The 72089-nt window shown below is 33.7% G+C and overlaps 6 protein-coding genes across 12 annotated transcripts; 3 read left to right on the forward strand and 3 right to left on the reverse strand.

The window, feature by feature from the left end:
- Positions 1-4955: 4955 nt before the first annotated feature.
- LOC130935037 (purine permease 21-like) lies at positions 4956-7201 on the forward strand. The gene is made up of 2 exons (XM_057864583.1): positions 4956-5027; positions 5930-7201. Exon 2 carries the CDS (start codon positions 5956-5958, stop codon positions 7063-7065), a length of 1110 nt encoding a protein of 369 aa, XP_057720566.1. The 5' UTR covers positions 4956-5027; positions 5930-5955; the 3' UTR covers positions 7066-7201.
- Positions 7202-9150: 1949 nt separating this feature from the next.
- On the reverse strand, positions 9151-12124 carry LOC130935038 (serine/arginine-rich splicing factor RSZ22-like). 2 transcript variants are annotated; one of them, XM_057864584.1, is made up of 6 exons: positions 12036-12124; positions 11585-11695; positions 11258-11346; positions 10113-10329; positions 9664-9777; positions 9151-9384 (listed from the first exon to the last, which is right to left on the reverse strand). In XM_057864584.1, exons 2-6 carry the CDS (start codon positions 11671-11673, stop codon positions 9348-9350), a joined length of 546 nt encoding a protein of 181 aa, XP_057720567.1. In that variant the 5' UTR covers positions 11674-11695; positions 12036-12124; the 3' UTR covers positions 9151-9347. The 2 variants fall into 2 exon arrangements, with proteins under 2 accessions (XP_057720567.1, XP_057720568.1); XM_057864585.1 differs by having other exon boundaries at positions 11890-12042.
- A 1763-nt stretch (positions 12125-13887) lies between these two features.
- Positions 13888-30136, reverse strand: LOC130935227 (protein WHAT'S THIS FACTOR 1, chloroplastic-like). 5 transcript variants are annotated; one of them, XM_057864853.1, is made up of 4 exons: positions 29773-30134; positions 28896-28960; positions 17737-17846; positions 13888-15614 (listed from the first exon to the last, which is right to left on the reverse strand). In XM_057864853.1, exon 4 carries the CDS (start codon positions 15583-15585, stop codon positions 14101-14103), a length of 1485 nt encoding a protein of 494 aa, XP_057720836.1. In that variant the 5' UTR covers positions 15586-15614; positions 17737-17846; positions 28896-28960; positions 29773-30134; the 3' UTR covers positions 13888-14100. The 5 variants fall into 5 exon arrangements, with proteins under 5 accessions (XP_057720836.1, XP_057720834.1, XP_057720837.1 ...); XM_057864851.1 differs by lacking the exon at positions 28896-28960; XM_057864854.1 differs by lacking the exon at positions 29773-30134 and having other exon boundaries at positions 28896-29529.
- A 1161-nt stretch (positions 30137-31297) lies between these two features.
- On the forward strand, positions 31298-34488 carry LOC130934761 (trifunctional UDP-glucose 4,6-dehydratase/UDP-4-keto-6-deoxy-D-glucose 3,5-epimerase/UDP-4-keto-L-rhamnose-reductase RHM1-like). The gene is made up of 2 exons (XM_057864298.1): positions 31298-32839; positions 34045-34488. The coding sequence occupies exons 1-2, from the start codon at positions 31298-31300 to the stop codon at positions 34486-34488; spliced, it is 1986 nt and encodes a 661-aa protein (XP_057720281.1).
- A 3330-nt stretch (positions 34489-37818) lies between these two features.
- On the reverse strand, positions 37819-48750 carry LOC130936532 (fatty acyl-CoA reductase 3-like). 2 transcript variants are annotated; one of them, XM_057866618.1, is made up of 10 exons: positions 48454-48750; positions 48253-48356; positions 47277-47482; positions 46987-47087; positions 46418-46598; positions 38971-39132; positions 38816-38885; positions 38474-38743; positions 38271-38398; positions 37819-38167 (listed from the first exon to the last, which is right to left on the reverse strand). In XM_057866618.1, the coding sequence occupies exons 1-10, from the start codon at positions 48530-48532 to the stop codon at positions 38014-38016; spliced, it is 1455 nt and encodes a 484-aa protein (XP_057722601.1). In that variant the 5' UTR covers positions 48533-48750; the 3' UTR covers positions 37819-38013. The 2 variants fall into 2 exon arrangements, with proteins under 2 accessions (XP_057722601.1, XP_057722600.1); XM_057866617.1 differs by having other exon boundaries at positions 38816-38897.
- A 14936-nt stretch (positions 48751-63686) lies between these two features.
- On the forward strand, positions 63687-65692 carry LOC130934762 (uncharacterized). Its single transcript, XM_057864299.1, has 3 exons — positions 63687-64194; positions 64415-64521; positions 65132-65692. Exons 1-3 carry the CDS (start codon positions 63687-63689, stop codon positions 65690-65692), a joined length of 1176 nt encoding a protein of 391 aa, XP_057720282.1.
- The last annotated feature ends 6397 nt before the right edge of the window (positions 65693-72089 follow it).

The following is a 72089-nucleotide window of genomic DNA, read 5'->3' on the forward strand; positions in this document are numbered from 1 at the left end:
GGGTTGAGAGATTCTCAATCCGCAGGTAGGGTAAGGTAGAGTTTTAATGAAATTTTCAACCCGCGGGTAGGGTTAGGGTAGGGTCCAAACCCTACCCTACCCTACCCATTGCCAGCCCTAGTGATCGAGTTATACATCCACATCACAATAAATTGTAATGTGAACTTGTTAAGGCGTTAATTTGCACTTAGCATTGGATACACTCTTTAGGTGAAAAGTACTAATAGCTCAAATTTTATTTGGTATTAAAGTTTAATTTCATGTTAAATTTAACTTTTGTGAATTGTTGATTGATATAATATAGCTAAATCAGAGTCGAAAATTTCAATTTCTTGGGACTATGAAATGGATACAGAGGATTTAGAAGTTTAGGTAATTATTTTTTTATTATGTCAAATTTTTATTTAACATATGGTATTCTTATTAATGATGTATGTTAACATATTCATGTTTGTGTTGTATTTTAACTGAGAACATAGAGTTCTTTTGTTGAAAGTTATATTCTGACAATGAAAAAATATATATTTGATGTTGAAGACTTTACTTTATGACTTTTTTCTAGAATAAAAGTTGTATTTTTAATGTTTTATTTTATGAACTATGATTTGTTATTTTGTATTTTGGAGTTGTAAGTTGTAATTTTAAATAAGATATATTTCTGTGTTGTTATAATATTTTGTGATTTTTTTTAAATTTTTTACTATAATTTTCATATAAATGTTCAATACAAGGAGATGGAGAATGAGATCCCGTAAAAAATATGGAAAACAGAGATGAGAACATGGAGGGATTAGGATAAGGATGAGAACAAAATTTGAGGGTAAGAACGGAGAGCAGGAAGGCACCTCCCGTCCTGTTCCATTCCGTCCCATTGACATGCCTATTAAGGTTCAAGTTTAAAAAAATATATTAAAAATAGTATTTTTTTTTCATTAAAATATTTTTAGATTAGAGAAAAATTCAGATTTACTTTATATGGAAAAAATAATATCTCATAATGTTGCAGCATTATAGGTATAATTTCAGAAATAAAAGTGATTAAAATTTATTTATATTTTTACATATTAAAATTCTATAAAATCAAATATTTCGATATACTAAAATATTTAATTTCATTCATTGTACTTGGATTTTATATTTTTTTTGTTATATCTAAAAGTGCCATATAATTTTTTTTTATTAAAAGTACCACATAACTATTTATTTGTTTTTATATATAAAAAATAGAATAATATTTCAGACAAATTTCTAAGAATTTAACTATTTAATTTATAAATTTGTCCTCCAAAAAAATTAACTAGATTTTTAGTCTCTAAAATTCTTAAATATATACCATATACGTTTTTACCCTAAATTTAGCAAGTTCACAAAATATTCGCTCTCTTACGTGAAAGTTGTAGATATGACATGTCAAGTAAAGTGACACGCGTTGCTCTCAAAATACATTAGTCTCATCATTTTATGATAACTCCAAACGATGTCATTTTGAATTTAAAAGACATATTAGTTCCCAACTTTTTCCCTTGGACCTTCTATTAAATTAGAGTTTGTTTTTTAACCCTCTTCTAACGTAAATCATAACTGATCTTTCTCCTATGTTTTTTATCGAGATCAACGTAGACCGAGAAAAGTTAATTGATAATGGCGAGTGGAGATAGCACATCAACAACAATATGGTCATTTACAATAAAATTAAAAAAAATTATTTAAGATAAAATTATAAAATTTAAGGACGAAGAATTTTTATTTTTCTAATAATACTTGCAAAATCTTGTATCAAAATATGATATCCAAGGGCAGATCTATTATCATTGTTGTGGGAGCAAGCGTTTTCGCTACAATTTAAATTTTTTTTGCGTAATACATAATAATAATATTTATTTGTTCCTATTAAATTATTGAATTTGACTCCACAATAATTTTTTACTCAATTTTTGGTACTTAATAGTCAATTTAAGAATTTATATTAGATGTTTATTAGAATGATCAATCTTAATTTAAATAAAATTGATATTTTTTTTCTTAGAAATTGATTTGAAATAGTATTATTTATCTTCTTTTGAAATTAGCTTTAGTTTTTTCTGCAGCAACTGCATTAATTATTGAAAAAACTTTTTCAACTTTGAATATCAATAAAAGTTTTCTTTTAATTGTATAAGAAGTAAATTTTTAAATAATTGTTACTGACATATATAGAAGAGAAATATTTTGATTGTATTGTTAAGAAAAAGATTATTTAATATTTTTTTAAGGGCAATTTACGTAAATAAATAAAGTGTGAGAGTTATTTACGTAAATGTGCAAATCTGTATGTTGTTACGATTTTGTGCAAAATGGATTTATAGGTAAACCGTGGCAACCCACCACGGTTTCTAAACATGCATAAACCGTGGGAGGTCACCACGGATTAGGAGCAAATTTTTGTAGGAGGAAACCGTGGTAGGTCACCACGGTTTATGAAGGAAATTTGGCAAGCATAAACCGTGGGGAGTCACCACGGTTTATGAAGAAACTTGTTTGCACATAAAACCTTGTGGGTCACCACGGTTTATGTGTGGTAAATAATGGCCAGAAAACCTTGTTAATTTTATGTCCAAGAGACACAACTTATTTTTTATTTTTTTATTATTCTTGTTAAATTTTTTATAATTATATTTTTTATTATTATATTTTTCATCTCAAATTTTTTTAATGAAAAAAATAAGAATAAATTAAATTTTCATAATTTGTTCTAGTTTATCACCAAGCAGAATTACAAGAACACAAAATTTTGTGTCTCTATCCATCAGTGTCTTGTCCTGTCCTATTTTCAGTGTCTTATCCTATTTTGTTGTTGAAAACAAAGGCAGCATAATAAATACACACTATATAGTACATTTTATAAAGAAAAAAAATCATCTATTTCTATTGAATATTTATAATAAAATTTTTTCGTTCTCTTTATGTATTATTGACTAATATATACTATAAAATGTTTACATGTATTATCAATTAGTTTTTCATTATGTTTATCCCTATTTTTCATTTTACACTATATTTAAATATTTATTATACTATAAAAAATATTAATGAACATAATAAAATAATTACTTATTAATATTTTTTAGAGTACTCATTAATATTCTTAAAATATAATAATATTTTTTATTTTAAATTTAACAAATACTAATGTATCAATATACACTTATATGTGAATTTATTAAATCTATATAAAAGATTTAATCAATAAGCATGTTAATGAATATTAATATACCAATATTAACAAGTAATTATTTTATTGTACTCATTAATATGTTATAGTGTAATAAATCTTTATTTTATAAATAAAAAATAAAGATGTATATAATGAGAGAGGTCACCTTAAGCTTAAACGAACTTTTGAGTAGTTTTTATAAGTTCGCCTAAGATTTTGAAAACTTCATAAAAACTCAAAATAAAAATAAAAACACAGATTCCAAACATTAATGTTAGTGTAATTTATTTTTAAAAATATTTTTTTATTTTATAATAGAAAAAAATCCAAAAATTTCATGGTGTTTATTATTAGAGTCTAATTTTTTTCTAATTTATTTTACATCACAAATTTTAAATATTTTAAATTTATTAAATTTCATCATCTTAAATTAAATATTAATTTTTTATTTTTTAGTAAATAGACATCAATTTTTTAAGCACTATAAAATTATTTTCTTAGTATTATCTGATTTTTTTTTATTGTACTCTTTCTATTATAAAAATAATGATTTTTATAATAAACAGCTTTGTGTCTCTTGGACATAAAATTAACAAGATTTTCTGGCCATTATTTACCACATATAAACCGTGGTGACCCACAAGGTTTTATGTGCAAACAAGTTTCTTCATAAACCGTGGTGACTCCCCACGGTTTATGCTTGCCAAATTTCCTTCATAAACCGTGGTGACCTACCACGGTTTTCTCCTACAAAAATTTGCTCCTAATCCGTGGTGACCTCCCACGGTTTATGCATGTTTAGAAACCGTGGTGAGTTGCCACGGTTTACATATAAATCCATTTTGCACAAAATCGTAACAACAAACAGATTTGCACATTTACGTAAATAACTCTCCCACTTTATTTATTTACGTAAATTGCCCTTTTTTTAAATATAAAACCTAAAAAAATAGACTTCTATATCATATGTTATTATTTAAATTACTGTTTTAGTATTTTAATTTGTAAATTAGATATTTTGAAGACTAATCATATTTTATAATAACAAAATATAATTATAACAATAATCATGCTATATATACATAAAAAATAACCATCCGTATAGAATATATATTATATATTTTTTTTATACTATTAAAATTTTTTGGATCTTCACTGATGATATCTAAAGTTTTTTTAAATATATATTTTATATTTAGTTTTTTTATCACATTTTTTAATTTTTCGCAAGTTTATTTGTCGTTAGCATTTTTTAGAGTTATTTTTGTCAATGACGTAAATTTTTGGATACTATTTTAATAATTTATTCTAAAATATAAATATATTATAAATTAGTTAAATAACACTTATATTAATATATAAATACGTAATAATTAAGTCAACGACTCATTTTTTAATAATATTTTTGAATAAGTTACTAAGACAATGGCTCTAGTTAAGAGTTGAAAGGTCATAAATAAAAAGAACAAAAGAAAAACCCTTAAATAATGAATGAATCTTACACACACAAAAGATATAGCGTGGAGATTCATGGAGATGGATAGTATTCCACTTTTAGAAGCTAGCTCTATTGTAATCCATAATTGAACTTTGTTTTTTAAAGGAAACGAAGCGCCAATAATTCGTGTGAACAAAATAAGAAAATTAATATACTTATCAATCAAGATAAATTTTCTTTGAAGAAATAATAGAATATGTAGTAGATGGATTGAGTATTAGAGTTCCTTAATTACTTATTTTCTCTTTCTCTTTCTCTCTCTCTCTCTTCAAACTTGTTTAGTTTTGACATGAGATCAGATAACCAAAACTCCAAAATTGCAACTTTGTATAACTGGTACGTATTAGATTCATCTTCAATAATAAGAAGATAAACCAATAACTTATGCTATGAAATTAGAAATTGGTAGCACTTACAAAAATTTAATAATTATGTATGTTATACGGTCATCTAATCAAATCTATGTGATTAGATCATTTTTAAAATAATAAATTTAAAAATTAGTTATTTTTACTGATACGATAAAATACGATTGATTGTGATTATAAGATATATGCATGAAACATGTAAATCAAAATTCAATTTGATGATTACCAAAATTTCAGAAAGTACTTAAATTAGATATTCTCTTAAACTAAGTCTCATCTTTCACCAATATAGTGTTTGAAAATATATGGTTGAACTGAGGTGCTCTAGAATCTAGATTATTATTTTCCAATCGATAAAGGAAGAAAATATTGAAAAATGAAAACCAACCTTTAATGTAGTATAATACTATATGGGTCTGTATTAAATATGCATTTTTTCTTAATGTAGTTTATATATATATATATATATATATATATATATATATATAAGACTAAATTAACCTATTTATGTTTGAGTCTCCTTAGGTGATCAACAGTTTTTTTTCTTAACCAACACATAAAATAGATGCAAAATATAATAACTCGTGTGCATTCTCTCTGTTAATATGTGTGTGCAGATTCTGTATGTATAATGTGAATACAAATTATAAAAAAATTGGTGTGTAGGCCAAAGTTATTGGCCCTTTAAAATCTTTTTTATTTTTACTTATCTATTTTTTTTGTTTGAAAAAATATAGATAAACAACTTATAACCAGCCAACTTTAAACAACTGTAATTAATATTTATTAATTATATATTTTTTAAAAATAAAATTTAAATAATTACTAATTAATGACAATTTATAGCTTGACATGTATGCTTGTTTGTAGATAAAGTTTCCAAAGAAACAAAACCAATGGAGGATAGCAGTTTTGCACAAACAACAAACAAGAGCCAAAGAAGAAACTACCGTTGGTTGCTATTGTTCTTATATGCCATGCTAGTGATATCATGCCAAACAATTGCAACAATCTTAGGAAGGTTGTACTATGAGAAACATGGAAAAAGCAAATGGATTGGAACACTTGTACAAGTTGGGGGTTTCCCTATTCTACTACCTTATTATTGCATCTCATCATCAACACCAAAAGACAATCACAATATCAATGTTCTTCATTCAGAGCCATCTACACTAATGCTAGCAATTATCTATGTCACACTTGGTATAGTTGAGTCATTAGCTTGTTATCTTGATTCAATGGGGTTAGCTTATCTTCCTCTCTCTACTTTTGCACTAGTTACCTCATCTAGGTTAGTTTTCAATGCTTTCTTCTCCTTCTTCCTTAATTCAATGAAATTCACTCCCTACATACTAAACTCTCTAGTCCTTCTAACTATCTCTACAACCCTCACCGCCTTTCAACCCGAAAGCGCACCTTTTTCTGCCGGAAACCCTAGGAGACATTATGTGGTGGGAGTAATAGCGACGATAGCAGGGTCCGTGGCGTATGGATTCTACCTTTCCCTTATACAACTTGCTTTTGTGAAGGTTTTGAAAAGGAACACTATGAGAGTGCTTATAGATGTGACAATTTATGGATCCTTCATATCTACTTGTATTACTCTAGTGGGACTATTTGGGAGTGGAGAATGGACTAAGTTGCATGAAGATATGGAGGGGTATGAAATGGGGAAGGCATCCTATTTGCTAACATTGGCATTCACAGCAATAAGTTGGCAACTCTTTCATGTTGGTTGTTTAGGGTTGATTTTTGAGGTGTCTTCACTTTTTTCCAATGCCATATCCGTTTTGAATGTGCCTTTGGTTCCAATTTTGGCAGTGCTCATTTTTCATGACAAAATGCATGGGATAAAGGCTGTCAGTTTGGCTCTAGCTATATGGGGAATTATATCATACTTTTACCATACCTTTGTAGATCATCATGATAGGAACTCCAATACTATCAGCAGAAATAGTGCTGATCACCTTCTCAAATCTTCACCATTACAAGAAAATAATGCTTAAATTGGGATATGAGAACCTTGTTTCAGTGGGAAGCTGTGTTATCATATATGTAAAAATAATTATACCAACAATCGATTTAGTCCTTTAATTTCTTTATTTCCCTTCTCATTCATAGGTCAATACTTTGTATGTTAACAAAACCACATGTTTTTAATTATAAACTGGTGTTACATCTTCTAGAACTAAAGGTAACTCGTTGATGCACAAAACACACTACTATGTGCGTACATGCCAACCTTGTCCATGAAACACCTTGTCTAGAAATACATGTCCATACCACTTAACTCTATTCATTAAACATTCTTGAAAGTTGAAACACTAAAACATGAACACCTCTCAAAAGCTAAAAATCACTTCTATTTATAGGAAGAACGTACAAAAATACGCATAAAACATATACAGATACACTTTCAAAATTTAATATTCCGTTTAATCAAATTTATTTATTTGTCAAGTGATGCCTTTTACCGTACACGTCATTTTAACCCATTAGCGCACACCATCCAACGGGGTGCAAATTTTAGTGTGCCGTGAATAAGAATTCAATTGACTTTATTAAAACATACCGAAATTAAATTAAAATAAAATGGAAAAACAAATTGAAAATTTGACATACTTCACTATTAAACGATTATCAATAGATTTTTCATTCATAAAATAATAAACTATTTTTACCTATAAAAGTAAAAAACATTGACAAATATATCTATATATAAACAAAACTAACTTTATAGTAACACAATGAATAAATTATCAAATCTTCCAATAAACAAAATAACATCCAAAAATTTTTATCGGACAGAAACCCTAAACCATGAATCTTTTGTAAATATAAAACAACAAATGATAGTTTACTCTTCGTAAAACAATGCCTTCGTGCAAGGATCAGTTTTATTACAACCTTTTTAAGGTGTTATAATTCTGTCGACGGAGTGAAATTAATAGAGATGCGCTTTTCCAGACGTTTCATCAAACTACAAATATTACTGCCGAAATTTCTCTCTCAAAAACAATACATTAGTATACCTAATTTAACATTATGTAACATTAGGTATACTAACTTATGGACGGTTAAAAAATACACAGCAATATGAAGTTCATCAGCCACAACACAATCCAACAAACAGCAGAGAAGATGACAAACAAAGCTGAATATCAAACTTTTGTATCCTGATTCCTTAATAACCAAAGGGACAGTGGCACTACACCAGTACCTCGGTGATTTAGCAGGATAGACAAATTAACATAATCAAGAGTCAACTAATAAGACCCATGAAACCAGGGGATGAATGATAAAATTCAATACATTTGAAATAAGCAACACCAGCAATTTTAAGCATGCAACATGCTTTGCAGAAAGGAAAATAACTTAGCCCCCCTCCTTTTTCTCACTTCCCCAGTTGTTCTGTCAATAAAATACCCACAATTCAACCAATTAAGAAGTGCAGTTATTTACTTATCTTCCTTCAATAGCAACACCAGTATTGTATTCAAGCAAACAGGAAAGGGAGAACAAGGATTTGAATCCAACTGAAAGTTAAGTTCTTTTTTGTTGTTTTGTTGTATCACATGTAAAGGGCATAGAATGAGGGTCATGATCTCTAAACAGCATAGTTATGATTTTGGTCACAATAATTTGAGATTTATCTATTGAAATTCCCTTCCACACTCACTGATACCTAGGTTTAACATGTCAAAAAAAAAAAAAACCCACCGGCCCAACAGAGGAGTACCTGCCAGAAGTGTTTGATGCAGGCCGACTAACCCTTATATTCGATGCAGGGCAAAAACTCTCATGTTAACAAAAACAAATGCCATTAGAATTTTGGCGCGTGCTCATTGCAAGTGGCGAGTCAATGAAACAAGCATGCAGCGTATGTAGCCAGCTATGACCCACAACCATTCAAAAATCGAAAATTGCAGAGAAGGGCAGCCAGAGACTACAATCCACTGAACGAAGAAGCAGAAAAGCAATGAAGCAGAGTACCAGTAGAAACCTCAACACAGAAGAAAAGCATATATTTAGAAAGATCTGGAACTCTCTTCAACAGATTAGTATCAACCAACCTTAAAAGAACTATTACCTGCAATGGAACTAAAAATTTTCTTCATAGATAAAAGCAACACAAGCCGAGAATTCAAGTAACTAATCCAATCCAAGAGTAGAACTGTGGAGTCTCAGGGCATTGCCCAACAAAACATACTTATGGTGCAGTCCAAGCACCATTGATTAACATAATTTCATTATCCTCTTAATAACTGCAGCTACCAACATTTAAATTTCAACTTCTGCTTCGGCGACGTTCCCTAATGCCATTTCTGCATGCCATTAAGAAGAATCTTAAGTCATCTTTGCAAGTCAGGCACAGAGCAAAAACTTGAATACAGATTCTATCTTTAATTAAAGCATAGTTCAGGTCCTAAATATTCCACTCAATATATTAATTTGTCATTCCTCTTTAAAAACAGAATCTTATAGAAAGCACTACAAAGTAAAAACTACAACCTCAAAACAGAATCAGAGAGAAAGCAACATTGGTTAACAATACACAGGAAGGAAAGGGATACGAAATATTTAAAGACAGGAAGAAACCTAACCCATTGGCATAAGGTAACTCCTCACGTCCACGGTAAGGAGGTGACCTGCTGTAGCTCCGTCCACGAGGTGACAAACTGCGGCGCCTAGGGGACCGTCCACGGGGACTGTAACTTCTGATTCATGCCAATAAAAAGGGTGGGGCGAAAAGCAATAATCAGGATATTATCAAAACATACAATTTTCAATTTCAAATGCAAAATATAAACAACATTATGACCTGTACTTTCATCTTTCACTACTTACAGTAATAATGAAAAACTAATTTTATACAAAAACATCATTCATATACATCCATATATTTTACAATTGCACAAAGAATTATCAAACAATTTCAGGGAACAATCATTAGTTATAAAAAACACAATATAATGTTATCATAAGGATAAATTAACCAATGCTATCAGAACTGCACACTAGGTTAAGTTAGAATATAGGTTAGCAAACTCACCTCCGACCATAACTTGGGCTCCTACGAAATCGAGGTGGGCTGCGGCTACGACGTCTTCCTGAACCACCACGCAAGCGACACTCACGAGCAAAATGACCAGGTTCACCACACTCATAGCATTTCAAATCAGAACCACCAGAGCGACCACGGCCACCTCCACGGCCACCACCTCCACCTCTTGAGTTGTGAGAAAGCTCTACCCTCCAACCATTCTTGCCTGCTCCACAGAATGAAAATGAAAATATCAAGAAAATATGAAGTAGGCTAAAAATCATAATAGAAACATTAAAAAAGAGAAAACTTCCAGCAAAACAGATGGAGTTTTTTTATGGTTTCCTCACACAATACTTAAAAAGGAAAAATCTTGGTTAATCAAACCATAACCCTGCAAGAACATTATCAAAGGCTGACAGTCTCAGTTATGATAAATCTTGTAATTAGACATGAACACTGCTTATTACAATACAAAAAAACAACATAATAAGATAACATAACATGCACACAAACTTGGGGATAATTAAACCATCATACAATCTGTGAAAACACAGTAGTATCATATTTTGCAAAAGTGGGAACAAAGTTCTTCATTCTGAGTAAAGACAATTGTGTTACCATAATGTTTTCAGAAGTTCATTTGACCACTGGTCGATAACGACTTATTGGAGCACATATAGCTCTTAGGGGGACATACAGAACACAGGCAGCACTCACGTGGCCCATGGGTTAATTGTAGTAGCACACATCTCATAAAACAAACCCATTATGCAACAGATGTGTAGCTTGCCATAACACTCCAAAGCAGTGCATATCCTCTGTTCATACTCTTAATTCTCTTTACATGTAGTCAAAGTGTCAAACTCTACAAATCAGCAGACTTTGATGAAGACTAACGAAAAAACCATTACTGCAGGCCTGCTTGCATAAGACATTTGCAAGCCAGAAGTAGAAGTAGAAGAAAGAGAGCTCCCTCAAACGAGAAAGTAGAGTTAAATACGAAGTTGAGGAAAACCCTTCAACATATCAAACCGGAAAAGGGGTAAAAACAAATAATACATTAGCAGATAAGTAAGATCAAATTGCTTTGCAAATTTGGTAAATGAATGTTCATCATTTTAATGCATTTCAACAATTCTTCAAAAACATACCATCCAATTCACGAATAGCATCACGCGCATCTCTACTGTCATCAAAGTCAATAAAAGCATAACCAGGCGGCCTCCTTGCAACCCAAACACTGCACACACATGAACCACAAAACTTATAATGAAAGGAGAAAAATAAAATAAAAAAACTGAAAATTTGTAATGCCTTAGAATTTTAACCGGTAAATTAACCAACATAATTGAGTGATTTCAATTCATTGCCTAAAAATATAATATCATCAAGAAGAAATCCAACTAACCAAGCATGAATTTCAAGAAAAACCCCAAATTTAAACATTATCATTTATCAACCAAAGTTCCTTCGTTTACCTCCGAATAACTCCGAAAACACGGAATTCATCTTCAAGGTCCCTCTCTGTGACCCTTGAATCCAGATTACCAACATACACACGGGACATCGTTTCAGTCTTTAACAAGTGCCTGCATATTCACACATCAAAGTCACAAATTAAACCAAAATTCTATTCGAATCCGTACAAACGTCCATAAAGTCAAGAAAAATGAACCTTTTCTAAAAATAATCCACAAAAAAGAAGAAATAAACGCAAATTGATTAAAAATACAGTAAAATATTTGAATAATAAAGAAGATTTTCAAGAAAACTAAACCCAAACCTGTGAGTTCTAGGAAAATTGGGGTAAAATATAAAGGGAGCTTTTAGGTTTTGTAAAGAAGAGAAAAAAAATCAAACAGAGCGAATTTGAAAGGTGAAAAGGATAATGGAAGATTATATATTCGTAGTTAGAAAAGAAATCTGAACCTGAAGCGATGCGGGGAAGAAGAAGCGAAAAACCCTAGCAGCCTCCTGCGCTTAAAGTTGAGAGCTTTGAGTACGAAACAAACGTACAAAGCACGCCGCGTGAGTGTGAGAGCGTAGAATTTTCAAATTTATAACGCCCTTTTCTCACCACGTCATTTTCTCGGTCATATTTTGGACATCATTGATTTAGGGAATTTTTATCTTTTATTATTATATTAATAAAACAAAATATAAATTACATATGATCTAAAAATAAAATTATTAATTTTTTTATTTTTTAATTATTAAAATTTTAAATTTTAAATATATAAAATACTCAATTATTATAAAAAATTATATAAAAGTCTTAATTAATTAAATTTATTTTTTAATTAAATTTAATTTTTTTAATAAAATATTTTTTAAAAATAAAATTAATTTTTATGCTAACAACCTTGTTAAAATTGTGGATAGATTGTTACTATCTTTATATAAAGAATATTAAATTGTTAATAATTGATGAGATAAAAAATTATTTATACATTTTATAGTTTATAATTTCAATTATAAATAATAATATTAATTAAGAAATACTTGTTATTTAATTTAAAATTTTATTTTAATAAGATCATGTAAAAGATATAGTACTTTAAATAATAATAATATCAATTAAGAAATACTTGTTATTTAATTTAAATTTTTATTTTAATAAGATCATGTAAAAGATATAGTACTTTAAATTTAAATGATATTTTAATATTTATATTAGTTTATAATTATATTTTAGTATGTTTATTTATATTTTATTTATTATTTAATTATAAAAAATTATTTAAAGTGATAAAAAAATTAAAATATGATTTAATTGAATATGATCTAATTTAAAATTAATTATAAAATATATCAAAGTTAAGAATAATTTGTATTGGATTTAAATTAAATTTTAAGTTTAACTTTCAAAATTTATCTAATTTCATTCAAATAAATTATCTTTTTATTTTTATAATTAAATTTATATTTCACTTATAATATATTCTTATTTTATAAAGTGATCCTATTAAATTTTAAAAAATTAAGGAAAATAGAATAAAAGATAGAAAAATATTATTTGAAAGAAAAATATTTTTTGGGGCAAATTACTTAAATAAATTGTTTGAAAAATAAATTTACTAGATTACAACTTTTTAATACATCAAAAGAAATTTCAACTTTTTGGTATTTATAAAAATGTAGGGGTTTCCAATTGAACGTAATCCATTACAAGGTGTAGCGAGTTTACCTGATATTTCGTATTGGACAGCTACAGGTTGTAGCGCAGCGGTTTCTGACAAAATTTTACTAACCAGAAATCTCGAGTGGGTTACAAGAGAATTGTCTACATAAATCGTGGCACACAGCAGCGGTTTATGTATTGTGGATTGTCTGCATAGAATACAATTTTTTTTACACAAGAAGATGAATATTTAAATAATGATGATAACAAAAATCTTCTAATAAAAATCTAATTTACCATAATCTTGATGGCAATGCTAAAAAATTATTATATAGTTAATATTTGGTGTTTTATTATGTATGATATAGTAGATGAAAATAAAAAATAAATATAAAATGTGTGAAATGTATGTTTTGTAACTGCTTTTATTTTTGTTACTCCTACTAAAACTCCCTCCTCTTTTATTAGGGTCTAATTCGAGAATATATTACCATTTCTATTTATGAAATGCTGACAAATTTATTCATGAAAAAAAAAATTAAAATTGTACCCATAAAAAATAATTCCGTATGATAAAATTAACCAAACACTAAAAATTTAATTAAAAATCCCAAATTACCCTTCTAAAACCCAATACTTATAAAAGCCATTCTATTAACTACTTTTGGCAGTAGAAACAAAGCCATGTATAAAAGCTTGGAACCAATATTTGATTTGCTTTGATTTGATTTGTATTATATCAATAATTTTACAGTGAATGATACTGTACAAAACTAAAGCGAAAAGTTAAAGTACAAAGCAGGTACTTCCAATCGTAACATGGTACATGAAAGATAGAACCATGGATCATAGCCTTTTATGACTTAAATATTCCTACCAAGGCTGCACTTGTTCTTCATCCACCCTAGTTTGAATAGGAAAATGTCCTGCAGTCCAAAATTCACCATTCATATTTTGGGCAAGCAAACCACTATGGTCATCATGCTTAGCCTCAAAATCCAAGTCTTCAAATATTTCCTCAAAACCATCATCATAACCATCTTCAAAATTATCAATATCAAAATTGTCATCATATTCAACATCACTGTCATCCTCATTATTTTCATCAGCATCACTGAAACCACCAAAAAACTTGTCAATCCTGCCCCTTCTTCCCTCTCGTCTCATTCTCTTCGATTCCCTAACCAAGTCCCTCCATTTATTGCGTAAGAACAATATCTCATCCTTCTCCAATAACTCACCTTTCTCACCAAACCCCTCTACTAAGAAAACAGAGTGCCTCTGCCCTTTCAAACTCACATAAAACAATTCCGGATGTCTTATAATCATTGCTCTCAACTTGTTTGGGAGACCAAATTCCTTTCTGAAATGGGTCAAGTGGTCTATTAAAGTACTCTTTTCAATCATCATCCCAAGAACCTCTCTTACTACAGAGCAAGATCTCTTTTCTGCTTCCAATGATACCTTGGCTAAAGAATCAACAGGGTTCCTATAAGGGCACAATTCCGGAATTTCTTCAAATTTTAGCAGGAAACTCTGGTGACGTCTCTTTATGTTAAGCCCTTTTCTAAGTCTTAGTTGTTTGAACTTTAAAGGCCGATCAACTATTAAATCAGGAGAACGAAATGCAGGAGGCAGTAATGGCTTTGCCAAGCTTGAGTCCCAAGATACAAGCTCAAGTGCACGGCCATAGGAAGTTTCAACAGTCTTGAATTTATCTGGAAAATCATTGCACAAACGGGATCTAAAATTAGGAGGAAGACCAAGATCTGGAGCAAGGTGAACCAACTTTGATAGGAGTAACCGGTGGTGAGATGATAACATAAGAAGCTTCTGGAGTTTGATTGCCAAAGTGGTGGAAATGGAGGATTGAAGAGTGAGTTCCTCAGCAGCAAGGGCAGCAGCAGCTGGAGTTAGACGAACACATAGTTGAGGATATAACTTTGTTGCATTGAGTGGCTTAGGTGGCCATGGTATAGTGAAGAGTTCAAAAATAGAAGGGTACCGATGGATCATAGTAAGTATGGAATGAGGTGTAGAAAGAGTAAGATAAGACCGGCATTTAGAGAGAATGTGAAGAGGAAGATAATGTTTTGGTTTAGAAAGAAGTAAGGTTTTCAGCTTTTGAACAAACCGAGTTTTATTCTTCAAAACAACACGCCTATCAAGACCAGTGTCACGTACATGTTTGACTGAGGAACAACAAATTGAAATCGAGATGTCGCTGAGATAATTATTATGTTCCTTTTGTTTTCTGAAGGTGGAACAGGACAAAGAAGATGTCCCCGGAAGAAAGCTTGAACCTAAGTCACAGACTAGTTTGTTATTACTGAATTGACAAGGAAGGCACAATGCCATTTTTATAGTTTCAACCACTCACACTTAACCTGAAAATGAGAGAAAAAAATCAAATAAGAACCAAGAAGAAAAAACTTCCTGAGATAAACTACCAAGGTCCAAGTGTTTGACCGAACTAAGTTACACAAAACAACCCTTGGTTTCCTAAAACCTTGAACTTCTTAGAGGCTTCTTGACAATTTGGCATAGAATACTTAATTAGAATAAAATGTATTTCTACTTAACAAAGATTTGACAACAGAAATTAGAAATGCATAAAGTAAGGACTTCACTCCTTAAATTCAGGGTTACCGTAACATGAAGGATCATAACATTGGCAAATCTTTGGTGAATAATCAATCAATCATATCCTAAAAGCATAATCTGTCAATTCTGCAGATTAAGAATAAAGTTTTTCATTTCAGGGCTATTCTAAATAGAAATCCTTATTAACATAGAGACTAGTTTCTTTCCAATGATATTATGTTTTTGCATAACTCAAGAAACTTGCTATTAGAAATTCAATTTGACATTTGAAGTGGAAATCTTATGCAATAATCCTACGGCCATTCAACTTTTCTGGGAATCTTATAATTACCAAGAAGATAAAAATCAATATATGTAATATACTAGTCATGAATGCATCAGATAGAGAAAGACTCACATAAAACCAAGAATTCATCAATCCAAGCCAGCAAAAAGTACTGTGACAAGACAGTGAAGAACAGGATAGCTACTATACCAAAAAGAAAAGATAAAATGCAAATAACTTTACATCAAACACACAAGAATGACCGAACTCAAAATCAAGGTTCTGAAAATTGAACCGGTCATCGAACCGCTCTAGTTACTGATTCACAGATTTACTGGTCCAACTGGTTCAATCGAAAAAACCGTTTTATAATAAATAATAAATAAATTATAAATAAACAGCCTAAACCATAATTATAGACCGTCACAATCTAAGCACAACTAAGTCACAAAACACAAAATACCAGCATATCACTCTCCAGTAGCACATAACTATATATAAAAGTCACAAAACACAAAACACCAGCACAACAGAGCAGCCATAGCTAATCAATAATCAATTAATCATTCAATTTAAGCACAATTAAGTCATCAAGACACAATCTGAGCACAATTGGGTCAAAAAACACAAAACAGCAGCACATCACAATATATAAAAATCATAAAACACAACAGCAGCCCAATTTTGATAAAGACTAACAAGATTAACCAGAGAACAAAATTAACTAATCATTCAATTATTCAATCTAAAAAAAAAGAGTACAAATGTACAATACAGCACAAGGGCAGAACTAATCATTCAATGATTCACATTTCAATCTGAGTAGAGCTAGCAGAATCCCAAACAAAAATCAATGTTAAATACTTGACAAAAAAGTGCTGCGCAATAAATATCAGTTACCAAATCAGTTGTTATATATTTGTGTATGAATACATGTATTTTTTAACTCATTTTTTATGTGTATTTTGTATTTCATGTATTTTCCACGGCTGGCTTATTTTTAGTATGAACTTAGCATACTTGAATACTCAAGACTTAGGGTTTCAAATTACGGAGCTTCAATGTGTCGTAGCACTATCTTCTTAAACGGTCTGAAACAGCATCAGAAAGCAGCTGCCGCATGAATGGAAATCACAAGAATGGAACAGCAAAAGATTCTTTCGAATTAATATTTGAAGAGTGTAATAGAACAAAATATGAAAAGTGTTTAGGAAAAAGAGAATCAAAGAGAACAGCAATATATATATATATATATATATATATATATATATATATATATATATATTTTTTTTTTTTCCCACATGATTTGGGTGCTGTAAGAGGATCCCCAATGTCCCAGTCAATGCAAAACTAGGAAAGGAGTGATGCAAATTATAGTCGAAAATGATTCTCAGAGTGGCCTAATTTATAGTTTGGAATAAATTCTTTAACAAATGAACTATAGGAATGAATTCAAAGCAATCAAATTCATAATTGAGGAGCCATCGACAAACAAGAGTGGATAATCACGAGCTACTTCATAACTATATGGTGGCTATTATGGAGAATTAGAAACAGACAAGTTAATGGCAAAGACAAAGACTTCAGAAGACCAAAGCATCATATACAAAAGATAATAATGGAAGTGAACAAGAAAGAACCTTGCAAAGCGCCTTTGGGTATCACCACCGCAACATATTCTTTCTCATCTCCGAGCCATGCTTGTCTTCCTTCCTTCCTTCGTGTGTTCCTTTTTGTCCGAGACTAATGACTATCTCCGAGTAAAACCAAATAAAATTAAAATTAAGTTGGCTAAAGCTTAAGGATAATATTAGTTAAGACTCTTAATTTCTAAAAATAACTAATTTGAGACTCGTTTTTTACTTTTTTTTTAACTTCTCATAAAAGATAAAACTAGAACTTTCAAAAGCATATTATCATAAGTCCTTCATGCCAAGGTTGTGAGAACCGAACCGGTCATTGAATCGGTCGAGTGATTGGTTCAATAGTTCAATGGTCCAACAGGGGTGAAATTATAGTTGAACCAGTTTAATTAAATATACAATAAAATTATTAAAAATTCAATGTTTAATTTTAGATATTCAAACTTAATAATTTCTAAACTAGCTTCAAAGTTTCACAACATCCATAATTTATTATTAAAAATTTACAAAATAATAAATTTTCAAGTTCAAAAATGCTATTCGTACACCAAAATCAACCACTAAAATCAGCCACCAATGTATTTGTGTATAAATACATGTGTAATTTAATTTATTTTCAATGTGTATTTGTATTTCAACATGTATTTTATACTGGTGGCTGATTTTAGTGTACACGTAGCATAGTCCATCAAATAATTAGCAATAATACTTGTTCATACCCTGGCCCAATGTTAAGGGCCCAGGTCCAATCGAAAAGCCTGATCCAATAGATTAAGCTTAGCAAAGCACCCACCTCCATTCAAGAGGTCGGTGTCAACCCCGACTTAGTACAAAGAAGTCGGTTGTGAGATTAGCTGGCAGATAAATACTCATTCAAATGAGTAACCGCCCCTAAAATCTCTCTAACCACTTCCTAAAGCCATATCTTAACCTCCCTAAGATAGTGGGACGGTTATTATCCTAAAGATACGGCACTACTCCAACGGTGGTTATTGGCTCACCACTATAAGTACACTGACACACCTCAGGTATTCCTAAGTCCAATACTCTCTAAGACCTGCTTACACCCTTGCTAACTTAGGCATCGGAGTGTCCTTGCAGGTACCACCCCCCATTCACACGCGAGCACAAGTCGGACGGAGCCTCTCGAGCTGCGGACATACCCGGAGTTCTCCTCCACCATACACTTGGGCCGCCAAATGCCATCCATTGGACTAATCTCCGGTTACCCACCGTAACATTGGCGCCGTTGCCGGGGACCCGAGAGATCACTCAATGATGGCGGATAGATCCCACGAAGAAGGCCATGTGGAAACAGATTCTGAACAAGAGAGTCTAGACGTAGGCCATGGCGACGAAGACAATGATCAACACCGAGAGGGTACCTCCGGAGTAAAGAATCCGAAGGTAAATTCCTCATATGGACGTGAATCAGAAAAAGGCGGACCGTCTCATGTAACCGAACTAATGAGTTTGGTTCATAGTCGCCTGGAACAATTGGAGCAAGAGCGGGAGAGACAAAAGGAAACCGAAAGGTACCTTAAAGAGGAGATGGAACGACGAAAAGAGTTAGAAAGAAAACTCTTACAGCTAGAATCCTCCCTCAAGAACTACTGCGATGAAGGAGAAGATCGACTCCCGGGAGGAGAAGATCCCTTCAGCGAGGACATAATGAGGGCGAAAGTTCCAGGGAACTTTAAAAGCCCTGATATGGACCTCTATGATGGAACTACGGATCCAAAGCATCATCTTAGCAACTTCAAAAGTCGGATGTATCTGGCTGATGCCTCCGACGCTACGAGATGCAAGGCCTTCCCGACCACTTTATCGAAAGCAGCGATGAAGTGGTTCGATAGCCTCCCCCCGAGATCCATTACTAGTTTTGAAGACCTCTCAAGGAAATTCTTGATGAGGTTCTCAATTCAGAAGGATAAAGTAAAACATGCACCGAGCCTCCTGGGAGTAAAACAGGAGGTCGGAGAGTCTTTACGAGCCTATATGGAAAGGTTTAATAAGGCATGTTTAGAAATCCAAGACCTGCCCACGGAGGCAGTAATAATGGGGTTAGTCAACGGACTTAGAGAAGGCCCCTTCTCACAGTCCATATCCAAAAGACACCCCGTTTCTCTGAGTGATGTACAAGAAAGGGCTGAAAAGTACATCAACATGGAAGAGAATGCAAAGTTAAGAGACCCGAGTTCACGACCTGGACCTGCTTCCTCCTCTAGAGAGAGGGAAAGGGAAGTCAGGAAGAAGGAAGAACCCGGTCTCGAAAGGCCCAGAAAGTATCACTCTTATACTCCTCTAAAGACTTCTATAGTGGATGTATACAGAGAGATCTGCAACACTGAAAGGCTGCCACCCCCAAGACCTATTAAAAATAAAAAAGGGGGAAGCCGCAGCGAATATTGCGAATACCATAAGATATATGGTCACTCCACCAACGACTGTTACGACCTCAAAAATGTGATAGAAAAGCTGGCTAGAGAAGGTCGGCTTGATAGATATCTCATGGAGAGGTCGGACACCCATGGAAAGAGAAAGCGAGACGACATGGACAGGAGAGATCCTCCACCACAGACCCCTGAGAGACACATCCACATGATCTCAGGAGGATTTGCGGGAGGTGGAGTCACCAAATCTTCTCGCAAAAGACATCTGAAGAGAGTCTATCAGGTCGGGGATGAGACACCCGACCTCCCCACTATCTCATTTACAAAAGAAGATGGGCAAGGGATAGTACCCGGGCATGATGATCCCGTGGTAATAACTATGATCCTAGCTAATGCCCATCTCCACAGAACCCTAGTAGATCAAGGAAGCTCGGCGGACATCCTATTCAAGCCCGCCTTCGACAAACTAGGGTTAGACGAGAAAGAGCTGAGAGCCTACCCCGACACCCTATATGGGTTAGGGGATACGCCAATAAAGCCGCTAGGTTTTTTACCCCTTCACACAACTTTCGGAAAAGGGGAAAAATCGAGAACTCTAAGCATAGACTTCATAGTCATCGATGAAGGGTCAGCCTACAATGCCCTAATTGGCAGGACTACCCTTAATCGTCTTGGAGCAGTGGTATCAACTCCTCACCTCTGCATGAAATTCCCAACTCCAGGAGGAATAGCCACGGTGAGGGGAGATCAAAAATTGGCAAGGAAGTGCTATAACGAAAGCCTAAATCTGAGAGGAAAGGGCAAAGAAGTCCACACCATAGAGTTAGGTGGGACAAGAACCAGAGAAGAGCTACGACCTCAGCCGGGAGGAAAAACCGAGGAGATACAAGTCGGTGAGGAGGAAGGAAAGAATACCTACATAGGAGCCAACCTAGGGGAAACCCTGAAACAAAGGTTGGGTGAACTCCTAAGAGCTAATTCCGACCTCTTCGCCTGGAAAGCCTCCGACATGCCTGGGATTGATCCCGAGCTCATGTCCCATAGGCTCTCGGTTTACCCAGGGTCCCGACCTGTACAGCAAAGAAGACGCAAACTCGGCCCAGAGAGGGCCTCCATAGTAGAAGAACAAGTACAGGCGCTCCTGGAAGCCGGCTTTATCAGAGAGGTCAAATACCCAACATGGCTAGCAAATGTGGTGCTAGTCAAAAAGCAAAATGGTAAGTGAAGAATGTGCATCGACTACACCGACTTGAATAAGGCCTGTCCTAAGGACCCTTATCCTCTACCGAGTATTGACACCCTAGTAGACTCCAGCTCAGGGTACCAATACTTATCATTCATGGACGCCTACTCGGGATATAACCAAATCCCGATGCATGAACCCGACCAAGAGAAAACATCGTTCATCACACCAAAAGCCAACTATTGTTACGTGGTCATGCCATTCGGACTAAAGAATGCAGGAGCCACGTACCAAAGGCTGATGAACAAAGTGTTTTCCCCCCATCTAGGGAGCTTAATGGAGGTGTACGTCGACGACATGTTAGTAAAAACCAAGCAAGAAGTCGACCTCTTAACCGACCTCTCACAAGTCTTCGATACTATAAGGTTGCATGGGATGAGACTAAATCCCGCAAAATGCGCCTTCGCAGTAGAAGCAGGAAAATTTCTAGGGTTCATGCTAACACAAAGAGGGATCGAGGCCAATCCCGACAAGTGCAGAGCCATCCTAGAAATGAAAAGTCCGACTTGTTTGAGAGAGGTTCAACAGCTCAACGGCCAACTTGCAGCCCTCTCCAGGTTTTTGGCAGGATCAGCACTAAAATCCCTTCCATTATTCTCCCTATTAAGGAAGGGATGCCAGTTTGAATGGACTCCGGAATGTGAGGAGGCGTTCCAAGAGTTCAAAAAATTCTTGAGCCAACCTCCCATATTAACCCGACCAGCACCGGGAAAAGACCTCGCCCTATACTTATCCGTCGCAAACAGGGCTGTCTCATCAGCCCTGATCAGAGAAGACGAGGTCAGGCAACACCCGGTCTATTTTACCAGCAAGGTTCTACAAGGTCCTGAACTAAGGTACCACAAACTAGAGAAGTTTGCTTACTCCTTAGTAATAGCCTCAAGAAGGCTAAGACCTTATTTCCAGGCTCACACAATAAGAGTCCGTACGAACCAGCCCATGAAGCAAATCCTTCAAAAGACGGATGTCGCAGGGAGAATGGTTCAATGGGCGATAGAGCTCTCCGAGTTCGATTTGAGATACGAAACTCGGACTGCAATTAAAGCCCAGTGCCTCGCCGACTTCATTGCAGAATACGCAGGTGAACAAGAGGAAAAAACCAACTACATGGAATCCGGGTCCTCCAGGGGAGCTAATATTGGTAGATGGAAAAGGAACCCAGTTAGAGGTCAATCAGGCAGAATATGAAGCCTTGATTGCAGGATTAAAGCTAGCAGAAGAAGTTGGCGCCACAAAGGTGACAATCTATAGCGACTCACAAGTGGTGACTTCCCAAATAAGTGGGGAATATCAGGCAAAGGACCCCAATATGAAGAAATACTTGGAAAAAACCTTGGAACACCTTGGGCACTTTACGGAAACTGAGATCAAGCACATAACTCGGGATCTAAATAGCAGAGCTGACGCCCTGTCCAAGTTAGCAAGTACCAAACCCGGAGGGAACAACAGAAGCCTGATTCAAGAGACCCTACAAGAGCCCTCGGTATCAAAAGCAGAAGATGAACGAGAGGTTCTTGAGGTACTCGGCCTAAACCTCGGATGGATGAATCCCTTAGTCGAATACCTAAAATTCGACATCCTCCCCAAAGAGGAGAAAGAGGCTAAAAAGATCCGAAGGGAAGCACAACATTATACTTTGGTGAGAAATGTCCTTTACAGAAGAGGAATATCAACACCATTGTTGAAGTGCGTACCGACCTCAAGAACCACCGAGGTGTTGGAAGAAGTACACAATGGGATTTGCGGAAATCATCTCGGAGCAAGGTCGCTAGCCAGAAAAGTAATCCGAGCAGGATTCTATTGGCCGACCTTGCAGAAAGATGCTACCGACTTTGTGAAAAAATGCCAACCATGCCAGATGCATGCAAATTTCCACGTAGCCCCACCAGAAGAGCTCATTAGTATAACTTCCCCCTGGCCCTTTGCAAAATGGGGGATGGATCTGTTAGGTCCTTTTCCCCAAGCACCAGGGCAAGTTAAATACTTAATCGTGGGAATAGATTACTTCACAAAGTGGATAGAAGCAGAACCATTAGCCACTATCACTGCTCAAAGAAGTCGCAGGTTCCTCTACAAAAACATCATCACAAGGTATGGGATACCTTATTCCATCACCACAGATAATGGAACCCAATTCACCGACGCCACCTTCAGAAACCTGGTAGCCAGCATGAAAATCAAGCATCAATTCACCTCGGTAGAACACCCACAAGCCAATGGGCAAGCCGAGGCAGCTAACAAGGTCATACTGGCAGGTTTGAAGAAAAGATTACAGGAAGCAAAGGGAGCTTGGGCCGAAGAGCTCCCTCAAGTACTGTGGGCTTATAGGACAACTCCCCAATCCGCCACAGGAGAAACACCTTTTCGACTAGTGTACGGCGTAGAAGCCATGATTCCTATAGAAATCAGTGAGCAAAGCCCAAGGGTAATTCTCCATGATGAGGTCGGAAATGTACAGGGGCACAAAGAGGAGCTCGACTTGCTCCCCGAAGTCCGAGAGAACGCCCAGATAAGAGAAGCAGCATTAAAGCAAAGAATGGCTACCAGATACAACAAAAAAGTCATTCGAAGAACATTTGCTGTAGACGACTTGGTCCTAATCAGAAACGACATTGGAGTCAACAAGTCGGGGGAAGGAAAGCTCGCCGCCAATTGGAAAGGGCCATACAAAATCAAAGAAGTGTTAGGGAAAGGTTATTATAAAATAACCGACCTGGATGGCACTGAGTTACCAAGGTCGTGGCATGCTTGTAATATGAAAAGGTACTACAGCTAGAAGCGAACTCTACTCCCTGATGTACTCTTTTCCCAGCTTTATGATTTTTTTCCAAAAAAGGGTTTTTTCTGGAGAGGGGTTTTTAATGAGGCATCATAGTAGAGGCTAAGGGAAATATACTGTCAAGACCCTTAGTAGCAAAAAGGTACCTTCCCGATTAATAAAGATCTTTTTCATTAATATATTTCTCTTAAATATCATTCTCTATTTTTATATAAGTCTTTCTACGAAACGCGCCGACTTAAGCTCGACAAAGCGTGAAAATCCCATGAACCGACCTAACATGGTCGTCAGGATGAAACGACGAGGTACAAGTCGGTGTAAAGAGGTTATACGAGTTGATCGCATTAAACTCGGGAATTGTCCGACTCTTAAGTCGAAAGAAACCCCGAGTAACGCAAACTCGACAGAACTCCGAGTAAAAGAAAACCGAGTTCCGAGTAGATAAAGCGCATCGCAAAAATAACCTAAGTCATAAAAACTCACTAAAGCAAAAGCTGAGTAAAAAGGATAACAAAAGAGATATGAGAGCCTGAGAAAGTTTAAAGTTTGCACACGGGCCTTCGCACGAAGAAGGCTCAAGAAAACAATGCAAGCAAACAAAAGGCTTTCCGAAAAGATCAAACAGATCAAAATAAAAAAGCATGCATACGCGCAAAGTAACTTAAAACCCCTATCCAAAAAGGGGCACCCACTTTGACTAGAAAACCCTTATCCAAAAAAGGGAATTTATTTTGACTAGAAAACCCTTATCCAAAAAAGGGAATTTATTTTGTTTAAACCCTTATCCAAAAAAGGGCAACAAACAGAATATTTTGTTTACGGCCTTAAAAGGCCAAAAGCAAATCGTTCAACACCACCAACAAATAAATATAAGTTCAAAAAAAAGGGGGGACCCACAGGCCGGGCCCCCATATAGCCACAAAATAAAAAGAAGTCATTTCTTGGAAGCTGCAGAGGAATCACCACCACCAGGAGGAACGTCACCAGGACCGGGAGGAGGAGCCAAAGAGGAAGTCGGAGCAGGAGTGGAAGGACTCGGATCATCCTTGGAAGGAGGAGGAGACTCTATAATCCTCTGCCCCCGAGTCTTTAGGTCTGACTCTGAAAGGACCTCGGGAACAGGAGGATCAACAATGGCGCCATCAATCACCACTTTGTCAGGATGTAATGGAGAAAGATCCAAGTCGGGGGCTATAACCCTGACCTGTTCTAGGAAAATTCTCCAAGACTCCTCGGCGCCATCGGCGATAGAGTCCTCCAAGTCAGCATAAGCAGTCCGAGAGTTCAGCAAATCCTTCTTCACCTCCACCATATCTTTAAATAGGCTTTGGTAACTCTCCTGGGCCGCCTTCCTCAAATTTACCTCCATAGTACATTGGGCTCGCAGCTCGCTCTCCTTCTTCCGGAGGTCGTCTCTCTCCTTCCTCAACTTATCCCTCTCCTCCTTTAACTCCTTCTGATGTTTTTCAAACATAAGAAGCCTCTCCTCCAGCTCCTCGACCTTTGGGGAAGTCCCCAGAGAGCTAAGAGGAGTCTTCTCAAACATGTCCAAAAGTTTGCCACAAACTCCCGCCGCCCTAAAACTTTCTTCGGCCAGAGTGGCAAGGTGTTTCCGAACAGAAACATCATCCATATTGATAAGTGGATAGATGTTCTTTCGGACAAAGGCAAGAGCCTCCGCCCTAACACCACCTTCCCAAGAAGGGCCAGACTCTGAAGTCTTGCGCTTCTTACTCTCTGGCTCGGAGAACGGTTGGGCAGAAGGGAGTGGTCGAGCCAAATTTGAGGAGGAGGAAATAACAATAGGTTGAGACGGAGTACCCACATTCCTAGGAGGAGGAGGAAGAGGAGGAGGAGAGACGACCGCCTTACCCCCAGACCTAGCCCGGGACTTCGCCTTGGCTTCCTGCACCCGCTGGTAGGACTCTTGAGCATTTTTCTTTGCCATATCTACAAAAGGAACAACCAAGTTACAAGTCGGTAAAATACAAGTCGGCAAAATGCAACTCGGAAACAAGAAATGCATGCACTACCTATGCAAGATTGAACAAAGACCGACGTCCCCTGAAGGATTTTTCTCGTGTCCAAGTATGGGGCCCTCCCCCATGCTTCTCGGAAAAACCCAACAATGGCCGCCTCCACTTCATCTAGGTCATCTAGACCTATCTTTTCACAAGGGGTGGCCGGCAGCCAATAAAGGGGAAAGCGAGGGGAGGAATGCTCGTCCAGAAAAAAGGGGTGGTGACCCTCTACGGCTTGAACCTTGAAGAATAAATTTTTGAAGTCGTGGAAAGATTCGTCGAAAAGGGTGAAAATCCTCCGACCTTGAATGGCTCGGAAGGATACCCATTGTTGCTTATTATTTAGCCCACTAAAGGGCTTAGTCATATGGAAAAGATAAAAGAAGATTCTCAAGGAAGTTGGAAAGTCCAGAGCGTGGCTTATAAACTGGTAGATCTTCAAGAAACCCCAGGAATTGGGATGGAGTTGAGTAGGGGCAACCTTACAGTGGTGCAGAACGGATATCTCAAAATCCGAGAAAGGAAGAAAAACACCCAAACGGGTGATCATGCATTCATATATAAAGAAAAAATGAGGGGCTGCCTCATCAACTCTCCCAAAACAGACCCGGTCTTCGGGACCCGGGATTATCAGCTCATATTTGGGCTCGTCCTCATCCGAAGTACAGAGCCTGTGATGAGTACGGAGGTGGGTGATGAACTCAGCGTCAACCAACGGTTCCTCCCCAAGGACCGTATCGTCAACCCACTGAGAAAGAATGTCTACAGAAGCCATTTTTTTTATATAAAAGAGAAAGTGGCAGAAAACCTACAAAAAGGAAAAGGAAAAAGAAAATCAAAAAACAAGGCCGCTAAAGAAGAAAGATTCGAAACTAGAATCTACGGGTCAACCTATCTACTCGCCAAACAAAACATGCAAACAAAAATGACACGGGAAAAGCAAAACTAACCTTTATCCGAAAGTGAAGGTTGGAGAGAGCTGAAGCCTTCAAACACAAGAATGCAACACGAACAGGATAAGGAGAAGTTTGAAAGATTGCAGAAACGGAAAATGGAAAGAGAGGGAAAGTATTTATAAATGGGCTAAGGGGCATAATGGTAAAAACGAGGCAGCCATTAATGCGACTGCACCGTTACCAAAGCCCTCAATCCCTAAATAATCCCTCAACGGACACGACGCTTGGATTGACGTAACTGTCAGAAACCAAAAGTCGCGAAAATCACGTCGGTTTCCGAGATCCGTGTTCTTTCAAACAAGTCGACTACGAACCCGAGCTAAATACTTGAACCCAAACTTTAAAAGATTTGGGTTCAAGTAGGGGCACTGTTCATACCCTGGCCCAATGTTAAGGGCCCAGGTCCAATCGAAAGGCCTGATCCAATAGATTAAGCCTAGCAAAGCACCCACCTCCATTCAAGAGGTCGGTGTCAACCCCGACTTAGTACAAAGAAGTCGGTTGTGAGATTAGCTGGCAGATAAATACTCATTCAAATGAGTAACCGCCCCTAAAATCTCTCTAACCACTTCCTAAAGCCATATCTTAACCTCCCTAAGATAGTGGGACGGTTATTATCCTAAAGATACGGTACTACTCCAACGGTGGTTATTGGCTCACCACTATAAGTACACTGACACACCTCAGGTATTCCTAAGTCCAATACTCTCTAAGACCTGCTTACACCCTTGCTAACTTAGGCATCGGAGTGTCCTTGCAGGTACCACCCCCCATTCACACGCGAGCACAAGTCGGACGGAGCCTCTCGAGCTGCGGACATACCCGGAGTTCTCCTCCACCATACACTTGGGCCGCCAAACGCCATCCATTGGACTAATCTCCGGTTACCCACCGTAACAATACTAATGTGTCATCACATCAACAACAAAAAATCAGAATAAAAAATATTCAACAATAACTTCTAACCTAATAATCAAATAATAAAAAATAAGAATACTTTCATCTCACGTAAACTGAATAGTAGAGATCCTCAAACCAAGAATTATATAATCCTAACACAAAACAAAGTTCAATTCAATTACGAATTTTTAAACATGTTGAATATAAGAGAGCCAAAACATAAAATTATATTTAGTTTGAATTCTAATCCATTAATCAGCAACTGATTCTAACTTCTGAATCCAAACTAAACTAAAAACACAGCAGCATCTATAACATTCCCCCTCAAGTAAGAGCCTCTCTTTTGGCTGATACCATGTCATGAAATCACTCATCCCAAAAACTTAAGCTGATAGGAGAAGGTAACACTAATGGTTATATCTCTAACAAGGGTAAGTGGTAGCTGTTGGTGGGGGCTGCTCTTGTCGGAGTTGTCTCTGATAGGGTTTAGGTTTTGTGAATTGTGAGAGTGAAGGGAGAGGGAGTCTTTTGTGTCTGCCCGTCTGGTTTTCTTTTTTTTTTTTCTTTTTTTCTGAGCAGTGAACCGAGCATTCAAAAAACCGGACCAATTCATTGGATTCACATATTAACTACCAGTTCAGCCGTTTTTTATTGATTTTTTTAAGACAGTTTTAGAGATCAACTGAATCAGTCAAAAGATCCGTTTTTTGATTAATCCGATCAAACCGATCAATTCGATCTGATTTTCATAACCTTGCTTCATACAGAGAGTATGAACTAATTTCGCCAAACTATTATTTGTCAAAGTCATGTGGTGCAGATAAAAGGGATAGAAAAAAGCAATAGAGTTTCAAAAGTTTGAACCTTTAAGCTTTAATTCGACAAAAAGCTTAGAATTTGAGAAGTGCCAAATACTCCAGTTTAAATCTCTGCAAATAAAACTAAGCCATCACAGATTATGCAATAGAATAAACATGAAGAACAATATAAATTCACAAAACATATTCACTACTAGGAATGGTAATATTACCCGAATTTGTGGGCACCCACTCCGTCCCTATCCACTTGGGACGGGTAATTATCGCCCCCGCACCAGGACGGACGGGACGGATTCTTGAGCAGGGTGGGGTCGGGTTTAGGTTAAACCCGTCCCTATCTGCCTCGGTATATATATATATATATATAAATATTTAAATTTTTATTTTAATTTATGTTATGTATGTAATGATGGTTATTTAAATTTTTATTTTAATTTAGGTTAAACCCGTTTAACTTTTTACTACTCGCAGACAGAAGCGGGACAAGTTCGATGTGGGTTATTGTCGGGCGGGAGAGGACCGGGTAGAACAAAAACCTGTCCCGTACCTGCCCCATTGCCATCCCTATCCACTACAACTCAATTTATAAAACCTATCCACTATCCAACAATATAAATTCACACAATAATATAAAAAAACAGCACCAACAATATAAAAACCGCAGCTCAATTCACCATTTTGATATTAAAACAACCACAAATCAACACTAAATACCAATAATCAGAAAGAAAAAAAATATCAATCATCCACTAAACCTACATATATTACATTGAAACAACAAAATTTGAATAATTTGCCAAGAATCAACAAATTATAATCAATAACAATCAAGAATCAACTCAATCAGTTAATCAATTAATCAGTTAAACAGATTATAATTCAGTAATTTAACTGAATAACTTTTAAAAAATACAAAAAATGACCTGATGATGTGAAGACAGAATATGGGCAGAGAAGAGGGAGACGAAGCAACGGGAAACAGAGAGTGGCGACGCCAGATGAGGAGGCGGCGACGAGCACGAGAGACGCAGTTAAGGCACAGGAGCTGGTCTGGTGGTAGACGCAGTGAAGGCGGGCGCAAATGGAGGCGATAGACACGGACAGAGGTACAGACGATGCGACATCAGTGAAGGCGTAGGAGCTGATAGACGCAGAGTGTCGGCGACAGCAACTTTGTGAGAGTGAGAAGATTGAGGTGCTGTGTCCAGCTCCTATGCTTTTTGGCTACTTTCATATCTATTTAGAATGAGAGAGTGAGATTATGGGTTGGAGTGAGAATTCGGGTTCTTTTTTCCCTGTCCATTTACTGGTTTTCATTTAAAATTGGCTGCTTCAAATCGGTTTTCACCGTTTCTTTTTCTTATCCGGTCCTATATTCTATCTGGACCGGTTCTATGGCCGGTCACTAATGATCAAATTGAATCTTTATTCTATTTTATTGTTTATTTGACTAGTAGTTGTATGATCTTTTCGTTCTTTGTAAAAATAAGTTAATAACATCTAACATTCAATGTTCATATAAAAATTCATTTAAAAATTATAGTTATTGATGTTATGTTATTTTGGATGATTTAAAGACTTTGGTATACAACTATGTTTACTCTTATATTTACATATATAGAGATAGAATATGCGTTTCTTATGGTATTTCAAAAATCTATCTTGGTACTAAAATTAGTTATATATATTTGTATATGTTACTTTATAATTTTTTTTTTCTTGATAAGATAATTGGTTATCGAAGTAATAAGATGTTTCACACATAGTAGAATAATCAAAAACCAAATATGTATTCCTATATCCTATATAATCAAACATCTCTCTTGGTACTAATAGACTTTAATTATATCTTTACATATTTTTGGTAACCACATACATCAACGAATGGATGAGGTTGAAGTCTATTAGCGTTTTTATAAGAGTAGTTCCAAGAGAAGCATTTCTTTTAATTTCAAGTCAGTTGGGATAATCGTCCTAGTAAAATCCTACAATTAAGGTTATGGAGGTCAAATCAAGTGAGAGATTATGACATTAAATACCAAATTAAGCATTTAAAACAATTCTCGGATCAAAGTCCACGTTTGTAAGTTATAGCCCCTAAGTAGAACACCACATTCCAAGTAAATCTCCAACATACATTACTCACTTCTTTCTATAGCTATCATTATCACAAAGTAATCATTGATGCCATTTCTCTGAACAATCTCATGACTAAATCACAGCGTTCCCTGTAAGTAAAATGCCTTTCAATTTGTGTTTCTTCCTCAATCCATCAAAATTCATGAATAACAATATTTTTCTTATTGTTCTTATTATCAAATTTGATTTACTTGATTTGTTATGATAGACATTAGTATTTTACCTTGTGAGATTCATTATTTTCTGTTTTATATTTTGTTAGTTAGAAAACGGTGCATGCATAAGAAATTGTACTAAAGAAGATTAAAGATGTCAAAGCAAGCAAGTTCATACGTACCAAAGAACATCCTCATAACTGGTGCAGCTGGTTTCATAGCCTCTCATGTCACCACTAGGCTAATCAACAAGTACCCTAGCTACAAGATTGTAGCACTTGATAAGCTAGATTATTGTTCTAACATCAAGAATCTACAATGTTGTACTTCATCACCTAACTTCAAGTTCATCAAGGGTGACATAGCTAGCTCAGACATGGTCAATCATCTCTTGATAGAAGAGGAAATAGACACAATCATGCACTTTGCAGCACAAACCCATGTGGACAATTCATTTGGAAACTCCATGGAATTCACCTATAACAATATCTATGGCACCCATGTTCTTCTAGAAGCATGTAGAGTAACAAATTGCATTAAAAGGTTCATCCACGTAAGCACGGACGAAGTTTACGGCGAGACGGATTCCGAGACTGACATCGGAAACCATGAAGCCTCCCAACTTCTTCCAACCAATCCTTATTCCGCCACGAAAGCAGGCGCCGAGATGTTGGTAATGGCTTATCATAGATCTTACAATCTTTCTACAATAACTACTAGAGGAAACAATGTGTACGGTCCAAACCAATATCCTGAGAAGCTTGTCCCTAAATTCGTCCTTAGGGCGATGAAGGGACAAAAGCTTCCCATCCACGGCGACGGATCCAATGTTAGGAGCTACCTTTATTGCGGCGATGTAGCCGAAGCGTTCGATGTTATTCTCCACAAAGGAATGATTGGCCAAGTCTATAACATTGGGACCAAGAAAGAGAGAAGTGTGTTAGATGTGGCAGAGCATATTTGCAAGCTTTTCAACATAAATTCAAAGGATGTTATTGAGTTTGTTCAAGATAGGCCATTTAATGATAAGAGATATTTCCTAGATGATCAAAAGCTCAAGAATCTAGGTTGGGAGGAAAGAACTCCTTGGGAAGAAGGACTAAAGTTGACAATTGATTGGTACAAAAAGAATCCAGATTGGTGGGGAGACGTGTCGAATGCCCTGAATCCGCATCCGCGCTTCTCAGCCACCAATCTGGCTGACGAAGCGCAATGGTCGTTTCAATGTGGATACTCAAGGCTAGGAAGGTCATTTACTGAAGTAGGACGAAATAAAACATTTGTGAAATTTTTGATATATGGGAAGACAGGTTGGATTGGAGGGTTGCTAGGGAAGCTTTGTGATGAAGAAAGAATCCAATGGGAGTATGGAAAGGGAAGATTAGAAGATAAAAAGTCATTAATGGAGGATATAAGTAGGGTAAAGCCAACACATGTGTTAAATGCAGCTGGAGTAACTGGAAGGCCAAATGTTGATTGGTGTGAATCACATAAAGTTGAGACAATAAGGACTAATGTTGTTGGGACATTAAATTTGGCTGATGTTTGTAATGAAAAAGGATTGTATATGATGAATTTTGCAACTGGTTGTATATTTGAGTATGACAAAGATCATCCTCTTGGTTCAGGCATTGGCTTCAAGGAGGAGGACAAGCCAAATTTCATTGGTTCCTTCTATTCCAAGACTAAGGCCATGGTAATGTCTCTAAACTTTTCATTTCAGTTTATCCATCAATCATTTTTGCTCAAAGTGTGTATGTCCCTAACTTCTGAGTGGAGTCCAAATATGTTCTTCATGTTTTAATTATTCTAATTTATCTTTAATATTTAAAATTGTTTCAATTTACCCAAGTAGTTAACAATGGAGGAATTTAAGGTTTGTATTGTGTCACATGACTCACATTCCAATTTTGTCTCAAATATTTAGATGTAATTTCAATGGACAAAAATATTATAAAAAAAAATGAAGCATTTATCATATTCCAATCACATCTAAATGTTTGAGATAAAATAATCAGAACATCTTCTAAAATCCTTTTAAAATGAATAAATAAAAAAAATATTTTTTTGGTAACAACTCATATGTAATTAATTATTTTATGTGAAGTTTATAATGGATGATTATTAGATAATAATTTAATTAAATATATTAAATGATCAAATAAATTTTAATTCTTAATCAAATTCACATAAAAATAATTGCACCTGAATTTCATCGTTCTTTAAACTAAATAAGTCCTAATTTTCTCTGGGGCTAGCTATTTGGTCTTTTTGTTACTGTGTAATACAAAATGAAATAATTTTAAAATGTTAAAAATAAAATGAAAACAATTAAAATGTTAGGATAGAACTAAAATATACCTCAAATGTGAAAGAATATAATAAAGTGAACATTGAATATTCACCATCAACATTCTTAAAGAAAAATGCTAAGTGGACAACACTTTTTTCTTATTCTTGCCTTGTATCTGAATCAAGAAAAGTAAACTTTCTATTTTTTATCACTAAACTAGTGTTTGGTGGAGAGACATGAACAAAAAAACTGAAACTGAGAGACAGAGACTAATATTTTATACCTAAAATTATAATTGATGATTATTAAATAATAATTTAGTCAAATATATTAAATTAGGGATCAAATTATAAAATGTTATTAAAGTTTCAGTCTTTATCTCTAAAAATTTTAGTCTCTTGTGTCCTTACTTTTTTAAAGTACTGAAATACTAAAATTTTGGAGATAGAACAAAAATTTTAGTATCAGTCTTTGAACCAACAAACATAATAAACTTATCAGTTTCTATCTCAATACCTCAAAACAAACGCTATCTACCCCAAAATCATTTTCCTTCTTTTAATATGCTGATTATGACATTTAATAATATGAAAAATATATATTTATAGGTGGAGGATCTGTTGAAAAATTACGAGAACGTTTGCACATTGAGAGTTAGAATGCCAATATCATCAGATCTTAGCAATCCTAGAAATTTCATTACCAAGATTTCTCGTTACAACAAGGTGGTAGATATACCTAACAGCATGACCGTGCTAGATGAGTTGTTACCTATATCCATTGAGATGGCCAAGAGGAACTTAAAAGGGATTTGGAACTTCACCAATCCTGGGGTCATAAGCCACAATCAAATATTAGAATTGTACAGGGACTATATTGATCCAAAATTCAAGTGGCAAAATTTTAATTTGGAAGAACAAGCAAAGGTAATTGTTGCTCCCAGGAGTAACAATGAAATGGATGCCTCCAAGCTCAAGAAAGAGTTCCCAGACATGCTCAACATCAGAGATTCCATTATCAAGTATGTCTTTGAGCCCAACAAGAAAACTTAATTAATTCAGGGCCTTATTATTAGATGGTGGAAATTCAGGTGCAGTTGACTTCATGTGAAGTTGATATCTGAGAATCGTTAGATAATTTGACTGATTTGACTAAATTTTCATCTAACGACTATCAGTTATCAACTTTACGTAAAATCAACTGTATCTGAGTTTTTACCTTATTAGACACAAATTTTGTACTCTTTATATATATGATACATGATGAGCTTGTAAGTTGTAACTTTTTTTTTCCCATTTTTTTTAATTTGGAGATTTGGACATGGCAATTCAAACATTTAATCACATTCATTTGTAATTTATAGTGTCGTTGTTTTTATATTTGATGGATTTACAAATGTTTAGTGGTTAAATATGGTTTGTCTAGCTTTTAACGCTAAGAAAATTATTAATTACTTAACTTTATTTATTATGTTAGATATGTAAGTTTGAGATATAACGAAGATAAAGAAAGAGTTTGGTGTGTAATTCTTTTAAATAAATCAGCCTTCATCATATATATTCATAAAATAACTCTTGCTAAATAAGACTTTTTAATTAGACATATCATCTTTACTAATTTTATATTTAGTATTTAAGAAAAGATTGAAAATTGTTCCCGGCATGACTTACGAGTTTAGCCAAAAAGATAAGGCAACAACTCTATAAAAAGAGAGATTCGCACATTTTCGAATATGATTATTTTTTACCCAAAAATCTCAATTTTCTATCTCAATTACTTTTTGATTTAGATATAGATATCACCTCCACGCCATTTTAGAACTTGCCGGCCATATATATCTGTTGTAGCAGAGGTTCTCTCGGATTATCAATAAATTGTGTTGAATTTGGAAAACTTAAATTATTGTAATGATGAAACATTATTAATATATTAATTAAAAAATTAAAAAATTATTATTTGTTTTAAATTGTTGGGCTGATGAATTTTATTTTGTGTACAGAAAATTAAAACAAGCTTTTAATTTAGGCTAAAAAGCAATATAAATCCAATATGATGTAAATGTAATCAGCCCATGTGCAACATTATTCCATACAATATGGTTGAATTATTTAAGTGGATAGCAAAAGATAATTAGGCCAAGATATTTGTGAATAAGACCAAAACAATTTTTTTCCTAAACCAACAAGCATTTGGTCCACAATTGAAAAAAGAAAGAATGGAAAGAGAAGTGGTTCCGTTACTCACTCTCTTTTCATGGTGGAATTCAAATTTTTATTAAATTGAATGAATGCATTGGTTACTGAAACACAAAATTTAATTTGATTAAATGCTCATATAGATAACCGAAGTCTACAATTCAATATCATTTAATTTTACAATTGAATGCTTTGTTTTTTCTCTTTGTTGTTTCGATCATTTCATTGTCAGAGAAGAAGATAGTAGCAAGAGCAAGTTATCAGAGAAATAACAGTGAAACTATGAAGAAGAAAAATGCTAGGTTGATAATGGCCTTTGCAAAAGGAAAATCCAAAGCATGGTGTGGCTAGATCTTTGCCATGGAAGGCAAGATTTCAAGAAGAAACTTTAAGATCTTCATGCCAAAAGTAGAAAAGATCGATCTTGGTCAGAAAAGAAGATCTCTGTGGCTAAAGCTCGTTTCTATTTTTGTTCATGTAAGAGAGAAGGTAACTACTGGAGCTACGAAGAGGAAGAAACAAATATGGAAAATAAGGAGCTGTCAAGGATCAGAGGTTCATCAAGGGTCAAAACTCTTTCTTGGAGCCAAATTCAAAATCAAGGGCTCAAAATGAAGTAGCTTGATGAGAAGGAATGAGAGAGGTACATGCATGTTGGTTCTGTTTCGGTTTTTTCTCTCTCTTCTCTCTGTCCAAACTGGCTGTTTGTTGGAGAAGATGTTGGTGGCTTGGTTGAACCGGTTTTAACCTTTGAAGCTTTCCCTTCTATAATAAGGGTGAACGGCCAAGAGTTAAGATAAGGAGAGAAAGCATAAGCTAACAGAGTTCTTCTCCTTCAATGGGTTTCATTTTATTTTATTTTCTTTAGTTTTGTCTGTCTGAGTCTCATGGTAAAAGGCAAATAGAGTGAGGTTTGTAAGAAAAAGCCAGTGAGAAGAAAAAGGTAGAGAGAGCAAAACTAAAAAAAAAGTCATAGATGTCTAAAAGTTTCTTTGTACATCTATATGTTGTGTTTTATGATCTTGTGGAAATTCCCTTACAAGTTGGGTTAGCACTTTGCGGTTGAAAGCTTAGTAGGCGTCCAAGTCAAGTTCAGATTTGGGGATAGAATCTGGATTTGTCCCATATAGGAATTGGTAGTTCCTAGGAAAGAATTGGTGTATGTAATCTGATGATTATAGTGAAATTTCGTCACAGTTGTGATGGAGACTGGATGTAGGCTACATTGCATTTAGTAGCTGAATCGGGATATTTCTGGGTGTGATCTCTCTTTCGCTTCTACTCCTATTCTGTTTCTGTTACGAAGAAGACAAAAATGAAAAATATCTTCTAATCAGTTACGAGATAAAAAGAAAATGTCTATTGACTTGTTATGAGACAAAAGCAAAAATATCTCCTAAAGTTTCTTAAAAAAAAAAATAACAATTAATACTCAACAAAAAGAGGCTAAGATTTAATCCTCATTCTCCTAGCCACTGATTACCATCAAATTATTTGAATAAATCCTGACATTGAATAAAAACCAACGTTTTTTAACAGGTTAATTAGTCCTTGTAAAACAAATCATTCTTTAAATTTGTTTTTTTTTTTAAATTATCAATCAAATTAATCTTTTAAAATTACAAATTAATCACTTGATTTTTCTGCCACTCTATTATTAAGCCAAATATGACTTAATTATGTATCATTATGTATGAACTAGTGTATTAATAATATCTAGGGATCTAACGACTCTTGTTTAACCAACAATTAATTAGCCTACAAAATAGCAGGTGAATAAATATTAAAGAGGAAAGAGAAATTTAAAGAAACAGAAGAATATTGGATTTTTCGGATTAAAAAAAAAGTTAATGATTAAATTAGTCTTTAAAAAATGAATTATTTTTTAAATTTGTCCTTGAAATTAAAGATTTTATCAATCAAATTAACCATTCAAAAATTATAAATTAATTATGTTTATTCTTCTGTCATTTTATTAACAAGTTCATTAACTATTAATTATATAAAAACATTAATTAAAAACATACATGATAACTAACACGTATGTATGAAAATTTATCAATTTAGTCTTTAAAAATTAAGATTTATATAATTATAAAAAAATTAAATTAATAGATTTTTATAAACATGTTAATATTCAATTAAACATGTCAATATCATATATGTTGTTGATTAACGTTTCACATCATTATTGAATGGTAGTGTTAACATAGTCATATATATTTGGCCTAATATTAATACACTAGATCAAAGTTTTCAAATTTATTTTGGCAGGTAGCTTATACCCATTAGTCCATTACACTTAAACAGTTAAACTACATGATATATTATAGTTTATTACTTGAATTTAGAGCATAGTAGTACATATTAGATAGGGAATCATCACTTGAAAATATACTTGACGATGCCTGGGAGATGACTGTTCATAGCGTAATCATCCCAATCAATCACTTTAGGATCAAAGTAAAACAAATCTGTCTCTGTCCCTCCTTGTCTTGCTGCCAATCGCAATTTCTCAGTGTTCATATCATCAAATCTGTGTGCCATAACATTATTTATTCTTTGTCCACCTTAAACTTCTTAACTAATTAAGCAATACAACTTTAATAATAAACTACTCATACACAGTAATAACTTACATGCCATTGAAGAACAAGTATGGCCTATAAAGCTCCACCAAGCGCATCACAGTTTGGATCTTCTTATTCATGTCTTGATATGTTCTCTCAAAATACTTGCAAAATGCTAAATTGGCTAGTTCAAGTCCCTATTACAGTTAAGTTTCAAATAAGTATTTGCCCATATTTTAATAGAATAAAGTAGAGAGTGAAGTGAGGATGACCTTCAACCAAATGAGGTAGTGAATGAAGAGATATCTCCGGAAGCTTTCCATGTTGGTAAAGACGGTAATTTTGGCAACCTTGATAGGTTTTCCATCTTTGTTTATCCAAGGTTTTGATGTGAAGTACCTGATTGCATAGTCTTGGAGATTGATATATCTAATGGGATTTCCAAGTGAGGAACACAAATGATATATGGCATTCTCACTTGGATGATCAGCATGAGCCACCATTGCTACTAATATTGCATTCACCACAATGTCTCCTGGAATCTGCTTGCACCAGAGCTCATCATCAATTTGGAATAAATAAATTAACAACTTTCATGCTACCTAATAACTCACCACATCTACAACTCCATTGATATTTCCAAGAAAGCATGTTAAGTTTCCCTTTCCATAAGCAACAGCTAAACTATCAATGGTTCTGCAACAAGAAGCAAAATTATTCGAGGTAATTGAAATATAAAATACACATTAAAAATAAGTTAAAGAGTTACCTTACACCTTCAACCCATCCCGGAAAAGGTTCTTTGATTGTACTTGTAACGATGGCAGGACGCATAATGACAACGGATAAATTTCCTTTCATTTCTTCCACAAGCATCTCTCCTATTGCCTTTGTAAATACATATGGATTCGGCCACCCATACACCTTTGCCCTAATCATCAATCATCAATAGTAATGATATAGAACAAAACACATCAATTATTATTATTATTATTACAAACTCTAGTAAAATTAAGAAAAAAATTATATAAATAGAAAAAATGCAAAGAACTTTTTTCTTTATTTTATTTTAGATCTTAAGCTTTTAATATATACACTTTCACATTTAAAATTGTCAAATGAAGTTTAAAACAGGACCTTTTTTTTGTAATTTTTCTTTCAAAATTACCCTTATGTTAAAAGATTATTTGTAAATAAAATGTGGGTCTAGACAATGGGAACTGAAGATTAAAGTGAAAGAGATGGAAGAAAAAGAATTTTGGTATGTTACTGCCTACATATTTGTTGGAAAAACAGAGAAAAAGGACAAACAAGGAAGCAAATAAATGCACAATAAATTATTAATTATATGATGTTGTTATTTTTTTTATGATGATTTAGTTTGAAATAAATATTATATAATATTTATTAAATTAATATTTAAATATAATATTTTATTAATATTATATGTAATTTTCAAGACATTAATTATATGTCAGGTCAATTTGAATTACTCAATTTTTAGGATATAAGTATTAAAAATAGACTCAATAAAATATTAAAATTAAATTTAAATATATTTAAATCTAACTTTGTGAGACCTATGTACATACCTAGAGCAAATAATTTAGAAATATGTGTAGCAAAAACTCGCTCCATCCGTTGCATTTTCATTCCTACTTTAAACTAAAGTTTAAAAAAGGAAACAAAGTACCAAACTAAAATTTGAAATGGAAAGAATACCACGTAATTAATGCTATGCATAGCGACGGGGATATTTTGATGAGTTTTGACCGAAAAATTCTTAATTAGTGGGATGTCGAGTATTTATGTGAATTTCAGGAACTACTAGGAAGATTTACTCGTGTAATGGGGTAAATTATAATGTTTATATTTATTTATTAATTAAATAATAAATTATTAATAAAAATTATAATAACAATGTGTGTATCAGTGTATGTATTATCAGTGGGTAATTATTTTTCTTAAATTTAAACATATGAAACAGCTTTTATCTACGACTCAAAAAGGTAATTGTGGAGAGTCTTCCATAAAAATACTTACATTTTTGCTGGGGATTATCTGTTATTGAGTAATTGATTTATCTACCTTAAATATGATTGAGAGATGTTTTATTGATGAATTGAGATTGAGTTGAATAATTCGAACCATGAGTTCTCATAAATGTTGATTGATCTTTCACTGCCCATTTTCTATCTTATACTTTTTTCTCTAGTACTTTTCTATCATCCAACAGACTTCTTCAAGCCTATGATCGGTTCTATCTTTGTTTTATTTTTAGAAAAGATGAACATCTATAGAAAATTAAGATTATTTGTTACTAATTTTTAACCTTACTTAGTTAGCATAGTTAGGTTGAAGGTCTTTAAATTTTTAAAGTTTATTCCTCCTATCTTCTTGTTTCAGCAAACTATGTCCTATCTTATTCATCTTTGCTTTCTTTTCTTGTCCCGTTGTCCCCATCAAACTCCATGATTTTTCTCTACAACTCTTCAATTATTGTGTCGGAAAATTTGAAACAGTTTAACGTGTAGCCACAACTATCTTTATTAACCCCTTCCTTCTGCTCATTAATAGTAAAGATATTTTCCAAGATTGCAATCAATCTCTTTTCCACCTTATTCTTAATGTATGAAAATGTACATTTGTCGGATGTGTGTACCACGACCAACAGATCTAAATACTTGTTTTGATTACACGTATGAAGAATTTGTAGAGTATGCATGTGCTAGTGAATCTCAGGTCTAAGTTGGAATGTTTAAACTAAAGAAAGTGGAGGATTTATTTAAATTCACTAGTTGTCCACTAATATCACCATAGACTTTCAGCACCTTAAGTAATCTCTGACATCCCTGCTATATTGCCTTACAAAAAAAATCGAATCATCTGCAAAGAATATATGGTTGATTTTAGGATATTTAGAATTAAGTCTTACACTAGATATCTCTTGTCTCTGCTCTCTTCTATAGAGCAGAAGAGATAACTTTTCTGCACAAATTAAGAAAAGATAGGGGAAGAGAGAGTCGTCTTGATGCAAAACCCCGAATAGTTTAAATAAACCATAGGATTGACCTTCCTCAATAATAGAGTAGGATACCATAGTGATACATTCCTTCATCCAACCAATCTATTTATCGCAAAACCCAGGTCTTTTCATAAGGTCCCAGACAAAGCAGCATTCCACTTTATCATATGACTTGCTCATATCTAGCTTAACTGCAATTTCATATTCACCATTGTACTTGTTCTTCAAACAGTTCATAAATTTATGAGTTATGAGCATATTGTCGCTGATTAGTCTGCCTTTAACAAATTTGTACTTTGATTGTTACTAATGATTCTATTAAAGACCCCTTGCATCTGGTGAATTAAAATTTTGGAGATGATTTTGTGGAACGCACAGCTCAGACTAATCAGCCATATTTGTGTCGTGTTTTCTGCATTTTGTGTCTTGGGAATTAGGCATATTTAGGTGTGGTTGTGGCTGTCAACATTTTTTTTCCTGCGTAGAAACTTTTGATTACATCAATCACATCCTTCTTGATGATCTCCCAAAAGTGCTGGAAGAATTTGGTTGTGAAACCATCTTCACCTTGTGCTGAGAAGGGAATGTTTGAAAAAGTGGTTGTCGTGATCTCTTTCTCCGATACTCTTCTTGTTAGTTTTCTATTGGTGTCCTCTTCCACCTTTTTTCTCATAGATTGAAGTTTGATATTAGCATCTCTCAGGTTTGAGGCTGTGAAGAGATTCTCAAGATACTCCTAGGCTATCTAAGCTATTTTCTCCGACTATGATTTATAATGTTCTTGGTTATCTTGTAATTTGTCGATTTGGTTATTCCTTCTTCTATCTATTGAAATTTTGTATGAAAGAATTTCGTATTTTTGTCACCCCATCTTAGCTTTTAGACTCTAATTGATTTCTCCCTCTAATACATTTCTTCCATCACGTAGGCCTCAGTCAATTCTCTCTCTAGCTCCAGAATTCTCTGTCTATCTACCCTTACTCCTTCTCCTTTTATTATCTCAAAATTTTTCTTTAACTCTGTTATGAGTTTTTGGGAATTGTTTAGGCTAAACTTTTGCTACTCCACCAACATATGTCTATATCTTTTTAGTTTGTAATGCAATTTAAACATTGGAGACCCTTCTATTATAGTTAGTCATGCTTCTTTTACAATATTTGCCACTTTTTTGCTTTCACACTATCGTTCTTGGAATAGAAATTTTCTTTTTGATCTTCTCACCTCACTATCAGAGACTAGCATCAGTGGGATGTGATCTAAGCATATATCTTCCAAGTGAAGAATGGAAGCTCTTGGGTAGCTGGTTCGTAGAGAAAGTGATCTCAAGCCTCTATCTAGTCTTTCACAAATAAGATGATCCCCGAAGTTCCTATTGTTACACTTGAATTTCCTCTCTACATATCCCAACTCAACCATCTCTCATTCGTTAGTGAAGCTATTGAAAGAGTCAATGGAGGAAGTCGATTTCATTCTCCCTCCCTCTTTATGAAAATTTGAGATTGCATTGAAATAACCAATTGCCAAAAAAAGTTCATCATCTCCCTTTAATTTCTAATATTTTTTTGAATTGTTCAACTCTTGTATTTTTTTCGGAGTGCAAATATACTATTACAACTTTTCAATTTTTTTGTAAAGTTTGATCAGCCCAAGTAAAAAAATTAATTAGTCTTTTGAAAGCAAAATAGTTACTTCCACATTGTCTTTCCAAGCAAGAACGAGACCTTATATGTTGTGCCCCACGGCTCCACACAATAACTTTGCCTGAAATCAGCCTTATCACAATGTTCTTTAACTATCGAAAAAATATTTTTTTTTGTTTCACATAGAAACATTATGTCAGGAGAATGGAATTTACAAATCATTTTTCATGTTGTACATGTGAACTATTAGAGGATTCTTCAAATCCTGACAATTTCACATCATCATCTTTATGGACACTTAGGTGTTATTTGTGAGGTGGCACCCTCTCTCTCTATATTAGATTCTTCTCTTTGTCTGAGTATTGTTTCTTATGATTGCTTGGATTCTGGGTTTTTGTGATCTTTTAGCACTTGTCACCTTAATAAAGCTTCTTCTAGCCAATTGTTTTATAGCATATCTTTTATTCAACTGTTGTTCTGTTTTGTTGATTTATTGCACCAAAAACAAAATTTGTTGGTAGGTCTTTTATGCTTCTTCTTTCTCCATGTATTCAATCATTGGATATCCCTTGCATCACCTCAGAATTTCGGTTGTAACATGCGGATTCTTTAACAAGAACAAGTGATTGTGAATTAGTGATGCTCTCTCTCTTCTCATCCTCACCTCCGTGGGTTCTTCTTCCTTTAGACTTCATTGAAATATTAGAAAGATTGTTAATGAGATTTACTAGAATTGGCTGATGTGGCCTAGAATGTCTACTTTCTTCTCTTGTACCTCTGTTTTGGTTTCTGTTATCTTTTATTGCTGTTTCACTTTTTTTCTCCTTGGTCAAATTTTAGCCAATCACCCCATTTTTCTTCTTTAACTTCTCCTCTAATTGAATCTTCAATTTAGATGGTGCACTCTCGTGTTTCATGGCCTATGTATCCATAATAGTTGCAAAAGTTACCGATTCTTTTGTATTTAAGTGAGACAATTTCCAGCACCTTTTTGTTAGGATAAGTAATCTTGAGTGTTCTCTTAAATGGTTCTGTAATGTTGAGACTAATTTGGATCCTGCCTTTCATATAAAAGAGATCAGCATCCAAGACATCTCTAAGGCTATATTTGTTTACAGAGACGGGACACTGAGACAGAGACACAGAGATACAAAATCGTATTTAATAGATAAGACATGGATAGAGACATTGTATCCAGAAATATTGAATTAATATATTTTGTGTTCATCTTGATAGGAAGAATATAGAAATACTAATAAGAGATATAATTTATTTTTTATTTTTTCTTTCACTATTCTTGTTAATTTTTTACAATTATAATTTTTATTATTATATTTTTCTTTTTAAATTTTTTGAATGAAAAAAAATAAAAATAAATTAAATTTTCATAATTTGTTTTATTTTATCACCAAACAAAATATAAAAACACTAAATTCTATATTTCTGTCCTTTATATCTTATTCTCAGTGTCTTATTATCTTATCTGTTCTCAGAAATAAACGTAATCCAAGAGAACTCCCTAATTTTCATGTCAGTTCTTTTGTTTTGTAGTGCTTTGATAATCCCTGTATTTAAATCCAAATTGAGACTTTTGAATATTCTGCATCTTCTACTGCTTTATCCTTTTTTTTATGACTTAAAAAAAAAATAAACAACAACAAGAAAGAAAAAATAAACAAGAATCTGTTTAAGAAAGACAGTGCCGTTGAATACTACTCAAACTCTTTCCAAGGCAACGGAAGCTCCACTTGGGGAGAAAAGGTCCTCATTGCAGTCTTCGCCATGATGTCTGCTACTGTATTTGTATCTCTCAAGATCAACCGAAGATCAGCACACCATTTCCAAAATATGATATCTCGAATTTTTAACACTAAATTATCAATAAACCCAGAGCAATCCTGTAAATTATTGACCATAGTAAAAGCCTCCACACAGTCTGTCTCACATATAATGTCTCTTTGTTTTGAGTCTCATGCTAAAAGAAAGCCTCTCCAAATAGCAAACAACTCTCCTTACAAAATGCTACGACTCTCAATTGTTCCCACACAGTCTTGTTGCTACCTTCCCTTCCAATCTTTGCTAACACAAGCAAAACCAACTCGAGCACCATTGCTAGGATAGCTAGCATCACAATTAATCTTAAAGGTACTGAGGGGGGAATCCAAGAGCCACTAATGGTGGAGGGGATAGACAGTCGTTGCAACTCAAAAATATTTCGGAGCTCCTTTTCCAAGGACAAAACCATACCAATGGCCTTGTCTGTGGTCCAATGCTCATGAGGATGAAAGATCTCGTTATTCCTCGAACGCCAAATCCACCAGAGACCAGAAAAGAATCTAAAGGGGTGCTGTTTGTTGTTATGTAAGAACCAACTCATTAAATCCACTGGTTGATCGGAGATCCCTAAAGCTTGCCAAACTAGTTGGGATTTTGGACAATCCCAAATACAATGTAAAACCGATTTCTGACCTGACAAACATCGTAGACAGCTATCCGTGTGCAAAATGCCCCTCATAAAACAAAATGCAGCAGTAGGAAGAGCCTCTCGAAGACATAGCCAGGCCAAAAATTTGTGCTTTTCCGGAACATGTTGACGCCAAAGCTAAAGCCAATTACCCCTATCCTCCCAACTAAACATCTTCTTACTGAGCCACAAATAACCACTACGAGCATCATAAACCTTTGAAGTCGCACCAGTCCAACACCAACCGACCTCTGAACCAGCTTGAACATCCGGATTGTAAGAGTTAATGTTGCTCTGCAGAGAGTGATTCAGAGGAGAATAGATATTCTCAAGGTTTCACTGTCCAGATGACCAAAGGTCCAAAATCTTGAGATCCGAATAAAAAATGTGAACATAATCCATCTCCTGACACAGCTGTCCCTCTCTTCTCCATTTAGAAAACCAAAAGTTCTGTTTCAAATCCCCAATACACCAAATAAAACCTTCCTTCAAGATATCGCAAGCTCGACATATACTCTTCCAAACATAAGATTTTCTTCCTCGAGACCAACTGAAACAATCATCCTTAAAAGAATGGTATTTTTCTGTCAACAGTTGAACCCATAGCTTGTTCGGATGGTGAAAAAGTTGCCACGCTAGCTTTCCAAGAAGAGCAATATTAGCACAAAAATGGTCTCTAATTCCCAGACCTCCAAACTTCTTAGGGATGACCAACACTTTCCAATTAACTAGATTCAAGCCTCTACCATCAGCTTGACCCTTCCATAGAAAGTTTCGCATCATGGATTCTATCTTATTAGTTACCCCTTTATCCTCCTCCTACTGTTTTAAATTTAATATGTAATTTTTAAATATTTTTATTTATCTTAAAGATTTAATTAATATATATTTAAAAAAAGATAAAATTATTAATTAAAAAATTCTTATAAAAAAATGTAAAATTAAATTTTTAATATATTTTTTATGTATTTATTAATACAAATAAATTTTGAAAATTCTATTAGTAACAATCTTAATTCTTAACGTATAAATTAAGTAGCTAAACCCTTACTTAAAAAGCACTTAAGAATGACTCGATTTGACTAACCTGCTAATACCAAGGTCCTTCATAGCTATTGTGATTTGTTTCTGTGTGGCCCCTTGCTTCTGTAGCTCATCTAATTTGTCACACACCAATCTCTTTTCAGCATCAATGTCTAATCCAGGCACATCTTTGAAGTTATATGGGGTCTCTAATATGAGTCCACCTTTCTCACCGCATACATAAGCTGATGAGATTAAGGAGCCACAATCGTTATGTAAGGCACGTATCAAGAAAATAATAAAAGTATTAAAATTAAAAAATTGTTGTAACTTTTATTAATTATACAAATTATAGTTTTTTGTTTATTATATTTTATTGTCCATGGTTCAAATTTAAAAATAACTTACTAATTATATTAACTTTTTTTAAGATTATAAAAATTAAAAACCCAAAACCTATTGATTTATCTATTTTTTTACCTATAATAGCATATTTTTTAAAGTGTTGTATTCCTTTTTTTTAAATGCATATAACATGTCATTTTGTAAAGAGTATTGTGCTTACTTACTACTCTTTTCAATATATTTTAACTTATCAAATGTATTAAACAATTTAATTAAGTATACATTAACCTGTTGACAGGTGGACCAGCACTTTCAGTTTGCTACATTTTTTGGCAAAGTTTATGATCTGCTTCACTCCGAAGACATTTTGGTCTAACGCGATGTCATATCTGCATTTTTAAGAGAATTATCCCAATTAATGCAGTTCGTTTATAATCTAACGAAATGATTGGATAAATTAATTTTAATAAAAAAATTAAAATATAATAAAATAAGACATTTGAGACAAAAATACAATATTTTAAATATTAAAAAAATAAAATAAAATTTAGTCCAAATATTATCTGGTGTAAATATACCTTTCGTCAAACCTAGTGGTTGCAGCTGCATTAACAATAACATCTACTTGATTGCAAATCTCTTCCTTTAGGATCAAATCATTCTTCAAACCCAACTCCTCACGAGAAATGTCCCCAGGAACCGCTGTCAATTTTTCTGATATAAAGGGCTCAAAATTTGTACCCATCTTTTCTTTTAGCAAATTAAACAAGTCCTTTCCTAAGATCTGCAACCAAAAAGTAAACAAATATTTAGCATGTATATAATAAGATTAGTTTGTGTCTTGTTCATATATTCATCGAAATATAAATTCAATATTTACTTCGTAGTTAATTTTTAATTTATTCAAATGAATCATCATATCTAAATCAATTAAATTTTTGGATTATATTTTACTTTATTTAAAATTAATTAAAATAAATATATTAATAAATAAAAATGTTAAATAATTAATTTTTTCTAACAACACCAAACAATTTTTTTAAATTATATTATTTATCTTTAACTTTAGATTCTAAACTATAAACTTCTAACCTTCGATTCTAAATTATAAATCTTAACACTAAAGTTAGTTAATATTGACTAACTAAAAATTAATGTTCTATAATTTTTTAAATGAATACAAGTTTAAAATATAAAACTAATATTTAAATAAAGACATTTTAATAATATAGCATTTAAAAAAAATTATGAGAAGTACATGATGTCCCCAGTCCCAACTAAAAAGAAAAATGAGAAATTAAACCAACATTAACTTGCACATATAATAAAGCGAAAGTTATATAATGCATTTTAGTATGTCTATCTTATAATGACCGTGGTAACTATAGTATTCAAAACAATATTTGAATAATCACTATAATTATTATAAATAAATGGTGAAAACTCAGGTGAAGTCGATTTCAACTTCACGTGAAATCGACTTCACCTGAGTTTTCTCCTAAATAAATTCATATTAGAATTCACAAAGTTGCATATGTTGAATTGTTCGTTTACCTCATTATGCAAGCGATGAGCAGCAGATTCGGCGTCTCTGGCTCTTAAGAGAAGAAAAACCTTCTTAATATTTGGTTGAACCCTTAATATCTTCTCGAGAAAAACTGAAACCATAAACCAATTCAACACATGTTCAGTATACAAGAAAAAAAAAAATCATTTATTTATGAATTGAGAGAAAGAGAGTGAGAGGAAACACACTTTTGGCTAGAAAGCCTGTGGCTCCAATCACTAAAATGGTCTTGTCCTCAAGAAACTGGAGCACACTTCCAACCTCCATTTTGGATTAAAAATATATGAAAAGTGCAGAGAAATTAACCAATATAATGTGCGGGTGTGGTGAATTGGAATAATAATTCACGTACGGACTCTAAGCCATTTATAAATGCGGAGAAACAATTACAGTGAAGAACATTTTTTCCTTTCTTTTTTTTTTCTCCCCCTCCATTTTATCCAATGATAAATGAAGAAATTAACTAGCTAGTAGCAAGTGCATCTTCAATCAATAAACTGACTTTTATTATTTCTAAGAAATCTTATTAAATATGTAATTTTTATCCAACCAATCTATATACAAAAAATAAATTAAATAATATATATTTATATATAAATATAAAATAACTAATTTAATAATTAATTTTTTATGTATATATATTATTTTTTATTTTCACCGCATAAGAATTTAAACGCTCCATTTTTATTTGGACACATGTAATAATAGTCTAGGATATGTTAATCTCCATTAATCAGGTTCTGAAAAACAAAGACCGACAGTTTGAAAATTCAACTGATGAATACACCCATGATTATTCAATTAGAATAACTGAATTATGATAAATTAACATATTAAATCATAAATAAACACATAAAACACAAATATAAATATATAAATAATTGTTTGTAAATATTTTTATAATTTTTTTATGTCTTGTGGGCGACTGATAATTTTTGGTTTATCTAACCATTAATTTTATACATAACAAATATTTTTTAATTAAAAATACATTAAGCTTAATAATTCCATTATGCTTAAATTAAACTCATTGAAAATGGCAGGACCCATATGCCACTAGCCCATAATTCTGTCGCACGTAACCCGCTCAATCCTAATTCTATTCACTTAATTACGCTCTAACATTATTCAGCCACACCTTAACCCTAACTAGTAACTACTTAACTCAACTCTCTAGCTCTACCTTCCATGAGGTGAGGGTTGTAATTTCATCTTCCTTCTCTCTCTGCTGCATGAGGAGCAGATGGAGTGACAGCGATACCAAGAGATCAAAATACTTTTGCTTTTCTCTTTTTCTTGGCCAAAAAATTAAAGAACGTCGTTTTCGTATTTTCTTTTTCTTTTTTTCTCATCATATCAATACATAATTGATTGTTTGTATAAAATTTAATACATAGAAAATTAAACGGTTATGCTTTATGTACAAATATTTTTATAATTAAGTCCCAGACACAAGTCAACAACAAAAAAAAAGAAGACATAAATGTGCATCATTTCTCTATTTTCACACTTTTTCAACACAAGTTTTTATTAAAAATCACAGAAGTTTATTGACATAATATATAAAATTTTGTACATAACACAAATTATTGATATAGCTTAAAAACTTTACACATAGTATCGAATTTTTTGTTGCAAATATATTTGTTAATTGGATGAGCTAGGATGAGTTAATGTTTTGAGTATGTAGTTCTTTAATAATTTGTGTTCTATGAACCAAAATTTTTATATTATGCACTAAACCAAAATTTGTGTTGTACGTATTTTGTTAGTTGAATGTCAATATATTAAGCATGTAATCTTTTAAAAATTTTTATGTTACACCAAAATTTGTGTTATACACTAAAATTTGTGTTGTGTACCGAAATTTCTGTATTATACGTATTTTATTGATTAGGTGTCAATGTTCTGCATATGTAGTCATTCAAAAATTTTTGTATTGTACACTAAAATTTATGTGTTGTGCATCAAAATTTATGTGTTCTAATTATCTGAACATATATAAAAGAAAAAGAAGATATAGACTACGATTTATGGTCACGATTTTTTACCGTGGCCTATTCTCTCATGGCCATAGGTCTATGTTCACGGTTTTTTTATCTATGGTCACGGTTTCTATGGTCACGGTTTCAATTTTTAAATTCTGACACTTTAGGTCACATTTTTTCACTGTGACCATAGCCTCTATGGTTACCCCTCCTTAAAACCGTGACCATAGCTTCTATAGTCACATCTTCTTAAAATCGTGACCATAACTCTATCTATGGTCACAGTTTTTTGCCGTGACCATAGTCTTTATGCTTATGATCACTCCACCTTAAAACCGTGACCATAGCCTTGTCTATGATCACCTCACAAAACCGTGACTATAGCCTATTTTGTTTTATGAGATTTAAAATTTTTTTAAAGCATAATCACATCCCAAAATAATGATAATCACAAAATAAATCTAAAAATAAAAAAATAATAATCAACAATTAAAATAAATTGTGATTAAAGTAACCAGTAGCTAACATATCAATATAGTTAAATGAATAAGATGGAATAAAGGAGGATGAAAAAAAAAAAATTAAATAACAATAAGAAGAAGACAACGGTGACTGTAGTGATGATAACAATGACAATGATATTAAACAAAGAAATCCACAAAAAAAAAGACGACAATAATAACAAAAAACGAGAAAAAAGAAGAAAGAAAAAGAAATAACAGTAAAAAGAAGGAAAAAAAAAAAACAACAGCATTTGCGTGTATATATATATATATGCACGTACGTACCAAAGAAAAAAAAGCGCGTGATAACTTAATTAAAAACTTAGTTAAAAAAATCGCATGATAACTTAGTTAAAAACTTAGTTAAAAAAACCTTTGAACGCCTCATTTTGTTGAGTTTTTACCTACGGAGCCGGTTCTAATTCGAGAACCCCCAAATTTTAGTTACCATTATTTTGCTTAATGATATGTTAAAATGGCATTCTAAAGCCATATTGCAAACTAGGCTCGAAAAAATTATACTTGCAAAGAATTCATAATTAAGCAACACTAATCATATTCAACAATGGGAACTGAACCATCCCACAAAGCCAACAATATCCTATCCAAAGGCACACACAAACAAAACCCCTCTCCCCCTTCTTAAAAAAAATGAAACACGGACATACACTTAATTGAGTTGTCGAATCTATATCTCAAACATATTTTAGATACAGTATTCATTTAATACATATATTTTTTATATTTAACTATGTGTTGATAAAAAAAATACAAAGAATACTTCTTTAAATATACTTAAATATTATCAAGTATCAACATATTAAACTTTATTTTTAATCTATATTTTAAAATAAATTTAAAAAATATATTATTATTTATTCAAATAAAAATTTATTTTCAGTATTTGATATAATTAAAAATACAAAAAATAATTAAAATATTAATTTATATTTTAATATTAATAAAATATTAAATATTATTACATTCTGTCTACAAAATATTTCATATATATAGCATGTGCATAAGCTTTATAAAAAATTAAAATTTGTGTATCTACATGTTCTACTATTCTAGGTCGTATTCTATATTAGTGTCACGGTCAGTACTTCATAAAAAACAAGCCATCTAAAAGGAATGTGTGCATCGTATGGTTCATTAGGAATAATGATCGTTGAAATAATGGACCATGACTTGGCGTCTTGGACATGCAAGTAGTAATGGCGAATTTGTGGAAGCGGTGAAGCCCTGAAGGCATGAACAGCAGATCGATGATAGTCACAATCAAAACTTGATTATTTTTAGCATTTTTAAAGTAAACAGAAAGGAAAAGATTCAACAAAGAAAATAGGAATAATTCGAAAGATAAAACCAATAATAAAGAGGACGTAAAAAACATTAAAAAGTTGACAAAAGTAGTTAGTAGTCAAATAATTTCTTTATTAAGATAACGTGGCACCACAAAAATTTCCAACAACATAATAAGCATGTGTTTCAGAAAATGATTTTTGAAAAGAGGGTAAACAATGATTTTTAAACATATGTTTCATGAGATAAACCCCAAAATGGTCTCTGAGATTGGCATTTTGTACTGAAATCGTCCTTGAGATTCCAATTGCACCAATTACGTCCCTGAGATTGAAAAAAAATGTACCATAGTAGTCCCTGATCCATTTTCCATTAACGACGTGATGACATGGCATGATGACGTGGATTGTAAGTGATACGTGTCACTTCATGATTTGGCCACGTGTAATGGTAGGATGATGTGGTGACCAATGACACGTGGCATGCTGACGTGGATAGTTGTGCCACGTGTCACAATGTTATTTGGCCACGTGTCCAGTTGTGCCACGTGTCACAACAGTATTCGTCCACGTGTCATCCATTATGCCATCGTTGTATGTGCACTAAATTAGTCCCTCACTTTGCATTAAGTGACTCATTTTAGTCCCTGAAATTGAATGTCGTGCACCAAACTAGTCCCTTCACCAATTTTTTCTCATTTTTTTAATTTAAAATTTTAATATCTTGGTACAAGTGCTTTTATAAAAAAATTTAGGATTTTAGTTTTAATTATATAATTTTTTTAATAATTTAATATTGGTAAATTTTGTAATATATAAGTATGTTATTATAAAAAAAATAATTATATGATTTCTTAGACACATTTTTTTCATAAAAAAACATGTGTTTTTAACAAGAAATTAATAATTAAAATAAATATTTTCTTCTTATGAAATACACATTTTCGTTATGTATAAATGAGCTAGATTGAAGGCACTTCAACCACCCTCACTACCACTTTTGATCTCTGTAGTCTAGACGAAAGAAGTCGGAGATGATAATGATGGAAGCTTGAAATGCCTTCACGTCAACTCTAAGACGGCGGCTATTAGAGGTATCCGTAAGAAAAAAATATTTTATAAAAGTATTGAAAGAGGTTGGGGATGGTAGTGAACGTGCTTGAAAAGCTTTCACGTTAACTCCAAGTCGGCGAATAGGGTATTCGCAAGAGAAAAAACATTTTATAAAAATACTTTTATTTGAAGAACATGTGAAAAAATAGAATTGAAATTAATGCATTCAAAAATATTGAGAATTTTGAATTTATAGAAAAAAATGAGAAAAAATTGGTGAAGGGACTAGTTTGGTGCACGACATTCAATTTCAGAGACTAAAATGAGTCACTTAATGCAAAGTAAGGGACTAATTTGGTGCATATACAGCGATGGCATAATGGATGACACGTGGACGAATACTGTTGCGACACGTGGCACAACTGGACACGTGGCCAAATAACATTGTGACACGTGGCACAACTATCCACGTCAGCATGCCACGTGTCATTGGTCACCACATCATCCTACCATTACACGTGGTCAAATCATGAAGTGACACGTGTCACTTACAATCCACGTCATCATGCCATGTCATCACGTCGTTAATGGAAAATGGGTGAGGGACTACTATGGTGCATTTTTTTCAATCTCAGGGATATAATTGGTGCAATTGAAATCTCAGGGACGATTTCAGTGCAAAACGCCAATCTCAGGGACCATTTTGGGGTTTAACTCTATGTTTCATTCGATTAAATGACCCACTTGTTAAGAAAAAGTAATATTAATAATAGAGTAATATCTAATAGATTAATGATGATAATAGAGTTAATAGTCAAAATCATTCATAAAAGATACTCCAATTTTCATTTTAATTCCTAAAAGATAAAATTAATCAAAAGGGTCCCCGAAAGATACTGACGTTGGTGGAGTTCGTCTTTCCGTCATCTCAGTTGCTGAGGTGTGTAACGTTTGCTGAGGTGGAACGTTAAGTTATAGCATGGCACACTCCAGCGTGGCTAACGTTAATGCTGAGCAGATAAGTTTGTTTATTTTGCTCAAATTAGTCCCAATAATGTTACAACCCTAATCCCAATCTGAAGCATAAATGTGTGTGATTATCCTAGTAGATGACCCTATATGTTTATTCAGTCGCTGTCATGATGAATGGAAGTCATGGCGGTGACTTGGCATCTCAGTTTCTTGGTAGCCATGGTTCCAACTCTTCTATGCGACGGAGGAGGAAGATCAAGGACCAGAGTTGTTTTTGCAGGTTCAAGAAATCTGGTACAAGAGAGAATACAGATAGGCTGTTCCACACTTGCACAAGATACTCGGTGATTTAGGGTAAATTAATTTTGTTTTTCATTTTCCTATGTCTATTTTGTTGGGCAGTTGAAATTGATATTTTTTCTGAAAATATTCAGAAGGGAAGCCACTGCAAGCTCTTTAGGTGGGGTTGATGATGATGGGTATGAAGCAGGGGCAGAAACTGATGTAGAAGTTGATGGTAACTATGATGAATGGAGATTGAATATGTCATGGAGAGTGGGTAGCTTGGATGGTGAAGTTAGAGCAATGAAGATGCTAATAATGTACATCTCACTTGCAATGATTATGGTTACTGTCATTTGTGAATCACTTTTGTTCACATGTATCTCCAAGTAAAACTACAGATGGAGTGTTATGTTGTTGTGCTTTAGGGGTGTTGTTAGAGCTTTGAGATTAAATTAGTTGATATGTAATAATGATGTGACTTATGAATGAAATTAGGTGTTCCAGTTTGATAGTGTTTAAGTCAACATAAACTTGTCCTTTGAGCGTGATGGATTTCATTGAAAATATAATATGGTGATGTTTGTAACACAAATATAAATTCATCAAAAAGCTGTATACATCACAATAGACATAGTCATTGTTATAATTCATAACAAACATCATAATCATATCATATTATCTTAGTAGATATACCACATAGGTAATCAAGGATCTACAACTTCACAGAACAAATCAAAACAAAGGTTCCATAGCATTGTTCACTTAAACAAAACAACATAATAAGCCTAATTAAAATATCCTTATAACACAACTAAATTGTTTACACAGCCATGTTCCCAAAAAGCTAATAACAACTACAAAACACATTTCCTAATTAAAGTTCTTAATCTTTCTTTCTTGAATGCTTGAAACCTGGAATTAGCACAAATGTCATGAAGCTTTGGATCTTCTTAGCAGTTACGGAACTTGTTCTTTTCAGTGTTTCATTAGATATGGCCACAGGTGATTTGATGGAGGCATTCAATAATCTTGTCTTGGGTTTAATGACATGCAATTTGGGTGGCCTTCCTTTCTTTGCGGTTGGGTATCTTGTATTAGTGGGGAGCCTTTTGGTTGGCTGATTGTCACTTCAGGTTGTAGCTGGACTAATGGAGGAGGTAGAGAAAAGGATTGAACATCATTGTTGGTGTTTGTTTTATTTGTAAGGGGAGGAGGCTCTTTAACAAGTGCAAATTGCAGTTGCATTTGCCTAGCTTGTTCCTCAGCATTCACTTGTTTTTTCTTTGCACAATATGATTGTGTCTTCTTTGAATTAAAGTTGTATATTTGATAAAAGCTGCTCTTAATAAGAGTACAAAGCCAAATATTTATGTCTCACAATAAATATATATGACTTGATCAAAATTGGTTCAATACAAAGGAAAACTGTATTATTATTGAATATGCTAATACATTTGAGACTCTAAAATGTAGCAAAAGAGAAAACAAAATTGAAAAAGTTGTTTCTCATGCAACTTCTTCCTTGGGTTACCCCATAAAATAGTGATGGTTGCATAAATGTCTGAAAAGCTAGTCTATGTAAATTGCCATGCTAATTATATCATAAGGACACTGCAAATACAGAATATAAGATTAATCTCAGACCAATAAAAAAGGAAAAGAAAAAAAGGAAGGGGGGCTTGATGTTTATCACTAAACCATACAATGAAACTAGCAATGCTAATTCTCTGGTCCAAAGTTATAGAAGGCATTTAGTGATCAAAATTCTATACATGATCAAAATGGGAATAATAGAATTCATATAATTGCTATTACCATGATTCATTACCTGGGAGATTGCTTAGAATGAAAGACAAACCAAAGATTCCTAATAGACATTAAACATGCTTCGTCTCTAACCTATCTCAAACTTTGGCTAGAGCTTCAAGGGACCAACATGGAAAAAACTCAACAACATGCACTTTTGAGGATTTATGTTAGCTGACAATGTCACCTTAGGAATTCAGCTTTGGCACAATAGCAAAGAGGGTAACACCAACTACATATACCCTCAGTGGACTCTGCCAAGTGTGAGTCCCATGTGCCCATTCTAAACAAAAATGTCATAGGAGGACCCTCAATCTACAAAAGCAAAAATCAAATAACGTTAATCAACAACAAAATATGAAACAACCTCAGAGTAACAATTGCATGCAAACACATAACAAACAACATACTCATAGTCAGCTAAACTCTAGTCTAACTAAATGGTTCTTACAACTACGTCAACATAAAGCGACACACACCAACACTGCAAAATTAACAAAAACTGACAAAAAAATTAAACCTTTACCTATGGTAGTTACTGTTCCTTCCTCCAATCGCGTAAGTTCTCCGTGAGCTCCTCCAACTTTCTACTCTAGTAGCGCCAACTCCTACACAAATGTCGATGCGCACAAAGATCGTCAAGTAAACAAGGAGGTTCTGATCATAGACAAGTGTCTCAGGACAGAGAGTCACAGAGTAGAGAGGAGACGAGGGGTTTTAGAGGGAAAGTTGAAGATGGTTGTTATGAGAGGAGGTGATGGGGAGAAACGTTTGAAAATCTCACTGTGGACCACAAATAACGTCGTTCCATGGTTTTGGGGTTGGGGGATAGATGCTACGTCGTTTTGGTGCGTGCCACGCTGTAACTTAACGTTCCAGCTCAGCAAACGTTACACACCTCAGCAACTGAGATAACGGAAGGACGAACTTCACCAACATCGGTATATTTTGGGAACGCTTTTGATTAATTTTATCTTTCAGGGACCAAAATGGAGATTGAGGTATCTTTCAAGGACGATTTTAACTATTAACTCGATGATAATACCAATGTTTTGAAAATTGGACCGCACCAGTCGGTCGAATCGGTCCAACTGAGAACCGACAATAAAACGATTTGGTTCACTGCTTAATTATAACCATCCATTTGCAAATCGCTCAGAAATTACTGAACCGGTTGCAAATTGGCCGATTGAACCGGACTAGTAACTGGCCGGTTCTGGATAAACGACGCCGTTTTGAGTTTCTTTTAAAAGGAAAAAGAAAATCCAACCCGTGCGCCCCTTCATTCGTGAAACTAAATTCTCTCACACCCTTGATTGAAGCAAAGTTCAAATTGGTACCAAATCAAAACCCAAATTCTTTCTTAACGGTTCTGCCGCAGTGCCGCCACCGTCCATGTTGTCGGCGCCTCCACTTCTTCCTCCTTCCCCGTGTCCCAAACCCAGACCATCTTTTGTAGCTCGGCATGTCATCCCCATCCTCCCTGACTTCTCTGTTCGAGGCTTGGAGCAGCTTGCCGTCAGGTCGTTGCTTGCTGCTCGCCGTCCGTCTCTCTGTCGAAGGTTAGTGGCCCTGCTTTCACTTCTTTTGTTCTTCTTCTTCTTTTTATGCTCTGTTTATTGATTTCTGAATGTGAAATTGTGAATGGATATTTTGAAATCAAATAACTGATTTAGTGCTGCTGCTCTTTTTTAGTTTTTTTAATTTCTTAAATTTCTATTGAAATTTTCTTGCTATTGCTAAAAATCATAATCAAATCATTATTGAAATTTTTGTTTAGCTTTATTAATTTCAGGTTTAGTGTGATTACTGGTTGCTGTTTTGTAAGGTTTATTGCTGAATGCTGATTGTTCTTGATTGTTGGTTCTGTTTAGTGTGGTCTGGTGTTTATTGAAATCCATTCTTGCTAATTTTTGTTTCTTGATTCTTGGTTTTGTTTGCTGAATGATATGAAAACTTGTGGTTGCTAATTTAGTAATTTTACATTCTAAATGTCATGTTCCTATTATACATGATGTTTTACATGCATATAGTTGTTGAATGCATTATTAGTTAGTTTATTCGTATTGGGAATTTTGAGTTATATATTTCTTACTCCTAAAAGCATTGTTGCTAAAAGTATATAATGAATATCTATTTAGGGTTCCTAAATTTATTCCTTGTCTTCTATTCAGGTGGATGAATGGTCAGCATTTAAGGGAACGAACATCACAAGAAGTGACCCAACTTATTGGAGATCGCTGGAAGGCATCTGGCTTACTCACAGTATCATCAGGGCCCTTTGTTGATGTGAGATTTGATTCCATATGTCTTGATTTAGTCTCATTCTAAGTAGAATTCTATTTAAACATTTTTCAAGGCACTTGAATTTATTTCGTATGATTTTGTTGTGACTTAAAACATTAGACTCAGGTATGGCAAGTTCCCTATCATTGACTTGGGAACTGTCAAGAAAATCAAGCATGGTTATGTTTGGTGGCTCTGAAAAATATGCCTCTACATTATATGCTGTAGCAGTGAAAGCTAATTCATTTGAAAAGGTTGAGTCCGAGATTCTTCAGTTTGTTGAGTCAGTTAAGAATAGTACTATAATTTTCCAGGTTATAAGTGACTTGTCTATGAAGAAAGATCATAAGATTTGGTTGATGACATTTCATGTAATGATTTAAATTTGGAAGATATTTTAAGGTTTATATTAAACTATAATTATGTTTTACATTGTTTATTTATTATTTTTTATTATAAAACAATTTTTTCTGTTAGACCGGTTAGACCAGTAAATTAGTAAACCAGTGATTAGAGCGGTTCGATGACCGGTCCGATTTTCAGAACTTTGGATAATACATAAGCTAACAATATTCATGATATAAACTGAATATGGACTTATTTGAATTCAGAAATTTAGAAAAAATACAAAGATGATTGTTAAAAACATAAAGACTGCAACGAAAGAATTATACATATTACAAAGTATAAGAAATTGTGTGTAAAGAGGATGCCTTAACAACTACTCTCCCTATTTATAACGGACTATCTCCTTTATTATTTTACAAATTTATCTCTGATTTTTGAAAATTTTCTTGCTCTTTCTATGGGTTGATTCAGGGGCTCTGTCCGGGATTTAATGTCTTCTGTCGTAGTTTTTGAAAATCTGGTAGCTGGTTTTATAATTTTTCTGGCATTCTATTGGCATTTCACTGGAAGCATTTGTTGTGTTCTGCATGTGATGTTTTTGTTGATTTTAGAGCTTCTTTGACACATTTTTTTATTATCAAACATGTGTCTGATTTTTTTATTTAGGACTCTTTTTTTCTTAGTTTTTTAAATGGGTCTTGGTATCTAATATGTATAGTCTTAAGCTGAACTAAACTTCTTCATCTTCATCTGCTGAGACTGCTTTTGTTGCTTTTAAAGAATTATGAATTTCTTCTTCTGAGGTAGCCGCTGCAAGAATAACCATAATCTATTTTTTGTGTTCTAAGAAATGAGTCTTTTTTTAGTATGATATTTTATCAAACCCTGAACTATGACTCGTGGTTGATCTTTTTTGAAATATGGTCATCCAATTATCAATGATCCTTTTACTGATTAGGTTAAGGTCAAATTTATTCCACCATTTTATTTTTATATTTCAAATTAAATATTGTACACTCGGAGTGTCTTCATATTCTGCTGAATCATGTTTCCATGTGTTGAGCTAAGATTGATTTTGATAAATAAATTATGATGACAAATATTTAATGGGTTAAAAGTCCAAGCTTGTCTAATATGTGTATTAGTGGTGCAGGCCCATTATTCAATTCTCAGCCCAACATATTGCTTGAGTATTCCTTCAATACTTCAAATCAATGCATAAGTCCAATGCCTTTAACAAGCACCGTTCAGCAAAAATAGAAGGCTTTGCATTTGCAAAATGGAAAAATGGGCATTTGTCTTCATCATGGAGAGAGAAGGATAGTTGGAACAAAAAGGGATTAACGACACAACAAGGACAGCTGTGGCTCTAGCAAAGCAACAAGACACAAGGACAATTTCACTACACAAAGAACATCAGCAAATCAAAATGCAGAAGATCACTAGTAAAGTTTGGAAGAGTAAAACAAAAACACAGAGGTATAGGCAGCAGTTGGTAAGGCACAAAAATGAAAATATTGTGCATGCTAAGAAAGACAGCAGATCTAAGGACAACAGAGTTGGTGGAGCAGCTCCTCAAACAAGCAGAGTTAGTGGAGAAGAATGAAAAAAAAGTATTGCATGCCAATGGAGACAATTTCAACGGGCAGAATCAAGAAAGGAATTGGAAGAGACAACATTGAAATTTGAAGGGCAAGCTGATTCTATAATAGATGTCTCACTCCAACATTTGAAAGTAAGAAAAAGAGAGCACATTCAAGAGCATCATCTCAACTATTGAGCTGAATTCTTTTCTTCTACTCGAGGTTTATTTTTTATTTTTTGTTATGGCTATCTTGAGTTATCTTTTGTATTGAGAAAAAGGCTGAAAATATGAGTGAAAAAGCCATGAGAGAAAAGGCAAAAGATGCATGAAAGAGCCACTGAAATTCTGTGTAATTGAGTTGTTGAACTAGGATTAGTTCCCCTTGCCAAGTTGGGTGACGATCGATTTTTCTATCGGTAAAGAAATTCATAAATATAATCGCGTTGTAAGTATAGCTTCTAAACCAACAGAGAATCCTTTCGTACAAAAGTTTTGTTTGTCACTTAAGCAAACCCAATAAAAATAAATAACCGAAGTATTCAAACCTCGGGTCGTCTTCTCAAGGAATTGCAGGGAAGTATGATTTATTATTGGTTATGGAAAAAGATATATTTTATTTTGGGTCTTTGAAATAAGGAACAAGTAATTTAAATGCAAGGAAAATAAATTAATAATTGTAAAAAGCTCTTGGCAAGGTATGAGAATTGGAAGTCCTATCCTAGTTATCCTTATCAATTGTGATGAGAATTGGCTTTTGCTCCCATTTGGTCAACCTCTAACTATGAAGGTAGGTTAAGTGGATAAATCAATTTGATTCCTCAAGTCCTAGTCTTTCCCTTGGAAAGGCTAGAGTTAGTGGAATCCAAATTAATTAGCAAGGAATTCCAATTTTCAGTCAACACCTCGAGTTTGATAAGTTAAGCGTCACTAATTACTTAACCAAAGCCAAAAGGAAAAATTCTAAATTAAATTGAAAACATCATAAATAGAATAAAGCAATCATAAATCTGAAATACCTCAAACTACGTTTAAACATAAATTCAAATCTAACATGGAAAGGTTCATAAGCTAAATTAAAAAGATAAATATCAATTAAAGTAATAAAATAAAAGTAGAAAATAAATTAAAGGAACAGTGAACCTGTGATGAAGAAGAAATAATCTTAAATCCTAAAACTAAGAAAAATCCTAATTCCTAAAACCTAAGAGAGAGGAGAGAACCTTTCTCTCTAAAAACTACATCTAAACCTAAAATTGTGTGTATGATCTGATATCTTGAGTCTCTGCATGTTCCCTGACTTTAATCTGTATTTATGGGTCGAAAACTGGGTCAAAACGCGGCACGAAATCGCTCCTAGCATGTTCTGTTAATTCTGCAGATCGTGCATGTCACGTGTACAAGTCATCCATGCGTGCGCGTCATTCAGCGTTTTTCTTGCCACGCGTACGCGTCGTTCACGCGTTCGCGTCATTTGTGCAGACTCCAATTCACGCGTTCGCGTCAGGCACGCGAGCGCGTCACTACGATTTCCTCCATTTCACGCAGTCGCATAAACCATGCATCCGCGTCGCTTCTCACTGGTCATCTCCTTAATTTATTGTGTTCCTTCCATTTTTGCAAGCTTCCTCTCCATTCTCTAAGCCATTTCTGCCCTATGAAGCCTGAAACATTTAACGCACAGATCACGACATCGAATGATATACAAGAGAAATTAAAATACACAATTTAAAGCTTTAGGAAGCAAGTTTTCAATCATAGAATAAATCCAGGAAGAAATTGTAAAACCATGCAAATCATATGAAAAAGTGCGTAAAAAGCTGATAAAAAACACTCAATTTAGCACAAGATAAACCATAAAATAGTGTTTTATCATCGGGTTAGCACTTAGTGAGTTTGAATCTGTGAAGATTCCCCTTCCAAGTTGGGACAGCACTTTGGATAGCTGAGTTTTGGTGAAGAAAGCTTAGTGGTAGATACTAGTTGAATTAGATTGTAATTCAATAGTATTGGTGATTGTAATCAGTGAATTATAGTAAAAATTTCACCATGGTTGTGGTGGATACTGGACGTAGAATTCATGGCACTTAGAATCTGAATCAGGATACATGCTGGCCTCTTTCTCTTCTTCCCTTCTATGTTTCTGTTCTGCACATGAGACAAAACAAAAAAATCTCCTGCATTCTTAGCTTCCGCAAAAATAGAGCTTGAAAAGTTATTTTTGAGAAAACTTGATTCAACCCCTCCTTCTCAAGTTCCATTAGTTCCATCAATTGGTATCAGGAGTAAGGTCTCAAGGAGTCAAGCTTCACAGATTGGAGTAAAGATCCATGGCCAACAATATGGGTCCGAACATCATGGCGTTCACACTCACTGAAGTGTAGTCGAATAATAGACCTCCCTACTTCAATGGAAGCAACTACTCTTACTGGAAAGAGAGAATGAGAATCTTTTTGTAGTCAATCGACTACAATATTTGGAAGATTATTCTCAACGGACCAGACGTCCCAACTAAGCAAAACGCTGATGGAGAAGTTGTGGAAAAAGAAGACAATGAGTGGACAGAGGAAGAAAAGAAAAAGGTTGAACTCAATTCAAAGGCAATCAACCTGATGCACTGCGCAATAAATTTTGAAGAATACAGAAAAATGTCAAAGTGTAAGACGGCTAAAGAAATATGGGACAAGCTCAGACTCACCCATGTAGGCACCAAACAAGTGAGGGAGACCAGAATTGATATACTGATGAAGGAGTATGAAATGTTCAACATGAAGGAGGAAGAGAGCATTGATCAAATGTTCGAAAGGTTCTCAATAATCATCAACAATCTGGATGCCATGGGGAAGAGCTATTCCAAAGAAACCTTGGTAAGGAAGACTTTAGGAGTCTTACTAAGATGTAGGAAGTAAAAAGCACAGCCATCTCTAAAAGAAATGATTTGATCAAAATCACATATGATGAGCTAAGAGGCAAGTTGCTAGCCTATGAGACCACTCACATGTCTCAAGACAAAGATGACAAAAAGAAAAGTGTAGCACTAAAATCAAGAATGATAGCCAAAGAAATGGAATCGGATGACATTTTCTCAGATGAAGAAATGGTGCTCTTTGCAAGAAAAATGAGAAGATTACTGAGATTCAAAAACAAAGGCAAAGAAAGTTCTTCATCCAAGGACTTCAAGAAGGATCAAGTCAAGTTCACATGCCACTACTGCAAAGAACCGAGTCACTTCAAGTCAGACTGTCCTCAGTTAAAGAAAGGCGAGAAAACAAAGAAGGACAAAAAAAAGTGATGATGGCAACATGGGAAGACTTGGAGAATGACACCAGTTTTAAAGACTCAGATCAAGAGGCTCAACTATGCTTGATGGCTGATCACGATGATGAAGATGAGGTAGATCTCTCTGACCTATCTATTGATGAATTGCACTACATTATCAAAGACATTACTATGAATTCTAAGAAACTCTTAGATAAGTATGTTAAATACAAGAAAGATAATGAGGCATTGAGAGCTGAAAATAATTTTCTATTGGAAAAGGTTAAGGCAACCGAAGCTTGTGATGAAAATTCTTTAAAAGAAGAAAACAGTGTTTTAAGAGCTGAATTAAACAAATTCAAACTCAAGCATATGGTCACTGCCTCTACTGATTTGATTGCTGAAAATAAAAAGCTGAATGAACAAATTAAAAACCTGAATGAAAACTTAGCAAAATTTGTTCAAGGTTCCCAAAATGTTGATAAATTACTTGCTTGTCAAAGATTTTGTGGTGAAAAACCTGGACTTGGATTCAAAGAGGAAAGTAAGGCTGTTTTCAAATAAAATGTTAAAAAATTTGAAGCTTCCTCTTCCAAGATTTTCAAACAAAAAATTTTCAGCAAACCTTAAAAATCAATGAGCAAGAACTATTGCTACAAGTGCAATAGAAAAGGTCATGATCCTCAACAATGCTTCATCTTTCTAAGGTCTTTTGGTAATGATAGTAAATTATATAAAGTTGTTCATGATTTTAATGCTCTTAGCCAATCAAGAAGAATTCACATCAAAGGATCCAAATGGATTTGGATACCTAAAGTTAGTTGAAGAACATGCAGGTTTGCCTTACATCCAAGGAGAAATTGGACATAAGGTATCTTGATAGTGGATGTTCAAGGCATATGACCAGAAATGATACTTTCTTCATTAAACTCAACAAGTATGGTGGAGGATTTGTTACTTTCGGAGATAATGGTAAAGGTAAAATAATTGCCATTGGTAAGGTTGGCAAATATTTTTCTATTTGCATTGATAGTGTCTTTTTGGTGGATGGATTAAAGCATAATCTATTGAGCATAAGTCAATTGTGTGACCTTGGATATGCTGTAACCTTTAGAAAACTAGATTGTAGGGTCATAAATGAGAAAATAGGGGCTGTTTTATTTGTCGCAAAAAGAAGTGACAATGTTTATGGTCTCACACTAGATGATCTTAAAGTTCAAATGTGACTTGTTTCTCTTCGATGGAATCTGAAAAATGGATGTGGTATAAGAGATTAGGACGTGCTAGCATGTTTCAAATCTCTAAGCTTGTTAAAAGGGGCTTAATAAGAGGTCTTCCTAAATTAAATTTGATAAAAAGGACATCACTTGTGATGCTTGTCCAATGGGTAAACAAACAAAAACCTCTTTTAAACCCAAGGAAGATGTCTCAATTAAGAAACCATTGGAGTTGTTGCATCTTGATCTGTTTGAACTAACTAGAACTCAAAGTCTTGCTGTAAGTGCTTTATATTGAATATCAAAGAAAATTTGGGAAAATTTGATCCTAAAACACATGAAGGCATTTTTCTTGGTTATTCCACTGATAGCAAAGCTTATAGATTATATAATAAGAACTCTAAAACTGTTAAGGAGACCATGCATGTCACATTCTATGAATCTAACTCTGTTCCTAGCGTTTGCATTGATGATAGCCCAGGTTTTGAAGCTAAATTGCCCAAGATCACTAAGTCAGTTACTCAAAATTCGAGTTCCCAAGAAATTACACCTGCTGGCAGTGAAAATATCAATTCTATAGGAGACAATTTGGAATTATCTCCTATTGCAGCAGAAAATACTGATGCAAAGGCCATTGTTGATCAGGAGGAACCTGAATCCTTAACTCAAACCAGAAGGCCTAGGGAATGGAAATTTCTGATAAATTATCCTGAAGAATTCATTATAGGTGATCCCTCCAAAGGAATATCTCCTAGATCATCTTTGAAAAAAGCTGAATCCAACAACTTAGCTCTTATATCAAAGATTGAACCTCAAAATATCTAAGAAGCACTTGCTGATCCATCTTGGGTATTAGCCATTAAGGAGGAATTGCAACAGTTTGAGAAGAATCAAGTATAGACCTTAGTGCCTCACTCAAATGGAAAGAAAGTCACTAGGACAAAATGGATTTTCAGAAATAAACTGGGTGAAGATGGAACCATTGTCCGAAACAAAGCAAGATTGGTTGCTCAAGGCTATGATCAAGAAGAAGGGATTGATTTCGATGAATCCTTTGCACCTGTAGCTCGAATGGAAGCCATTAGATTGCTCTTAGCATATGCAGCTCATTACGGTTTCAAGCTATTCCAAATGGACGTAAAATGTACATTCCTCAATGGTATAATAGATAGAGAGGTCTATGTGGATCAACCTCCTGGGTTTGAAAACAAAATCTTTCCTAACTATGTTTTCAAACTGGCTAAAGCCTTATATGGTTTAAGACAAGCTCCTAGAGCTTAGTATGTGAGGCTTAGCTCATTTTTATTGAAAAATAATTTCAAAGAGGAGCCACTGACAACACTTTGTTTATTAAGAATTACCATGATCATGTTGATGATATCATTTTTGGTTCAGCTGATGAGGCATTGTGTGCAGATTTTGCTAAGCTAATGATAAGTGAATTTGATATGAGTATGATGGGAGAATTAACTTTCTTCCTAGGCTTGCAAATCAAGCAAACTGCAGAAGACATTTTTTTGCATCAAGAAAAATATGCCAAGGAACTTGTCAAAAAATTTAGACTGGAATGTGCCAAGCCGATGGGAACCCCAATGCATCCAAATATCAAGCTTGATAAAGATGAACAAGCTAGAGATATTTATGTGACACGTTACAGAGGGATGATTGGTTCTTTGATGTATCTAACCTCCTCAAGGCCTAATATCATACAAAGTGTTGGAGTGTGCTCAAGGGTCCAATCAAAGCCTAAGGAATCTCATCTCTCAGCTGTCAAGAGGATCATCCGATATGTGCTTGGTACCACTAATTATGATTTTTGGTATCCCAAAACTGATTTCTTTCAATTAGTGAGTTATTGTGATGTAGATTTTGCTGGGGACATAATTGATAAGAGAAGCACAAGTGGCATGTGTTGCTTCCTTGGCAAATCACTCAACGTATGGTCAAGCAAGAAGCAAGCAACAGTGGCACTATCCACTACTGAAGCTGAGTATATTGCAGCCTCTTCTTGTTGCTCTCAATTACTATGGTTGAAAACTCAGTTAGCTAATTATAAACTGAACGGATTTAATATTTCATTATTTTGTGACAATATGAGTGCTATCAATATTTCAAAGAACTCTGTTTTGCACTCAAGAACAAAGCACATTGAAGTAATATTTCAATTTATAAGAGAACATGTGCAAAATGGAAATTTAAAACCAATTGTTTTCCATTTTAATTTGGACTTATTTTTTAATTGTTTCAACAATTAACCTTTTCATCTTCTGAAAACTTGGTTCATTTGGTTACAGCAGTGAAACTCAATGTTTTTTCAAAATTTTTATTTTTCAACTCAATTTCAAGTTGAGACCATTGCACTACTTTAGGTTTATATCAAATCACCACTTCATGAACCATTTTACACTCACTTTTCTCCATTCCTTTATCCAACTCTTCACATTCTAAATCTGACCAGTGTTCTATAAAGATTCTTAAATCTAATTCTTCAAAGATCAAAACTTCAACTAAAATTGTGAAAGATATGTTTCAAGAGTTTGTGAACTTATCTGATCTTCTTATTAATTTTGGGGATGGAAAAAAAAGACTGACTGAATGGCTGAATCTGCTCTCAAGAACACCAAAGGCCGCATTTGCATCCTCTAAAACTTTGCTGAAGACATTGAAGCTGATTTCATTATCTCTGAAAATGAGGATGATGAAGTCTCGACCAACTCCATCTCTGATGCCTAAATTATTTCATCTTTGATCTAGACACTTTCAACCTTTCTCTAATTTTGTTTAGCAACTTTCTTAGACTAGTTTTATTTTGCTTATGTTGGATAGCTGTAAATAGTTTACTTACTTCATTTTGACTACTACTTATGGCTGCTACTGCTATAACTCTAACACTTTTATGCATATTTTCTTAGTTTTTTTCTCCTTGATGACAAAAGGGGAGAAAAGAAAAGAAAAGAGATCTTTGATGTTTAATGCTCATGCTATGCTGTTATCTCTTGAAATAATCTTTGCATGATAAGCATTATGTGTTATTTGTTAATTTACTGCTGCATCTTTTGTATGATGGTACTTGTGTTAAATGATCATATGTTTTGTACTATTGTTGCTATGTTGTATTACTTTGGTATTGGTCTTATTGGTTCCTTTAAGATATCTCCATTTCAAAAGTAAGCCATGATTAAGGAAAAGAAATGATAACATTAAGGGAGAGCACCACATATTTTGAATGATCATCAAAGGAAAGTGTTCTCAACTGATTTCAATTAATTTCTTCAATCTATTTATCCTCTTTTATCATGTTTGTCATTAAGGGGGAGATTGTTGAGCTAAGATTGATTTTGATAAATAAATTATAATGACAAATATTTATTGGTTAAAAGCCCAAGCTTGTCTAATATGTGTATTAGTGGTGCAGGCCCATTATTCAATTCTCAGCCCAACATATTATTTGAGTATTCCTTCAATGTTTCAAATCAATGCATAAGCCCAATGTCTTTAACAAGCACCGTTCAGCAAAAATAGAAGGCTATGCATTTGCAAAATGGAAAAATAGGCATTTGTCTTCATCATGGAGAAAGGAGGACAGTTGTAGCTCTAGCAAAGCAACAAGACACAAGGACAATTTCACTACACAAAGGACATCAACAAATCAAAATGCAGAAGATTACTGGCAAAGTTTGGAAGAGCAAAACAAAAACGTAGAGGTATAGGCAGCAGTTGATAAGGCACGAAAATGGAAATGTTGTGCATGCTAAGGAAGACAGCAGATCTAAGGACAGCAGAGTTGGTGGAGCAGCTCCTCAAACAAGCAAAGTTAGTGGAGCATAATGGAAAAAAAAGCATTGCATGCCAATTGAGACAACTTCAACGGGCAAAATCAAGAAAGGAATTGAAAGAGGCAACGTTGAAATTTGAAGCGCAAGCTGATTCTATAAGAGATGCCTCACTCCAACATTTGAAAGAAAGAAAAAGAGAGCACATTCAAGAGCATTATCTCAACTATTGAGCTGAATTCTTTTTCTTCTACTCGAACTTCATTTCTGATTTTTTGTTATGGCTATCTTGAGTCATCTTTTGTATTGAGAAAAAGGATGAAAGTGTGAGTGAAAAAGCCATAAGAGAAAAGGAAAAAGGTGCATGAAAGAGCCACTGAAATTTTGTGTAATTGAGTTGTTAAACTAGGATTTAGTTCCCCTTGCCAAGTTGAGTTAGCACTCGGTGAGTTTGAATCTGTAAAGATTCTCCTTCCAAGTTGGGACAGCACTTTGGGTAGCTGAGCTTTGGTAAAGAAAGCTTAGTGTATAGTTGAATTAGGATGTAATTCAATAGTATTGGTAATTGTAATCAGTGGATTATAGTGAAAACTCCACCATGGTTATGGTGGAGACTGGACGTAGAATTCATGGCACTTAGAATCAGAACCAGGATACATGCTGGCCTCTTTCTCTTCTTCCCTTCTTTGTTTCTGTTCTGCACATGAGACAAATGAAAAAATCTCCTACATTCTTAGTTTTCGCGAAAATAAAGCTTGAAAAGTTATTTTTGAGCAAACTTATTCAATCCCCCCCCTCTCTCAAGTTCTATCAGTTCCATCACCATGTTATTATCCAACATATTTCCATAGTAGGAATGAAAAAATCAGCTTGTAGCCATCTAAACATGATGTCTTATTTTTAAAATATTCATAAGCTATGCTAGCCTCCTTTAAAAAAAAATAGCTTCTATCGGTCCGAATTCTTAGAACTATACCTGGAACCACTTAAAAAATTGTAGAGAAATTTTCTTGCAAAATCATATGAACCATGAATGCGGGTTCAGAGATATGTACATAGTAAACCACATGCATCTATATAATCATAGTAAGTATAATTCTGGAGCTTAAATTTTCTGGTAAAACTTTTACAGTGAAATGGAGGTTTTTCTCATTCTAACAGAGTTATTACTTTGGTAATTTTAATTTTGGAGTATATTATTTTTTTGGTGGTTGAGCCTGTATTATGTATTATGGGTTTGTTCAACTGATCATGTATCAACTATTAGAATAAATTCATAAGAGGTTTGGATTTTTTGGATATTCATCACTGATAAGTAATGGAAGGTATTTGAAAATATTGTTTTATAAAGGGTTCTTCGGTCTATTTTGAATCATTTTTTAAGGCTATTATTTTTGTGGGTATAGGTTTTTTAAGATAAAGATGCTCTTCAGATAGTGGTTTAGTTTTAAAAAGATCAAATGATTGTAATAATGTATATCTGTTAACTATAAGTATTTCATATAAGCTTTTATTTGATGCAGATGATTTTTCGCTTTTAACAACCCGTGACATTGTCAAAGGTTTAATGGTTAATTGTTTAGCTAGTAATGAAGTCATTGGTTGGTCAAGTAGTTGACCATAATCTTCACTACTTACTTGCTGTTTGCTCATTTCTACTTTGTAAAACTTTTCTTGTTAGAAAATCAGGTAATGCATTTGATTCACATTTAATATGTTCAATAATAAAATCAAAACATGATAATATAGCCTGCCACTTAATAAATATTTGTTCGGAGACTAAATTTTTAACATTATTTTTTAGCATACTAGGTGCATCTTTGCAATCAATTCTGATTAAGAAGGATAATTCTTAAAAGATCTTCTTGAAATCGTAAATCACATAAAATAATGGCTAATTTTTTTTAATAATTGCGTAATTTTATTCTGAGCCGAATTCTATACTCCAAAATGATATTTAACTACTTGCTCTCGTATGCTTAAACATGAAATTTTTTTATTGTAATTTTAACTTTTCGAATTATTTTGGACATATTCTCTGTCCAAGGAAGAGATTGTTTTCTTAACCTCCTATATAAAGGTTCGTATAAAATTCTTATTCCTAGTAAAAATTCTGCTATATCATTAAGTCATTTTAAAAATTTTTGTAGCTGCTTTTTGTCAATAATTCATCTGAAAATTTACCTACAAATTCGACGAATCTTTTAATTAGGGTGATTGTTCCTTGAAAATTTTCATATCCAAAAAATTTTATTTTTGTTATTAATATTTTCATTTTCTTTTTAGATAAGACAAGATCGTTCTCTTTTTTAATATTAATGAATTTTTCTAAGTGCTGAATGTGTTGGTTAGTTCCTTTAGAGTACATGAGTATATCGTCTAAGTAAACTATGGTAAAGTTTACATATGAGTAAAAAATATTATTCATAATTTTTTAAAACTCACTTGGTGTATATTTTAATCTCTGAGACATTACATTTCATTCATAATGTCCAAAAAGTACTATAAAGATTGCTTTATATCTATCTTTCTCTTTTACGCATATTTGATAAGATCCAGATTTTAAATCAAATCAAAAAAAAATAGTAGCATTACTTAATCTTTAAATTAAGTCTTTCTTAGCTTATTTGGTAGGGAATATCTTATCGATTTTAAGGCTTTATTTAGAGGCTTGTAATTAATTATTAACATGTGAGCTCTTCTTTTTATTTTAGAAGTTTTTATTATATAAAATCATGTACAGTTTCAAAAAGACTTTGACGACCTAATTAATCCTTTGTCTAAGTATTTTTAGATTTTTTTGTTGTAGTAGTCTAAAAACTTATTATTCATTTGAATAGATTTTATTTTAGTGCGAATATTTTTTCTTAAAAATTATCCTCATATAGTAAGGATATTTTATGTACTTTTTTATAATGAAAAGTTGTTGGATTTAAACTACACAAATTTTTTTTAATTTAATATTTTTTGTGTCAAAACGCATACCACGTTATTTTAATATGTCCATCGTGGTAAAGTTTGAGCTACGTCACTAACAAGTTCTAACAATAGAAAATACACAAGAAATTATAGTAGTACATTTTTTGAATATAAGGAATTAAATTATAACGATTGAAAAGTCAAAAATTAAATAAATACAATTCGTTAATATCAGAAATTAAAATAGAATTTAACTCGTATTTTATTTCATATTCAAATAATAAGGATATCAGATAAGAGATATTATGTTATTGGATGTAAAATGATTTTTTTTTTTTTTTTACAAAATTTATATTTACTTGGCAAATGTAACCGATAAGATACACGAAGAAAAAAGAAACCATGTTTATTTGTGTTCAAAAATCATGTTTATATGCACTTTATAGTTATTAGGTATATGTAGTAGTGGATAAGAGATACAAAACATGCTTAGTTTTTTTTTTCAAAGTTTATATTTACTCATCGAGCTC

This window comes from Arachis stenosperma, chromosome 6 (genome assembly GCF_014773155.1).
Source record: "Arachis stenosperma cultivar V10309 chromosome 6, arast.V10309.gnm1.PFL2, whole genome shotgun sequence".
Taxonomy (NCBI): Eukaryota; Viridiplantae; Streptophyta; class Magnoliopsida; order Fabales; family Fabaceae; genus Arachis; species Arachis stenosperma.

Coding starts and splice junctions, on each gene's coding strand:
- LOC130935227 (XM_057864855.1), bottom strand. CDS start 15,585: ATGGCATTGTGCCTTCCTTGTCAATTCAGTAATAACAAACTAGTCTGT.
- LOC130935038 (XM_057864584.1), bottom strand. CDS start 11,673: ATGTCCCGTGTGTATGTTGGTAATCTGGATTCAAGGGTCACAGAGAGG. Junction 10,330..11,257: donor TGCTATTCGTGAATTGGATG/GTATGTTTTTGA, acceptor TCTGTGGAGCAG/GCAAGAATGGTTGGAGGGTA. Junction 9,385..9,663: donor GAGTTACCTTATGCCAATGG/GTTAGGTTTCTT, acceptor AATGGCATGCAG/AAATGGCATTAGGGAACGTC.
- LOC130935037 (XM_057864583.1), top strand. CDS start 5,956: ATGGAGGATAGCAGTTTTGCACAAACAACAAACAAGAGCCAAAGAAGA.
- LOC130934761 (XM_057864298.1), top strand. CDS start 31,298: ATGTCAAAGCAAGCAAGTTCATACGTACCAAAGAACATCCTCATAACT. Junction 32,840..34,044: donor ATTCCAAGACTAAGGCCATG/GTAATGTCTCTA, acceptor ATATATTTATAG/GTGGAGGATCTGTTGAAAAA.
- LOC130936532 (XM_057866617.1), bottom strand. CDS start 48,532: ATGGAGGTTGGAAGTGTGCTCCAGTTTCTTGAGGACAAGACCATTTTA. Junction 48,357..48,453: donor CACAGGCTTTCTAGCCAAAA/GTGTGTTTCCTC, acceptor TTATGGTTTCAG/TTTTTCTCGAGAAGATATTA. Junction 38,168..38,270: donor TACTTGTTCTTCAATGGCAT/GTAAGTTATTAC, acceptor TATGGCACACAG/ATTTGATGATATGAACACTG.
- LOC130934762 (XM_057864299.1), top strand. CDS start 63,687: ATGGCAACATGGGAAGACTTGGAGAATGACACCAGTTTTAAAGACTCA. Junction 64,195..64,414: donor ACTTGGATTCAAAGAGGAAA/GTAAGGCTGTTT, acceptor TAATGCTCTTAG/CCAATCAAGAAGAATTCACA. Junction 64,522..65,131: donor AAGGAGAAATTGGACATAAG/GTATCTTGATAG, acceptor TGAACTAACTAG/AACTCAAAGTCTTGCTGTAA.